Raw genomic sequence first — 55367 nt, forward strand, 5'->3', positions numbered from 1 at the left:
TTGTGGGAAGCTTGTGGAAGGCTACCCGAAACATTTGAGCCAAGTTAAACAATTTAAAGGCAAAGCTACCAAATACTAATTGAGTGTATGTAAACTTCTGACCCACTGGGAATGTGATGAAAGAAATAAAAGCTGAAATAAAATCACTCTACTATTATTCTGACATTTCACATTCTTAAAATAAAAGTGGTGATCCTGACCTAAAACAGGGAATTTTTTACTAGGATTAAATGTCAGGAATTGTGAAAAACTGAGTTTAAATGTATTTGGCTAAGGTGTATGTAAACTTCCGACTTTAACTGTATGTATGCACGCATGCACGCACGCACGCACATATATGAGTTCACTTGCATAAAGAAAAAATTTAATACTTCAATATCTTAGCAAAAACAACAAAAAAAAACATGCTCTGTCAAATTTCCAGTACAGCCAGGTGTCCTGTCTTACATGTTGAACATCCTGTTTTGGAAAACATTCTTGCTTCAGCAGCACAAGAGCCATTCAATGAGTATCAGGGCAACAGTCACTTTTAAAATGTCTTATGCCATTTCCAATGTGGGTTGTTTTTTTGCACAGAGATGCGTGAAATACAACACTGTCTCCATGGTGATAACATCACCCTTGCCAGTTCCTTATTCTGACGAGTGTCCTAGCTAGCCAGTGCATACAGTAGTCTTCGTCTACCTGCTGTTTGTCCACTAGCTGAGTTTCAGCAGTAGTTTCTCCTCTACTAGTTCAAACTGTACACTCACTGACATCTCAGCAATGAATTGCTCGCAGCCCTCTTTGGTCACCTGCTTGCAGTAGCGCAAGTCAATATGACAGATGCTTCCACAGCGCTTGAAGTAGGTCAGGGACTGGTCCGTGACTCTGTTGCACACTGCAGAGATTAGGGAGGAGAAAGATACAGTATGAGGTTGTTGTAATATGAGACCATTCATCATCTTTAGTTAATGCACAGAAAGATACGTGCCTCCTATATACTTGGTCATAACAGTCATTTGTTTTCTAGAATAAAGGCTCCAACCAAAACCTCACCATAGTCATGAGCATATTGAGTGCAGTCAATGGGTGACAGCTTCCCCCATTAACAGTGACTGACAGTGGATAATTAGACATCAGTGGTGCCAAAGAGTCCCCTGTCTGTCTGTCTGTCCCACATTGACCCAACCTTTAACAGCACTACTCAGGGAGAGGAGAACCATGGGGCGTACTTCAGTTATGGTGTTTGGAATGGAGCCTAGTTTTACTCCACCCCATGGCTCCAACTGTGCATCAGAAATAGAGACAATTAAAGATATTTATACTGGTGTCCATGGGGTCGTTATATGACTTTATGAGGCACACATTCATCTCAGTGGCAACATTTGTCATTCAGTAAGACCTATGAAGCAATGAATGAACGTTGCAATGAGCGGTCAATGGCCATGTCCGGATTCTCACCAGTATGTTCTAAATAGTGAATAGTACTGTTAGCAGTGATTACTTTTAGTAGAGACATCCAATGTCTATAGTGATAGTAGGCATTGTGACATGGCCTTGTATGCTCCTACCGGAGAGGTTGATGTCAGTGAGCGAGTCTCTGGTGGTGGTCCCTGCAGCGGTCAGGATGTTGACTGACTGGTCAGTGACGTGGTTGCAGTAGCTCAGGTCCAGTCTGGTCAGCTGGGGCATGTAGCGGATGAGGAGGCGCAGAGAGGTGTCCGTGATGTCCAGCCCGGCCAGACGCAGGTCCACCACGTTTCGCAGCTTACTCCTGTTGTCCAGCTGACCTATGGAGGGAGAGAGACAAAGATTGAATGCATGTCAAGTTCTTTTTTTTAAAAAGCTCCTTACTTCCAGTAGGAGCAGAATCGAATGCAAGTGTTTCCAGCTGTGTGGTCTATAAAGACCGACACAAATGGTCAGCAGAGAGCACAGCAAGACCTGACATGGATGGGCTGCAGCAGCCTGACTGGACTGCAAAGCAGATTGACATACTGTTCAATACTCCACACCATGTGTCCAGATGGTCACTAACACAGTGCAGGATTGGCGAAAACCTACCTGGTCTGTTGTCTGTGGGGGGTGAGAGCAGATCCCTCATCTGGGCGTCTTTGAGACCCTCTACCCACTGGACGTCCAGGGTCCGCAGCAGCGGGCAGCTGGCGGTGCAGAGGGCAGACACAGCCACCCAGGAGCAGCCTGAGAGCAGCAGCATCCGCAGACCTGCAGGGACAACAGTCAGGGGTTAAGAGGGGTCGAACTCAACGACACTCACTCACTCTCTCAATTCCTACTAAACATCTTAATAGTCTCCAACAGTTCATTAACCTGAGGGTGCAAAATCAAGCAAACAAAAACCATCACTATGCAAATGTCATTACAGTCGCCGCATAATTAATTCTAAGAAGAAACAAAGCCAATCGTCAGAAACTCTGAGGAACCCCTGGAGATACCATTATTATGGAGCAAACATACGGCAGCATTCTCTGAAACTTCCAGCTCACCCAACCAAGGAAACAAAGACAGCGTTACATTATCCCCAAACTAGTCACATTAAATACGTTCTTATCAATGCTCTCAGTACAGAGAAGCACAGTAACAGGCTGCAGTGGTGACATCAGGCTTGCAGTGTGTACCCAGAGCCATGGACAGAGACACAGTATAATGGTATATCGTTCTATTATAAAGCCACAGAGGGATATGCACATTGCCTCAGTTGCTGGCTGGTGTTTAATATACCTGGCAGTCTGTTGATGAGCCAGCTGAGCTGCTTCTTGGAGATGTTGGTCCAGCTGAGGTCCAGAGCCACAGGCTGTCTGCGGATGATGCCACTCAGCATGAGGGGAGTGATGGACTTACAGCGGTTCAGATCGATCTGCGTCCACAGTCTCTTATCACAGCACCTGGGGAGGCAGGGACGAAGGTAACTACACGATCACACAGCCACCTTAGCTACAGCTGTCGAAAGACTACACTGAGGTGAGAGCTCTAGGCAAGCTACAAGCCTTAAGTGTTCATACGGTCTTTCCAATAAACAAGGACCACTTTGAAAAACACAACCCACTATTCACAAGACTGGCTTGTCCAACTTCGTACCAGACGCTTTGGTCTATCAGGCCCTGTCTGGACTTAACAGTTCATGCAGCTTTAATATTCTGATAATGGAGTTCTGATAATGGAATTCCGAAAACGTCACGAGTCTACATTTAAATGTGTCCACATTGTGTCCGTTCCTGCACTATAATCAAATGCCAGTGTGCATTCTACAAATGGTGGAATAAGCTAAATATGATAACAACAACAGACGGCAGTAGTTAACTACTGTATAGCTAAGTAGCCAGATAGCATTGCTTGCTAGCTACAGAGGTTGAAGGGATTGCATAACTCTAGCCAAACAAAAGCATTTATGAGGCCAGCAAATACGATCCTCAGACGCTAGGAACGCATTTCCTCCAATGTTAGAATGATGGCCTTTCTAGGGAGTTTTTACACCTGCATTGCTTGCTGTTTGGGGTTTTAGGCTGGGTTTCGGTACAGCACTTTGAGATATCAGCTGATATAAGAAGGGCTTTATAAATAAATTTGATAAGGTGCCTCTCGGTCCCAAAACACACATTTTCTAGACACTGATGACGTCGTCCACTGTATGCGCTTTTGGTAGCCTGATTGCATCCAGACTGAGGAGAAATCCGCACACAACGCATCCCTGACCCCTTCCTGAAGTGGTCAGACAGATCTGAATACAATCAGACCAAAGTGACTTTTGTGCGTCTAGACCCATGCGATCTTCGTATTCTGATAGCAGAAGTTGCATGTAATTGACAAGTGTAGACACGACCTCCGATAGCTCACCATCGGTTCCAGGTCTTGCAGACGCGCATGCAGACACACAGGTCTCTGTGTGCGAGGTGGCCAAACACGACCATCCACACCTCCCTGCGCATCACGTGGGCCTGTCCGTCATCCAGGGGAAGTCTGTCTGGTGGGGGGCTGATGGGAGGCGGCCGGATCACGTGACGCTCCATCTGTACACATTTGGGCGGTGAGTGGCAGGGAGGGGGGCGTGGGCAAATAGGTGTGATCGGAGGGCTGCGGTTCCACCCCAGGGGCGAGAGCTGGCGGGGCGTCCCGTTCACCTCCCTCCCCCTGGGGTGGAGCCAGTCTCCGAGGTCACTGCTACCGTTGTCGAGTGGCCGCTTGGGCTTAGGCTCCTCCCCGTCACTCTCAGGCTCTGTCTTCATTGGCCTGTGGTTCTGATTGGCCAAGCTGTCCTCGGTCTTCAATGGTCGACGGTTGTGATTGGATAGGCCATCCTCAGTCTTAATTGGCCTGCGGTTATGATTGGTGGGGGAGTCCTCTGTTTTTAGTAGTCTGCGGTTCTGATTGATAGAGGAGTCCTCAGTCTTCAGTGGTCGACGGTTGTTATTGGTTGGGCTGTTCTCCCCCTTCAGTGGTCTGCGGTTCTGATTGGCCAAGCAGTCCTCGGTCTTCTGGATCTCCAGGTTGAGCTCTTTGCTCAGCTCCTTGCTCAGCTCTTTATTGGGTAGGCGGCGTCGCTGGAGTGCCTTCAGCTGGCCAAGTGTCTTCTCTGGGGCATCGCCCCCCTCACTGCTGGGCCCTGCCCGGGGAGAGCTGGAGCAGGACTGGTCACTCTCTCTGGCTACAGACGTCAGTAGCAGTGGACTCAGCATAGTCTTTACTTTACCGCCTTTACTGTCCTCTACACCATTTTTCTCCTCTTCTTCCTCCTCATCATCCTCCTTATCTTCATCCTCGTCTCTTTTCCCTTTAGCTGCAACCCTGTCCCCTGTGTATCTGTCATCTTCATGGTCTTCGTCCTCATCAACTTTCTCTTGCTTGATGGGCCGTAACAGCTTGGAGGTGAAGGTGTCATCAGGTTTTGGGGGCTTCTTCTGTAAGGGAACATGGGGAGCATATCAATTACTCTGACATTCATTTGTTATAATCATCTTTACAGTTTTAATTTGCATTTTTATAAAGACCTTATTTATCATATATTTTTCTCCAAACAGTGTTTGACAAGTAAGTGGACTACAAATTCTCAAATCAAAAGGGTTATTGTTTGGTAATAGAATTTTGACAAAATAAACTCTGGGCCTTATCAAATCTGTCTCTTATCAAATCAAGAGGAATGCTCAGTAAAGACAGTCAATATAAAAATAATTATCCATGGTCAGCCTAAAGCCTGTTGGATAAATTACCTTTTTCTTGACAACAGGAGGTTCGTCCTCATCTTTGATGTCGAACAGCTTCCTCTTCTTCCTCAGAGGGTTGTCCTCAGGCCTGGGTCGGGGATGAGGTAGCCCGCCCAGAGACAACATGGGAGAACGTTTCTTCAGAGGAGGATATTCCTCTGCTTTCCTCTTGGGGGTGTCATCACGCTCTGCCTTCCTCTTCACTACAGTGGGTGATGTTGGCACACTGGGCAGGTCGGACTCTTCCTTAACGTCACGGTTCAATCGCGAGTCCTTCAGTAGCGACCCGGGAAGGTTGGACGCGTACTTGAATCCTGGTCCTCTTTTTTGCTTGACAGCCAAAAGGGAAGAAACAAGGGAAGACAACTTTATACCTTTTGCCTATTTGTTTCCAGACAATTCAAGTCTTTTTACAATAAACGTGATATATTGAACAGTGCAGAGCATAGATATTCTGCCTAGAACATTAATTTCCACAACCACATAGATGCTTACTTTCCCGGTCTTCCCTGCATGGTTGCATTTTGGACACTCCCAGCAGTTTGGCAACTCTTCATTTACAACTCCACCAGAATTCTTCACCTGAACAAGAGAGCACAAGTAGTGAGTGGGTCAAGGTGATAGGAAGCACAAGTAAAAGTGATAAAGTATGAAACAACGCTATCATTTGCAGAATAAGTCCTTTATAGCAGGGGAAGGCAAATAGATTAACCTGCGGACCAATTTTTGTCGGAGCGTATGATGGGGGGCCGGAACATAAAATTGACCACAACTTAGACCCTCATATTTTGGCGGAGTGAAAAAATATAGCTACGAGCAGCAATAAACAGGGTTCACAGGGTGACAAAAGGAACACAAGATCAGTTGGATAACAAATCAAGCACTATCATGTAGGAACTACTGCATCTTCCTTTATGTGCACTAAATCCAAAATCATTAGCGCTACATATGCAAAGATATATATATAGATATATATATATATATATATATATATATATATATATATATATATATATATATTTGAACTATCAATACCAAATTCAGTGTGGTACATCTTAACCTGTTGGGGCTAGGGGGCAGTATTTTCACGGCCGGATAAAAAAAACGTACCCGATTTAAACTGGTTACTACTCTTGCCCAGAAACGAGAATATGCATATAATTAGTCGATTTGGATAGAAAACACTCTAAAGTTTGTAAAACTGTTTGAATGGTGTCTGTGAGTATAACATAACTCATATGGCAGGCCAAAACCTGAGAAGATACCATACAAGAAGTGCCCTGTCTGACAATTTGTTGTCCTTCTGTTGCATCTCTATCGAAAATACAGCATCTGTGCTGTAACGTGACACTTAAGGCTTCCATTGGCTCTCTAAAGCCGCCAGAAAGTGGAATGGGGTGTCTGCTGTCTCTGGGCAAAGTACAGCAGCAGAGTTTGTAAGTGGTCAGCCTGGGGACAGTGAGACTGAGATGCGCGTTCACGAGACTTCTCCATTTTTTTTTCTTTCAGCCTTTGAATGAATACAACGTTGCCCGGTTGGAATATTATCGCTATTTTATGAGAAAAATAGCATAAAAATGTATTTTAAACGGCGTTTGACATGCTTCTAAGTACGGTAATGGAATATTTAGACATTTTTTGTCACGAAATGCGCTCACGCGTTACCCATCGGATAGTGACCTGAACGCACGAACAAAACGGAGGTATTTGGATATAACTATGGATTATTTGGAACCAAAACAACATTTGTTGTTGAAGTAGAAGTCCTGGGAGTGCATTCTGATGAAGAACAGCAAAGGTAATCCAATTTTTCTAATAGTAATTCTGAGTTTAGTGAGCCCCAAACTTAGCTAGCCTGTGATGGCTGAGCTATGTACTCAGAATATTGCAAAATGTGCTTTCGCCGAAAAGCTATTTTAAAATCTGACATAGCGTTTGCATAAAGGAGTTCTGTATCTATAATTCTTAAAATAATTGTTATGTATTTTGTCAACGTTTATCATGAGTAATTTAGTAAATTCACCGGAAGGTGGGAATGCTAGTTCTGAACATCACATGCTAATGTAAAAAGCTGATTTTTGATATAAATATGAACTTGATTGAACAAAACATGCATGTACTGTATAACATCATGTCCTAGGAGTGTCATCTGATGAAGATCATCAAAGGTTAGTGCTGCATTTAGCTGTGGTTTTGGTTTTTGTGACATATATGCTTGCTTTGAAAATGGCTGTGTGATTATTTTTGGCAGGGTACTCTCCTGACAATCTAATGTTTTGCTTTCGCTGTAAAGCCTTTTTGAAATCGGACAATGTGGTTAGATTAATGACAGTCTTGTCTTTAAAATGGTGTAAAATAGTCATATGTTTGAGAAATTGAAGTTATAGCATTTTTGAAGTATTTGTATTTTGTGCCACATGATTCCACCTGCTGTTGACTAGGGTGGGACGTAGAAGTTAAGGATGTCCATGATAACAATGACAAGTTTCAAGTCGATAGGCCACTGTTAAATGTGGATTTACAGTGGGTTAAATGAGCACTTAAAATCAGATTTTTGATTTGTCAATAACTCAGCCGTCTTTTACCGATCAAGACCAAATGTGGTGTCATTTGGTCCTATGGTTCATGAGAAGAAGATTTCTTTAAGTATTTTGGCATATTTTAACATATGTGCTAATATGCAGCTACCGGCGAACATTGAGGGATCCTTGTGACGAGTCCAACAACCAAATTTGGAGTGAATCTGGCTTTTGTCAATGAGAAGACTTGTTATGATTATTTTAAGTTGTAGCGTTAGTTAAACAAGCGAATTGTTAGTTTGCTTATTTGTTAAGATATCAATGCCAAACTTAACATGGTTCATCAATGTAATGTCTTTGATGACATTACACAGGATTTACAAAGGATTTAAAATTGACACATGAAATCAGATTTCCTGATTTATCAATAACTCAGCCATCTCTTAACTAAACCCTTAGCGTTTCTCAAACTAAGTTAAGAGATGTACCATGGGCCTACATGCCAACTTATGGTTCATGATAAGAAGTTTTTCAAAAAGGTTTCCAAAATGTCAAGATGGAGGAAAATCTATTCTGATGGAACTTATGGGTCCATGATGAACATTTGTTCAGCATGAGGAAAGACACATACAGTGCATTCGGAAAGTATTCAGAAATGATGTTTTTCCACATTTTGTTACGTTACAGCCTCATTCTAAAATGGATTTAAAAATCTCAATCTACACACAATAACCCATAATGACAAAGCGAAAACAGGTTTTTAAAAATGTTTGCAAATTTATAAAAAATTAAAACTGAACTACCTTATTTACATAAGTATTCAGACCCTTCGCTATGAGATTCAAAATTAAGGTCCATCCTGTTTCCAGTGATCATCCTTGAGATGTTTCTACAACTTGATTGGAATCCACCTGTGGTAAATGTATTGATTGGACATGATTTGGAAAGGCAATTCCCTGTTTATATGAGGTCCCACAGTTGACAGTGCATGTCAGAGCAAAAACCAAGCCATGAGGTCGAAGGAATTGTCCGTAGAGCTCCGAGACAGAATTGCGTCGAGGCACAGATCTGGGGAAGGATACCAAAACATTTCTGCGGCATTGTAGGTCCCCAAGAACACAGTGGTCTCCATTCTTAAATGGAAGAAGATTGGAACCACCAAGACTCTTCCTAGAGCTGGCCACCTGGCCTAATTGAGCAGTCGGGGGAGAAGGCCTTGTTCACGGAGGTGACCAAGAACTTGATGGTCACTTTGACAGAGCTCCAGAGTTCCTTTGTGGAGATGGGATAACCTTCCAGAAGGACAACCATCTCTGCAGCAGTCCACCAATCAGGCCTTTATGGTAGAGTGGCCAGACAGAAGCCACTCCTCAGTAAAAGGCAAAAGGCACCTAAAGGACTCTCAGACCATGAGAAACAAGATTTAGATTTTCTGGTCTGATGAAACCAAGATTGAACTCTTTGGCCTGAACGCCAAGCGTCACGTCTGAAGGAAACCTGGCACCATCCCTACAGTGAAGCATGGTGGTGGCAGCATCATGCTGTGGAGATGTTTTTCAGCAGCAGGGACTAGGAGTCTGACTAGTCAGGATCGAGGGAAAGATGAACAGTGCAAAGGACAGAGATCATTGATGAAAACCTGCTCCAGAGCGCTCAGGACATCAGACTGGGGTGAAGGTTCACCTTCCAACAGGACAATAACTCTAAGCACACAGCCAAGACAATGCAGGAGTGGCTTTAGGACAAGTCTCACAGCCAGAGTCCGGACTTGAACCCGATCGAACATCTCTGGAGAGACCTAAAAATAACTGTGCAGCAACGCTCCCTGTCCAACCTGACAGAGCTTGAGAGGGTCTGCAGAGAAGAATGGTGTGCCAAGCTTGTAGCATCATACCCAAGAAGACTCGAGGCTGTAATCACTGCCAAAGGTGCTTCAATAAAGTACTGAGTAAAGGGTCTGAATACTTATGTCAGTGTGATGTTTTTTATTTTTCATACATTTGAAAACATTTCTAAAAACCTATTTTTGCTTTGTCATTATGGGGTATTGTGTGTAGATTGAGAAAAAACAACATGTAATCCGTTTTAGAATAAGGCTGTAACGTAACAAATGTCAAACGGAGCAGCGGATATGGGTGTTTAAGTGAGACTGCTTTGCTGTGAACCTCTAATAACAATAATTTCATACCTTGACTACATTGAGACACGTTGACGTATGTCTCTTTATTTGTGGGAATACCTGGGAACAGATTTCCTAAAATAAACTCATTTCTTGCTGAATTCCTGGTGACTTTACATTCTTTTGACCAAAAACATAAATCCTAAAAACTCTAAATACTTTTTTTGGGGGGTGGGGGACAAAACCAAACCACTCTCGGTCACCTGTTGCCGACCCATGCTCTATAGGAGGAAGGGCAACCATAAACAAATACACTGCAGTAATGTAAGTGCTCACACTGAATCAATTAAATCAAACAGATAAGATGCTCATTAACAGCATACTGTCTTGAGCAGTTTACCTTGAGGCAGAGTGGATGGACTATCTCATTGCAGATGGAGCACTCCATGAGCATGAGGTTAAATTTGTCCTCCTCTTCCTCCACTGTGTCCTCCTTCCCTGCCTCCCCACATACCAGACACACCGCAGTGTGGGGCAGGACAGGCTGGAGACAACAAACACCACATTAGTATATTACAAACTCCCCCTCTGCACAGTCACCAGATAAAATGTCCACACACATACAAAGAATGTCCAAACACTCTGCAGGTTAGTATGAGGCCTACCGCGATACACTGCCTCATGATGCAGGACTGTTTCATGCGACCTGGCCCTCCAAACTTCTTCATGTCTTTACAGAAGTGGCATTCTCCACACTCTGTCCTCAGGCACGCCTCACACTTCCGACATCGCGTCCTCCTCCTCCGGGCCCCAGACGTGCTCCGGCTGGCCGACAGCTTGACCGCAGCCGCAGGAGACGAGGCCGTCATTTTGGGTTTGGGCCTGTTGGGAGGTCTCTGCTGCTGAATGGAGAAGAGGAAGAGGTAGGAGAGTCAGGTATCTTTATAGTACAACAACCCAAAAAGTGAAAGCAAGGTCTAGTACAGAGACAGATGGATCTGGGCCTATATTCACATCCAGAGACATGGGCAAACGTACAAAATCAGCAGGGGATCAAATACTTTTTTCCCCTCACTGTAGTTTGCTGGTCTAACCATCTACTACGGAAAACACAGAACCATGGGAACAGGCCTAGAGCCCTGTCATTTGAGTGAAGAGAAGGCAGAGAAAAAGGAGCCAGAGGGCAGGCTGCCTTCTGAGAATTCATTAGCGATCGAATAAACCCCTACTGCCTTCCATTCTGCTAGCAAATGCGCAATTTTGGAAAATGAAATTGATGACCTACGCGGAAGATTAAACTACCAACATTCAAAACTAATATCTTATGCTTCATGGAGTCGTGGCTGAACGATGACATTATCAACATACAGCTGGCTGGTTATACGCTGTATCGGCAGGATAGAACAGCGGCATCTGGTAAGACAAGGGGCGGCGGATTATGCATTTTTGTAAATAACAGCTGGTGAACAATATCTAGGGAAGTCTCGAGGTTTTGCTCACCTGAGGTAGAGCATCTCCTGATAAGCTGTACACCACACTATCTACCTACAGAGTTCATCTGTATTTTTTGTAGCCGTCTACATACCACCACAGACTAAGGCTGGCACTAAGACCGTACTGAATGAGCTGTATTCCGCAAACAGAAAAACACTCACCCAGAGGCGGTGCTCCTAGTAGTCGGGGACTTTAATGCAGGAAAACTTAAATCCGTCTTACCAAATTTCTATCAGCATGTTAAATGTGCAACCAGAGGATAAAAATAAATTTAAAAAAAAACACCTCTGGACCACCTTTACGCCACTCACTGAGACGCCGCATACAATGCTCTCCCTCGCCCTCCATTTGGCAAATCTGACCATAATTCTATCCTCCTGATTCCTGCAGGTAGCACCAGTGACTCAATCAATAAAAAAAGGGGTCAGATGAAGCAGATGCTAAGCTACATGACTGTTTTGCTAGCACAGACTGGAATATGTTCCGGGATTCCTCCGATGGCATTGAGGAGTACACCACATCAGTCATTGGCTTCATCAATAAATGCATCGATGACGTCGTCCCCACAGTGACCATACGTACATACCACAACCAGAAGTCATGAATTACAAGCAACATTCGCACTGAGCTAAAGGCTAGAGCTGCCGCTTTCAAGGAGTGGGAATCTAACCTGGAAGCTTAAGAAATCCCGCTATGCCCCCCGACGAACCATCCAACAGGCAAAGCGTCAATACAGGACTAAGATCGAATCGTACTACACCGGCTCTGACGCTTGTCGGATATGACAGGGCTTGCAAACCATTACAGACTACAAAGGGAAGCACATCCGAGAGCTTCCCAGTGACACGAGTCTACCAGACGAGCTAAACTACTTCTATGCTCGCTTCGAGGCAAATAACACCGAAACATGCATGAGAGCACCAGCTGTTCCGGAAGACTGTGTGATCATGCTCTCCGCAGCCGATGTGAGTAAGACCTTTAAAACAGGTCAACACGTCTGAAGCCATGAAGTGCTTTGAAAGGCTGCTCATGGCTCACAGCAACAGCATTATCTCAGAAATCCTAGACCCACTCCAATTTGCATACCACCCTAACAGACAATGCAATCTCTACTGCACTCCACACTGCCCTTTCCCCCCTGGACAAAAGAAACACCTATGTGAGAATGCTATTCATTGACTACAGCTCAGCGTTCAACAACATAGTGCCCTCAAAGCTCATCAATAAGCTAAGGACCCTGGGTCTAAACACCTCCCTCTGCAACTGGATCCTGGACTTCCTGACGGGCCGCCCCCAGGTGGTAAGGGTAGATAGCAACACATCCGCCACACTGATTCTCAACACAGGGGCCCTGCAGGGGTGCATGCTCAGTCCCCTCCTGTACTCCTTGTTCACTCATGACTCCACGGCCAGGCACGAGTCCAACACCATCATAAAGTTTGTCGATGACAACAGTGGTAGGCCTGATCACCGACAACGACGAGACACCCTATAGGGAGGAGGTCAGAGACCTGGTCGTGTGGTGCCAACAACCTCTCCCTCAACGTGATCAAGACAAAGGAGATGATTGTGGACTACAGGAAAAAGAGGACCGAGCACGCCCCCATTCTCATCGACGGGGCTGTAGTGGAGCAGGTTGAGAGCTTCAAGTTCATTGGTGTCCACATCACCAACAAACTAACTAACTAACTAACTAACATGGTCCAAGGAAGCACCCCAAGACAGTCGTGAAGAGGGCACGACAAAAACTATTCCCCCTCAGGAGACTGAAAAGATTTGGCATGGGACCTCAGATCCTCAAAAGGTTCTACAGCTGCACCATCGAGAGCATCCTGACTGGTTGCATCACTGCCTGGTATGGCAACCGCTCGGCCACCAATACAGAGGGTAGTGCGTACGGCCCAGTACATCACGGAGGCAAAGCTCCTGCCATCCAGGACCTCTACACCAGGCGGTGTCAGAGGAAGGCCCTAAAAATTGCCAAAGACTCCAGCCACCCTAGTCCTAGACTGTTCTCTCTGCTTCTGCACGGCAAGCGGTACCGAAGCGCCAAGTCTAGGTCCAAGATGCATCTAAACAGCTTCTACCCCAAGCCATAATACTCCTGAACATCTAATCAAATGGCTACCCAGACTGTTTGCATTGCACCCCCCCCCCCTTTTTACACCCCTGCTACTCTCTGTTGTTATCATCTATGCATAGTCACTTTAATAACTCTAACTACATGTACATATTACCTCAATTACCTCGACTAACCGGTGCTCCCACACATTGACTCTGTACCGGTACGTCCCTGTATATAGTCTCGCTATTGTTATTTTACTGCTGCTCTTTAATTACTTATTACTTTTATTTCTTATTCGTATTTAAAAAAAATCTAACTGCATTGTTGGTTAGGGGCCCGTAAGTAAGCATTTCACTATAAGGTCTATACCTGTTGTATTCGGCGCATGTGACTAATACAATTTGAAGTCATCAACATCTGACCACACTCAAGTGAGAACATGCAATTTTTCTAACTCAAATCATCTGCACTCCAACATCTTAAAAGCTTGGTTTGAAAGTGTTTCCATGTTTCCCTAGCAACATTGTATGCCAAAACACTAACACTTTTACGTAACAACGAGAGGGCACAAGTTTAAATATGCTGTAAAATTCAATTGAAGGCAGTGAGAGATGGAGGGGAGGAGAGAGGGGCTGCTTTGATGTGAAGCATTTTCCATTATTGAGTCTATTTCTTCCTGAGTGTTTATTTTCCCCTCTTATTTCTGAGACAATGTTGTATGTGCCGCTCATAAAAAAAACACACACACACACACACACACACACACACACACACACACACGGTAAAATATTTTTCTGGATCAAAAAGGTGGGTGTGGCAGGGGGATGTGGCAATAGCCATGGTCGACCCATCGGCGCAGCCGAATTCGGTCCAGTTCATGTGCAAGAACATTTGAGGCCCCCAATCTTGGCGGTGTAGAGTAATGTCTGCATTTTAAGCTAATTACCTGCAATTCTACACATGGAGCGGAGAGAAAATGTTGCAATATAGCGAATTCCCTGCGATTTAACATCCTGCCGTGGAGGTGAGAAAAATGTGCAATTCTAAATTTCATGCAATTCTATGCATTTTGCCATGGCTAATGCTGTGTTATGCTCAAACATAAAATCAATAATCCCGAATTCATTCATTTTTTCCCCCTAGCTTTTATTTTGTTGAGTTTGTTCTCAAAGATATATTATGCAAAAGTATTCACCCCCTTGGCATTTTTTCTATTTTGAAGCCTTACAACCTGGAATTAAAATTGATTTTTTTGGGGGGGGGGGGGGGGGGGGGTTGTATTATTTGATTTACACAACATGCCTACGACTTTGAAGATGCTAAATATGTTTATTGTGAAACAAACAACAAATAAGACAAAAAAAACGGAAAACTTGAGCGTGAATAACTATTCAATACTTTGTAGAGCCACCTTTTGCAGCAATTACAGCTGCAAGTCTCTTCGGGTATGCCTCTATAAGCTTGGCACGTCTCGCCACTGGGATTTTTGCCCATTCTTCAAGGCAAAACTGCCCCAGCTCCATCAAGTTGGATGGGTTCCGCTGGTGTACAGCAATCTTTAAGTCATACCACAGAGATTCTCAATTGGATTGAGGTCTGGGATTTGACGAGGCCATTCCAGACATTTAAATGTTTCCCCTTAAACCACTCAAGTGTTACTCATTGTCCTGCTGGAAGGTGAAACTCCATCCCAGTCTCCAATCTCTGAAAGACTGAAACAGGTTTCCTTCAAGAATTTCGCTGTATTTAGCACCATCCATAATTCCTTCAATTCTGACCAGTTTCCCAATCCCTGCCAATGAAAAACATAACATGATGCTGCCACCACCATGCTTCACTGTGGGGATGGTGTTCTCGGGGTGATGAGAGGTGTTGGGTTTGCGCCAGACATAGCGTTTTCCTTGATGGCCAAAAAGCTACATTTTAGTCTCATCTGACCAGAGTACCTTCTTCCATATGTTTGGGGAGTCTCCCAAATGCCTTTTGGCGAACACCAAACGTGTTTACTTATTTTTTTCTTTTAGCAATGGCTTTTCTCTGGCCACTCTTCCGTAAAGCCCAGCTCAGTGGAGTGTATGGCTTAAAGTGGTCCTATGGACAGATACTCCAATCTCAGCTGTGGAGCTTTGCAGCTCCTTCAGGGTCATCTTTGGTCTCCTTGTTGCCTCTCTGATTAATGCCCTCCTTGCCTGGTCTGTGAGTTTTGGTGGGCGGCCCTCTCTTGGCAGGTTTGTTGTGGTGCCATACTCTTTCCATTATTTAATAATGGATTTAATGGTGCTCCGTGGGATGTTCAAAGTTTCTGATATTTTTTATAACCCAACCCTGATCTGTACTTCTCCACAACATTGTCCCTCACCTGTTTGGAGAGCTCCTTGGTCTTCATGGTGCCGCTTGCTTGGTGGTGCCTCTTGCTTAGTGGTGTTGCAGACTCTGGGGCCTTTCAGAACAGGTGTATATATATATACTGAGATCATGTGACAGATCATGTGACACTTAAATAAAGTCCACCTGTGTGCAATCTAAGTAATTGTGTGACTTCTGAAGGTAATTGGTTGCACTATATCTTATTTAGGGGCTTCAGAGCAAAGGGGGTGAATACATTTGCACACACCACTTTTCAATTTTTTAAACAAGTTATTTTTTTCATTTCACTTCACCAATTTGGACTATTTGGTCTATGTCCATTACATGAAATCCAAATAAAAATCAATTTAAAATTACAGGTTGTAATGCAACAAAATAGGAAAAACGCCAAGGGTGATGAATACCTTTGCAAGACACTGTATACAGTACCAGTCAAAAGATTGGACACACCTACTCATTCAAGGGTTTCTCTTTATTTTTCAATATTTTCTACATTGTAGAATAATAGTGAAGACATGAAAACTATGAAATAACACATATGGAATCATGTAGCAACCAAAAAAGTATTACATAAAAATATATTTTATATTTGAGATTCTTCAAAGTAGCCACCCTTTGCCTTGATGACAGCTTTGCACACTCTTGGGCTCCCGAGTGGCGCAGCGGTCTAATGCACAGCATATCAGTGCAAGAGGCATTATTACAGTCCCTGGTTCGAATCCAGGCTGTATCACATCCAGCCATTACTGGGAGTCCCATAGGGCAGCGCACAATTGGCCCAAGTTTGACTGGGTTTGGCCGGGGTAGGCCGTCATTGTAAATAAGAACTTGTTCTTAACTGACTTGCCTAGTTAAATAAAAAGGCTACATTTACCTAGAATGCATTTCAATCAACAGGTGTGCCTTGTTAAAAGTACATTTGTGGAATTTCTTGCCTTCTTAATGCATTTGAGTCAATCAGTTGTGTTGTGACAAGGTAGGGTGGTATACAGAAGAAGCCCTATTTGGTAAAAGACCAAGTCCATATTATGGCAAGAACAGCTCAAATAGGCAAAGAGAAACAGCAGTCCATCATTACTTTAAAACCTCTTTGGGAAAGGCGTGCCGCTAGCGGGACACCTCGACAACATCCGGTGAAATTGCAGAGCCTGAAATTCAAACTACAGTATTATAAATATTTAACTTTCATAAAATCACAAGTGTAACACATCAAAATAAAGCGTAACTTCTTGTTAATCCAGCCTCTGTGTCAGATTTCAAAAAGGCTTTATGGCAAAAGCACACCATGCGATTATCTGAGGACAGCGCCTCGCATACAAACACATGAAAAACATATTTCAACCAGGCAGGTGTGACACGAAAGTCAGAAATAGCGATATAATAAATGCCTTTGATGATTTTCTTCTGTTGGCACTCCAAAAGGTCCCAGTTACATCACAAATGGTCCTTTTGTTCAATAATGTCCTTCTTTATATCCATAAAAACTCAGTTTAGCTGGCGCGCTTCAGTCAATAATCCACCCAGTTTCTCTCCATCAAAATGCATACAAAATGAATCCCAAATGTTACTAATAAACTTTTCCCAACAAGTCAAACAACATTTATAATCAAACCTTAGGTACCCTAATACGTAAATAAACAATACAATTTAAGACAGAGAATCGTTAGTCTTTACCGGAGAAAAATACCAAAGAACGCGCTCTCATTCACACGCTTGGTAACACTACAGCCAAAATGGGAGCCACCTAGAAAAACAATTTTTTTCCAAAAACCAGCCTGAAACTCTTTCTAAAGACTGTTGACATCTAGTGGAAGCCCTAGGAACTGCAATCTGGGAGGACTTCGCCTTATAATAAAAGTGATAGCCATTGAAAATAGTGGTAGGCTGAATTTGTTTTTTGGGAGGGATGGTTTGTCCTCGGGGTTTCGCCTGCCATATCAGTTCTGTTATACTCACATGCATACTTTCCACAGTTTTAGAAACTTTAGAGTGTTTTCTATCCAAATCTACCAATTATATGCATATTCTAGCTTCTGGGCCTGAGTAACAGGCAGTTTACTGTGGGGACACTTGTCATCCTGACATCAAAATACTGCCCTCTATCCCAAACAACTTAAGACATGGAGGTCAGTCAATCCGGAAAATTTCAAGAACTTTTCAAGTTTCTTCAAGTGCAGTCTCAAAAACCACAAGCGCTATGATGAAACTGTCTCTCATGAAGACCGCCACAGGAAAGGAAGACGCAGAGTTAACTCTAATGAACTTATCCTCTGCAGCAGAGGTAACTGCACCTCAGATTGCAGACCAAATAAATGCTTCAGAGTTCAAGTAACAGACACATCTCAACATCAACTGTTCAGAGGGGACCGTGTGAAATCAGGCATTCATGGTCGAATTGCTGCAAATAAATCACTATAAAATGTCACCAATAATAATAAGAAGAGACTTGCTTGGGTCAAGAAACACAAGTAATGGACATTAGACTGGTGGAAATCTGTCCTTTGGTCTGTTGAGTCCAAATTTGAGATTTTTCGTTCCAACCGCTGAGTCTCTGTGAGACGCAGAGTAGGTGAACGGATGATCTCCACATGTGTGGTTCCCACCGTGAAGCATGGAGGAGGAGGTGTGATAGTGTGGGGGTGCTTTGTTGGTGACACTGATTTATTTAGAATTAAAAAGGCACACTACCACAGCATTCTGCAGCGATACGCCATCCCATCTGGTTTGCGCTTAGCGGTACTATCATTTGTTTTTCAACAGGACAATGACACAACACACCTCCAGGCTGAGTAAGGGCAAAATACCAAGAAGGAGAGTAATGGAACGCTGCATCAGATGACCCGGCCTCCACAATCACCCGACCTCAACCCAATAGAGATGGTTTGGGATGAGTTGGACCGCAGAGTGAAGGAAAAGCAGCCAACAAGTGCTCAGCATAAAAAGGTTAAATAAAATAAAAAGCGGGTTGAGAGAATGCCAAGAGTGTGCAAAGCTGTTATCAAGGCACAGGGTGGCTACTTTGAAGAATCTCAAATATATTTTGATTTGTTTAACACTTTTTTGGTTACTACATGATTCCATGTGTGTTATTTCATAGTTTTGATGTCTTCACAATTATTCTACTATGTAGAAAATAGTAAAAAATAAACAAAAAACCCAAAATGAGTAGGTGAGTCCTAACTTTTGACTGGTAGTGTATATAGGTACATTATCTTTTCTACATATTTCAAAATTACAACTTAGGTGGGCCGAAAAACCCTTAGGTGGAACACCCAAGCATTTTCTATACAGAACAATCCCTTATATAGATGTACTGTACGCAAACAACAAGGAAATACAGGCTATGCCTGGTCACTAAAAAGGAGAAGACCTAGGGGATATTAGCTACTGTAAACAAACTCATATTTTAAATCATATTCAAAATCACACTGATATTTGTTATACTATTTGGATTTTGAATACTGCAGAGTAGGGCTTGCAAGTTACGCATTTCACTGTACTTGTGCACGTGACAAATAAAACTTTAAACATCCCGAGGGTACTGTGAATTCATCTATATTAGGCAGACTATTGGAGGTTTGTTTCTATACTGAACAAAAATACAAACGCAACATGTAAAGTCTTGGTTCCATGTTTCATGAGCTGAAGATCCAAAAATGTTCCATACACAAAAAGGTTATTTCTCCCAAATTTTGTGCACGTTTGTTTACATCCCTGTTAGTGAGTATTTCTCCTTTGCCAAGATAACGCATCCACCTGACAGATGTGTCATATCAAGAAGCTGATTAAACAGCATGATCAGTACACAGATGGACCTTGCACTGGGGACAATAAAAAGCCACTCTAAAATGTTCAGTTGTCACACAACACAATGCCACAGATGTCTCAAGTTTTGAGAGAGTGTGCAATTGGCATGTTGACTGCAGGAATGTCCACCAGAACTGTTGGCAGAGAATTTAATGTTAATTTCTCTACCATAAGCCACCTCCAATGTCATTTTAGAGAATTTGGCAGTACATCCATCTGGCCTCACAACCGCAGACCATGTGTAACCAGCCCATCCCAGTACCTCCACATCAAGCTTCTTCAGCTGCGGGATCGTCTGTGACCAGCCACCCAGACAGCTGATGAAACTGAGGAGAATTGGTCTGTAATAAAGCCCTTTTTGTGGGGAAAAACTCATTCTAATTGGATGCGCCCCTGCCCAGTCATGTGAAATCCATAGATTAGGGCCGAAATGAATTAACTTCAATTGACTGATTTCCTTATTTAACTGTAAAATCGTTGAAATTGTTGCATGTATACTTTTGTTCAGTATGCTTCAAAGAGATACTGCACTTATCACAGGGTTAGATCACAGGGTTATAATGTACTCCACCAAGCAGCACACACTTATATATGGTTATATACACTACATAGCCAAAAGTATGTGGGCAGCCTTTCAAATTAGTGGATTCGGCTATTTCAGCCACACTCATTGCAGACAGGTGTATAAAAATGGAGTACACAGCCATGCAATTTCCATAGACAAACATTGGCAGTAGAATGGCCCGTACTGTAGATTTCAGTGACTTTCAACGTGGCACCGTCATAGGATACTAAATTTCCAACAAGTCAGTTTGTCAAATTTCTGCCCTGCTAGAGCTGCCCCGGTCAACTGTAAGTGCTGTTATTGTGAAGTGGAAATGTCTAGAAGCAACAACAGATCAGCCGCGAATTGGTAGGCCACACAAGCTCACAGAACAGGGCCACGAGAAGTTGAGCGCATAGCACGTAAAAATCGCCTGTCCTCGGTTGCAACACTCACTACAGAGTTTGAAACTGCCTCTGGAAGCAACATCAGCCTCAGAACTGTTTGTCGGGAGCTTTATGAAATGGGTTTCCATGGCTGAGCAGCCGCATACAAGCCTAACACCATGCCCAAACCGGACACGCGTGCGTACGCAAGTTGATTTTGTCCCCCCACACCAAACGCAATCACGAAACACAGGTTGAAATATCAAAACAAACTCTGAACCAATTATATTAATTTGGGGACATGTCGAAATGCATTAAACCTTTATGTCAATTTACCTAGCTAGCTTGCAGTTGCTAGCTAATTTGTCCTGGGATATAAAATGTTGAGTTGTTATTTTACCTGATATGCAAAGTCCTCTACTCCGACAATTAACCACACATAAAACGGTTACCGAATAGTTTCTAGTCATCTCGCCTCCTTCCAGGCTTTTTCTTTTTGGACTTTATATGGCGATTGGCATCAAACTTTCATAATAAGGTGTATTACCACTACCGACCTCAGTTCATCTTTCAATCACCCACGTGTGTATAACCAATGAGGAGATGACACGTGGGTATTTGCTTCTAAAAGACAATGAGGAGATAGGAGAGGCAGGACTTGCATCGCGTTCGGAATAATAAATAGAATCAACTTCTATTTTAGTGCTTGGCAACAAAGACGCTCGTTGGCATGTGCGAGCAGTGTGGGTGCAATGATTGAATAACATGCATGTGTAAATGTATTTTGCAACGCTTGCACACTTGACATGTCCGGCTTGGGTAGCATGTAAGATCACCATGCGCAATGCCAAATGTGGGCTGGAGTGGTGTAAAGCTTGCTGCCGCCATTGGACTCTGGAGCAGTGGAAACGTGTTCTCTGGAGTAATGAATCACACTTCACCTTCTGGCAGTCCGACGGATGAATCTGGGTTTGGGATGAATTGGAACGCCAACTGCAACTAGGCTGCAACTAGGCCGAATCGCCAAACATCAGTGCCCGACCTCACTAATGCTCGTGGCTGAACGGAAGCAAGTCCCAGCAGCAATGTTCCAACGTCTAGTGGAAAGCCTTCCCAGAAGGGTGGAGGCTGTTATAGCAGCAAAGGAGGGACCAATTCCCTATTAATGCCCATGGTTTTGGAAAGAGATATTCAACGAGCAGGTGTCCATGTACTTTTGTACTGTATATACACTGAACAAAAATATAAAGAAACAAACACAAGGTTTTACTGGAGTTACAGTTCAGATAAGGAAATCAGTCACTTAGGCCCTAATCTATGGGATTTCACATGACTGGGAAAACAGATATGCATCTATTGGTCACAGACACCCTCAAAAAAAAGTAGAGGCGTGGATCAGAAAACCAGTCAGTATCTGGTGTGACCATTTTCCTTATGCAGTGCAACATCTTCACATAGAGTTGATCTGACTGTTGATTGTGGAATGCTGTCCCTCCCACTCTTCAAATGGCTGTGCGAAGTTCCAGGACATTGGCGGGAACTGGAACATGCTGTCGTACACCTCGATCCAGAGCATTCCAAACATACTCATTCGGTGACATGTTTGGTGAGTATGCAGGCCATGGAAGAACTGGGACATTTTCAGCTTCCAGGAATTGTGTACAGATCCTTGCGACATGGGCCCGTGCATTATCATGCTGAAACATGAGGTGATGGCGGCGGATGAACGGCACGACAATGGGTCTCAGGATCTCGTCACGGTATCTCTGTGCATTCAAATTGTCATCTATAAAATGCAATTGTGTTCATTGTCTGTAGCTTATGCCTGCCCATAACCCCACCATGGGGCACTCCGTTCACAACGTTGACATCAGCAAACCGCTCGCCCACACAACACCATACACGTGGTCTGCAGATGTGAGGCTGGTTGGACGTACTGCCAAATTCTAAAACTAAGTTGGAGGCATCTTTTGGTAGAGAAAGGAACATTAAATTCTCTGGAAACATCTCTGGTGGACACTCCTGCAGTCAGCATGCCAATTGCACGCTCTCTCAAAACTTGAGACATCTGTGGCATTGTGTTGTTTGACAAAACTGCACATTTTAGAGTGGCCTTTATTGTCCCCAGCACAAGGTGCACCTGTGTAATGATCATGCTGTTTAATCTGATTCTTTATATGCCACACCTGTCAGGGGGATGGATTGTCTTGGCAAAGGAGAAACGCTCACTAACAGGGATGTAAACAAATGTGTGCACAAAATTTGAGAGAAATACGTTTTTTGTGCGTATGGGATCTCAGCTTTTTAGCCTAATCGAGTATTTCATATCTATTGCTTCTGATATTGCTATGTAACCCAGATTGTCTCTTTCCAATTATACCTGACAAATTGTCAATTTTTGATACTTTATATATTCCTTTTTAATATGCATCGACTCCCCATTTGCCAGTATCTAATTAACTATCTGCTTGCACCTGTTGCGCCTGTTATGCATAGCAGGTGTCTCTCCTTAAGTACGTGTCTTCTTAATTTGTTTGTACAGCACTGATGAAGGCATGAGGCCAAAACGTATGCTCAGTTTATTGAATTTGTTTTATTAGCACCTTGCACTTTCTGTATTATTTTGAGTGTGGATTAAATTAATGATATTATTTTTGCATCTTGGCCTCTTTGGGTTATTCCTCTTCATGGTTGAGTGCAAGTACTTTTTGAACTCTACAGATACTCTCCCACGCACTAGCCACCTTTCATTCTATCCTGAGCTAACCCTCATACTGACTTTCTATCTATTATTTCAGCTCGTGAAACATGGGACCAACACTTTACATGTTGCGTTTAGATTTTTGTTCCGTGTATAACCTAGCTGTGTACAGTATATGGGGATGGGGCACGAGCTATACCAGAGGAAATGTGGTTACTGTGAATTCAAATGGCAGGTATCCAACAGGCACTTGTTTCCATAGCAACCCACGGTACAGAACATGTGTTACTTACCCCCCATCCTGTGATTTTCAGTTGGAAAGGGCATGTACTAAGGAAATGCAGGTGAATGCTGACTGACTGCTCAGAGCTGCACCAGCAACACTGGGTGTGTGTACTGCTTTATAATTCTATCTGAAGAGCATTATGCAAAACACAATATGTGAGTCAGAATAATAACAACATTGAAATTGCTAATTCACTAATCCCTTTGATCCTCATACTAAATCACTAAGCTGTGCACACTCCACCTCCTCCCTATCCTCACTCAATGACCAACCAGCGGGACTAACAGGTTTTGCAAGAATAAAACCACAAACCGCTTTGGAAGAATTTGCATGATGTAATGAGGTGTTTGAATTCATTGGTTATGTCATCATAACATTCTCCACCTAGCCTAGTGAGAGCAGTAGGAAGAGATGAGAGAAATCAGTGATCACAATTACAGCGAGGAATGGAACAAAAAACAGCCACAGCCAAATCAGGTGTATCAGATTTCTATAGCAACATCAGCTGTGCACATTTTCCAAGGATCAGCATAGCAACAACAAACGTCCTACTATTCCTGTGGCATGCAGGGACAGATGGGTAGCCAATCAAGTGCTGCTACCACTGGACAGAGAAAACGCAAATAACCTATCAGCGAAGAACATCAGGGTCAGAGGCTAAACCTTGCCCTGTTCTAGACTTATCCTAAAACAAGCGTACACCAAGCAGAGTGGCTAGGCTGGGGTGATCAGAGATCTAGGCAAAATTATATTTTATTTTAGATATTGGGGGCATCGATAATCTGTGGTGGAATCCAAGGATCTCTGTTTGGATTACAGACTCGGGGCCTGACTGAGCCAGAGAAGAAGTGCAGATAACTAAAGAAGACTTTTCTTATGCTCCCTCTTGTCTCTCTGCAGCAGACATACAGTGCATTCGGGAAGTATTCAGACCCCTTGACTTTTTCCACATTTTGTTACATTACAGCCTTATTCTAAAATTGATTAAATCGTTTTTCCCCTAAAATCAGTCTACACACAATAACCAATAATCACAAAACAAAAACAGGTTGACATTTTTGAAAAAAAAATTTTTTTTTAAAGTAAACTTTGTCACATGCGCCGAATACGACAAGTGTAGACTTTGCCGTAAAATGCTTACTTACAAGCCCTTAACCTCTTATATCTAGACGTTCTGCTAGCGGAACACCTGCTCCAACAGCCAAGGATGGGCGTGGCGCGAATTACAAATTCCTCAAAAATACAAAAACTTAAATTTTTCAAACATATGACTATTTTACACCATTTTAAAGACAAGACTCTCCTTTATCTAACCACACTGTCCGATTTCAAAAAGGCTTTACAACGAAAGCAAAACATTAGATTATGTCAGCAGAGTACCCAGCCAGAAATAAATCAGACACCCATTTTTCAAGCTAGCATATAATGTCACATAAATCCAAACCACAGCTAAATGCAGCACTAACCTTTGATGATCTTCATCAGATGACACCCCTAGGACATTATGTTATACAATACATGCATGTTTTGTTCAATCAAGTTCATATTTATATCAAAAACCAGCTTTTTACATTAGCATGTGACGTTCAGAACTAGCATACCCCCCGCAAACTTCCGGTGAATTTACTAAATTACTCACGATAAACGGTCACAAAAAACATAACAATTATTTTAAGAATTATAGATACAGAACTCCTCTATGCACTCGCTATGTCCGATTTTAAAATAGCTTTTCGGTGAAAGCACATTTTGCAATATTCTCAGTAGATAGCCCAGCCATCACGGCTAGCTATTTAGACACCCACCAAGTTTAGCACTCACCAAAGTCAGATTTACTATAAGAAAAATGTTATTACCTTTGCTGTTCTTCGTCAGAATGCACTCCCAGGACTTCTACTTCAATAACAAATGTTGGTTTGGTCCCAAATAATCCATAGTTATATCCAAACAGCGGCGTTTTGTTCGTGCGTTCAAGACACTATCCGAAAGGGTAAATAAGGGTTACGTGCCCGACGCGTTTCATGAGAAAAAAAATCTAAATATTCCATTACCGTACTTCGAAGCATGTCAACCGCTGTTTAAAATAAATTTTTATGCCATTTTTCTCGTAAAAAAGCGATAATATTCCGACCGGCAAAGCGTGTTTACGTTCAGAGAGAGAGAAAGTAAAAGCAAGGGATCCCCTCGTGCACGAGCCTCAGTCTGATGGCCCTCTGATCGACCACCTTCCAAACGTGCTAAAGTTTTTCAGCCAGCGGCTGGAATTACATCATTCAGCTTTTTCCCAGGTTCTGAGAGCCTATGGGAGCCGTAGGAAGTGTCACGTTACAGCAAAGATCCTACATTTTCTTTAAACAGAGCCAAGAAGCTCAAGGAATGGTCAGAGGGGGTACTTCCTGTTTGGAATCTTCTCAGGTTTTTGCCTGCCATATGAGTTCTGTTATACTCACAGACACCATTCAAACAGTTTTAGAAACTTTAGGGTGTTTTCTATCCAAAGCCAATAATTATATGCATATTCTAGTTTCTGGGCAGGAGTAATAATCAGATTAAATCGGGTACGTTTTTTATCCGGCCGTGAAAATACTGCCCCCTAGCCATAACAGGTTAACCAACAGCGTAGTTCAAGAAGAAGAAAATATTTACCAAGTAGACTAAAATAATAAATAATAATAAAAAAGTAACTCAATAAGAATAACGAGGCTATACTGTATACAGGGGGTACCGGTACCGAGTCAGTGTGCGGGGGTACAGGCTAGTTAAGGTAATCTGTACATGTAGGTGGGGGCAAAGTGACTATGCATAGGTAACAAACAAACAGCGTGTAGCAGCAGTGTACAAAAAGGGAGGGGGGGGGGTCCCATGTAAATTGTCCATTGGCGATTTAATGAATTGTTCAGTCGTCTTATGGCTTGGGTGTAGAAGCTGTTGAGGAGCCTTTTGGTCTGAGACTTGGCGCTCCGGTACCTCTTGCCGTGCGGTAGCAGAGAAAAGAGTCTATAACTTGGTTGACTGGAGTCTCTGACAATTTTATGGGCTTTCCTCTGACACTGCCTATTATATAGGTCCTGGATGGCAGGAAGCTTGGCTGATGTACTGGGCCGTTCGCACTACCCTCTGTAGCGCCTTGCGGTCAGATGCCAAGCAGTTGCCATACCAGGCGGTGATGCAACCGGTCAGGATGCTCTCAATGGTGCAGCTGTAGAACCTTTTGAGGATCTGGGGCTGACATGTGCCTTTTACTAAGGAGTGGCTTCCGTCTGGCCACTTTACCATAAAGGCCTGATTGGTGGAATGCTGCAGAGATGGTTGTCCTTCTGGAAGTTTCCCTCATCTCCACAGAGGAACTCTGGAGATCTGTCAGAGTGACCATTGGATTCTTGGTCACCTCCCTGACCAAGGCCCTTCTCCCTCGATTGCTCAGTTTGGCCGGGCGGCCAGCTATAGGAAGAGTCTTGTTGGTTCCAAACTTCTTCCATTTAAGAATGATGGAGGCCACCGTGTTCTTGGGGACCTTCAATGCTGCAGAAATGTTTTGGTACCCTTCCCCTGATCTGTGCCTCGACAACCCTGTCTCGGAACTCTATGGACAATTCCTTCGACCTCATGGCTTGGTTTATTCTCTGACATGCACTGTCAACTGTGGGATCTTATATAGACAGGTGTGTGCCTTTCCAAATCATGTCCAATCAATTGAATTTACCACAGGTGGACTCCAATCTATTTGGAGAAACATCTCAAGGATGATCAATGGAAACAGGATGCACCTGAGCTCAATTTCAAGTCTCATAGCAAAGGGTCTGAATATTTATGTAAATAAGGTATGGTTTTTGTATTTTATAAATTTGATAACATTTCTAAAAACCTGTTTTCGCTTTGTCGTTGTGGGGTATTGTGTGTAGATTGATGGAAAAATGTTTTTCATCCATTTTAGAATAAGGCTGTAACGTAACAAAATGTGCTAAAAGTCAAAATGGTCTGAATACTTTCCGAATGCACTGTACAGTCAGCAATATGTTTGAAACATCAAATCGCAGTATCGGATCGCAATACATATAGAATCATAATACATATCGTATTGGCACCTAAGTATCGTGATAATATTGTACCGTGAGGTCCCTGGCAATTCCTAGCCCTAACATAGTGTTCTATGATCTGTCCTGTCACCGATCACCTCCTTGACATATCTATCACAAGCAACCATAGACAATGACAGAGGATCCATTTGCCCACATCAAAAGTCATAACCCAACAGGTTACCTGACAGCATTTAGTGATTTTCAAGTTAACCTGCCTCAAAGGAGTACGGATCTATCGCTGTCTGATCGGACCTGACCCCAAAGGACCACGGACCTTACATGAGAAAATATGTTCCAGACAGCCCTCCACATTGTCCTGAAAATCCCCTCGTCTCCCAGCAACACAATAGGATTGGGAATCCTGCAGAGCAGTGACAGAAGGGTGTAAAACTCTGTCTAAAAAGAGGAAGTGAAACTAACTTTACAGAACCTGAACTGACCCATCAGTCAGTCTCAGGAAGCTGTGGTCACTGAGTGACATAAGATGTTCCTCATCATATCCCAAATGGAGACTACAGGAAGCATAATATCTCCAGGCAAGGTCATGCAATGACAGAAATGTAGCTTATCCATCTCATCAGCGTCAAAGCCTTCCATGCCTAGAAAGTTTGTCATCTGTAAACTATGTAATGTATTACCAGAGCACACAAGTAGGTATGTTATGTAGCTAGCTAGTAGGGCCCTGTGATTTGGTTAATCATGTCACATGACATGAATTTTAACCTTTATTTAAAGCTTTTTTATCAAAGCTGTCCCATTTTCTTTTTATGTCAGATGGTCCAGAACCATCCTCAGACAATTGCTTTCATTTTTGGTCTAATTCTCATTTCTGGAAAAGGCTTAAAATAATGGTGAAAATCCAGGTCATGTGACATGATTAACCAAGACATGACCCTAGATCTAAGGTATGATGATGAACATTCCTCTACAAACCAGCGTGCTATTCCTTAGCTCAGCAAAGCTGAGGTTCAACAGAGGAGTTGGAGTATGTGCCACAGTGTAATAACCTACTGCGTCACAGGAAGACCTGCTCAATTTGAATAGCCCATATCCACACAGGCACACGCCCAATCAGTCATACAGCACAAACAAACCCGATGTGTGATCTTAGATAAAACACCACTGCTGGTAAACCTCAAGAGGAAACGCAAGCGAGGAATAATAGATTCAAGGCTCTCTTAGACTGAAGCACTGTGAGCGCCCAGAGGTACTGTCAAAAAAGATAGATCGTGATTTATTTTAGGCTACTTCGTGAAAATGTATGTATGGCGATCAAAAAGGTTTGTTGCCAATGCCCCCCCCCCCCAAAAAAAAACAGTTGTCCAAACATTGCCACTGATATTGTGGGCTTCTGGGGGATTTACAAGCCTAATGAATTTGCTCTTGATATAACTCAAAGGCATTTATCTCAATCAATCTATCATCTCATAGGCACTGTAAAAAAATATATATATATAATCTGCAACCAGACCGTTGAGATAGAGGTGATATGTTTTGTTTTTTTGAACCCCAAAAACATGCACATCCCTATCGAACAGGAACACCACGTACAAATGCTGTGTTGATATCAACAGCAACAGGGAGGACAAAATATCTTCCGCCATCTCATCTGTGGCAGGATCGAAAAGAATCAAACTGTATCCAATGATAAACACACTCACAGTCAGTGTATAATTGGAAGGGGCTGTGGAATGCAGTGCTATGACTATGTGGCAGAGGAGTCTATACACAAACACAATCTTCCTCAGCGTTTACATGCACAATCTCCTGGCTCATTTACGTGCCATAGCCAATTCATACGGTACACATCAACTATATTCCCTCATTATCATACACAATTGCAGGCACAATAAATATATTATATGCATCAGATGTATTCTTCCCTGTTCCTACATACGAACCTATTAAATATCCATCTCTAATCTGCATCTTTCTGCCTGATCTCTCACACACATTCTTGTTGTTTATCTCGTTTCTCTTCCCTGTTCTGGAACAACCAGTAGTTTCCCTGAGGACTGACGCTGCTGTCTGAATGGTCTGTGCCATCTAACCTCCTTACTGCATTTCTCAGGCGCACACACACACACACACACACACACACACACACACACACACACACACACACACACACACACACACACACACACACACACACACACACACACACACAACCTGTAAATCAACCTACAACCACAGGGAAGAAAATAAAGAACACAAGAAAGGAGGCTAACACAGAAACAGAAGCAGCATTTCTCTTCAGGTGGCTCCCTTTCCATACAACAATCAATCACTGCTCAGCTCAATTAACTGTGCCTCCACACAGACACATTCCTCTCCTCTGCTATGTCCCGAGGAGTTCAGCGCGCTAACCAACCTGCTCAGCCTCTGAGTCGTAATCCTCATCGTCAGTGCTCAGCGACATGGCCATGGCTGCTTTTCATACCCTGACCAACTCACAGCAAACTGACATGGCTGCAGCCCACCCCAGCCTGAGCCTCCTCCTCATCCAGCTGCTGCTGCCGTCTACCGCACAGCCCTCCCTCCTGCTCCACAATCTTCCAGCAAAGGCAATATACACAGCAGAGCAGAGCAGGCTAGCTCATGAATAGGGAATGGCTAGGTCTCTGGGAGGGAGGAGTATAGGGAGACAGTGCAGCCAATGGGGAGACCAAATGCAGATAAGGTATTTGAATATGTGCAGTGGAGCCCCACCTTCTTCCAGTCAGGAAGGAGAATGCAGAACCAGTTTGGGGATATTCCTACATGAGCAGGATCACTGGGAAGGAAGACCAGACAAATTCAGCCAATAGAGAGAGACAGATGGTGTTTTATTCCAAAAGGAACACACAAAGAGCCCACAGAATCAGCAGCTGGCCTTTAAATTGATCAACGACGTGTAGGGGGAGCAGCAGACCACAGATTTCTATGATCAAAATTCATCCCATATGCAGCTATGTGCTACTGTGTCCACATCACACTTCTTTGTGAGGGATTGATCTAGTCTGTTGCTTTCCTGCCTGCCCGCTGCATCAGTGAATCTGGCTTTGATTGCTCTGCTCTGGCTTCTACTTTATGTCCAGCTGTACTGTGGTTGGTTGGAGCTTTTAATGCAGTTCAGGAAGTTAAAGATCAAAAGGGGCTTCACACAGACCATTTTCTATCATGAGGCCACTCCTCCCCATTCTGTCTTAGTCAATACAACAGTAGAAGTGATGTCTAATGAGATGCAGTGACACAATTAAGCATTTTTGGACTTCGATACAAAAGAATAAATCAGACTTATTTGCAAATGATTTGTCAAGCTAATCAATAGGCCTAGATAGATCACCCATAAGGAGCATAGTTTTAGTTAACCTTTTATCAGTAAACTCAAAGCCCTGACTTGGTAAACAAGATCACGCAGAACAGTGTTAATTATCCAACAATGACAGACACTGTGGATGAGACCCAGCTGTGACACGGAAGAGATGAGGAGCAAAAAATACAGAAAATCTCATTATCTCCCTCGTTAGGCAATTCTGCAGCCCGCTAAATCAAAATTATGCAAATAAGTACAACCACTGCTCTAGGGAAGAAGATAATCTAGTTTGAGAGAGAGGAGAGAGAGACACACGAGTACCAAAATCACGACATACACCCTGCTCTACTAGGCCAAGACAGAGTATGAATGTGGGCAGGCTTTCAGATGACAGATACAATACTGAGGCTACAAACACCGCATTCTCACCGTGGCAGATTTCTTGGGCCAGCACACCACAGGTACACCAGTGGCAGCCATTTTTGGATCATCGTCTTCATGTTCCTTCAAGACAACCTGGGGAACGGGTAAAAGAGTAATGTAAGTTCCTGTGTTTTGTAATGGTACGTCCAGATATTTACACAGAGACAGAAAATACATTAGAGCTGAGCTGGACGAGGCACATACCTTCATGTCATCCAGCAGGGCCTGGGGGTCCTCCATGCCATCTGGGACACATTTCTTATTTTCAGGGAGTGCTTCCAGCTTCTCCACCAGGGCCTTAAGGCCCTTCAGTTCAAACTCAGTCAAATGAGTCCATTTACTCTGAGACTCTGAGCCTGGCGAACCAGAGGGGGTTTTGGGGAACTCTGGAGGCTGGATGGAGGTGGGGATGCAGCTATCATCCAAGGCAGCTTTGAGAGGCTGAGGAGCGCCTGGTTTACCCTTCCTGTTATCAGGAGAGCAGGGGTCATCAAATGCTGACCTGTCACTCCGTTCATCTCGTTCCTGCCGCGTCTCGCAGGAGTCCTCCTCATCCATGTCCTGACTCCGCGAGTCAGAGGAGGGGCTCTCAGTGCTCAGCTTCGTCTCCAAATCTGAAGAAGTGCAGGGGGAGGATGAGAGAAGACTAAAGGACCAGTCTGATGTGCTCCATGTGTAACCATTCCGGTCAGATTATAATTTCTGTCACTTTCATCATGCTAGCTATCATTTCTGTGATAACGCAGTCTCACTGATTAAACAGAGGTCAAAGGTGTTATAACATTGGCTCTTAGCAAAGGATTAGAGTGTTACCCACTTGTGAGTGGTAATTACAACAAGAGTGCAAGGCAAGAGCTCTCAGAATAGAAGAAAGATTGAAGCAGCATTCATGGACACACCCGGGGCATTGGTTAAACAGCTCCATTAGTTGGGCTCACTCACCGATTAGCAGAGGCTCTCTGTGAAACTCCGGAGCGAGATGGGAGCGCTTGGTCAGGCAGTGCACGTACCTCTCCAGGACATACCAGCACATCTCATTGTAGAACGGGTAGCGGAACTTGGAATGAACCTAAAACGAGTTTGGAGAGAAAATGTGATTAAGAGAACAAAAGTCTCTAAAAAGACAATGAGGGTAGTCATTCCCATGTTTAGTCTGCTACCATTTTGTAATGATTAACAAGAGTTAACGCCTAATCTTCACTGCAAGTCTGGTGGTTTATTTACTTCCTTCTGTATTAATGCTCAAGCAGTAGGCCTAATGTCTGGGACTAGACAATTATTTCTGCTGCAAAGGTAAGTTAATCAGAGTTACAAGCCTCAGAAATTGCAGCCCAAATAAATGCTTTACAGAGTTCAAGTAACAGACACACCTCAACATCAACTATTCAGAGGAGACTGTGTAAATCAAGCCTTCATGGTCGAATTGCTGCAAAGAAACCACTACTAAAGGACACCAATAAGAAGAAGAGACTTGCTTGGGCCAAGAAACACGAGCAATGGACATTAGACCAGTGGAAATCTGGTCTAATGTCCATTGTGTCCGTCGTGTCTTCGTAAGACGCAGAGTAGGTGAACGGATGATCTCCGCATGTGTGGTTCCCATCGTGAGGAGGAGGTGGTTGTGTGATGGTGTTTTGCTGGTGACACAGTCAGTGATTTATTTAGAATTCAAGGCACACTTAACCAGCATGGCTACCACAGCATGTGGTACTATATAATACAAAAGTATGTGGAAACACTTTCAAATTTGTAGAGTCGGCTATTTCAGCCACACCCATTGGTGCCAGGAGTATAAAAATATATTTTTTAAAGCACACAGCCATGCAATCTCCATAGACAAACATTGGCAGTAGAATGGCCTTACTGAAGAGCTCAGTGACTTTCAACGTGGCACCATCATAGGATGACACCTTTTCAAAAAAGTCAGTTTGTCCAATTTCTGCCCTGATCAACTGTAAGTACTGTTATTGTGAAGTGGAAATGTCTAGGAGCAACAACGGCTCAGCTGCAAAGTGGTAGGCCATACAAGCTCACAACAGGACTGCAGAGTGCTGAAGCGCGTTAAAATCGTCTGTCCTCGGTTGAAACACTCCGTATTCCAAACTGCCTCTGGAAGTACCGTCAGCACAATAACTGTTCGTCGGGAGCTTCATGAAATGGGTTACCATGGCAGAGCAGCCGCACACAAGCCTAAGATCACCATGCGCAATGTCAAGCGCCAGCTGGAGTGGTGTCAAGCTCGCCGCCATTGAACTTTGGAGCAGGTCAAACACGTTCTCTGGAGTGATAAAGCTTACCAGACAAGCTAAATTACTTCTATGCTCGCTTTGAGGCAAGCAACAGTGAAGCACGCATGAGAGCACCAGCTGTTCCGGACGACTGTGTGATCACGCTCGCCATAGCCGACGTGAGAAAGACCTTAAAACAGGTCAATATTCACAAGGCCAGACGGATTATCAGGACGTGTACTCCGAGCATGCCCTGACCAACTGGCAAGTGTCTTCACTGACATTTTCAACCCGTCCCTGGCCGAGTCCATAATACTTACATGTTTCAAGCAGACCACCATAGCCCCTGTGCCCTAGAACACTAAGGTAACCTGCCTAAATGACTACCGACCCATAGCACTCACATCTGTAGTCATGAAGTGCTTTGAAAGGCTGGTCATGGCTAACATTAACACCATCATCCCAGAAACCAACTTGCATACCACCTCCAACTTGCATACCACCCCAACAGATCCACAGATGACACAATCTCTATTGCACTCCACACTGCCCTTTCCCACCTGGACAAAAGGAACACCTACGTGAGAATGCTGTTAATTGACTACAGCTCAGCGTTCAACACCATAGTGCCCTCAAAGCTCATCACTAAGTTAAGGTCCCTGGGACTAAACACCTCCCTCTGCAACTGGATCTTGGACTTCTTGACAAGACTGCACGGCCAAGTACGACTCCAATACCATCATTAAGTTTGCCGACGACACAACGGTGCTAGGCCTGATCACCGGCAACAATAAGACAGCCTATAGGGAGGTCAGAGAACTGACAGTGTGGTGCCAGAACAACAACCTTTCCCTCAACGTGATCGAGACAAAGGAGATGATCGTGGGCTACAGGAAAAGGAGGGCCAAGGGCGCCCCCATTCTCGTCGATGGGGCTGTAGTGGAGCAGGTTGAGAGCTTCAAGTTCATTGGTGACCACATTACCAACAAACTATCATGGTCTAAACACACCAAGACAGTCGTGAAGAGGGCACAACAAAACCTATTCCCCCCCCAGGAGACTGAAAAGACTTGACATGGGTCCTCAGATCCTCAAAAGGTCCTACAGCTGCACCATCAAGAGCATCCTGACTGGTTGCATCACTGCCTGGTACGGCAACTGCTCGGCCACCGACCTCAAGGCACTACAGAGGGTAGTGCGTACAGCCCATTACATCACTCGGGCCAAGCTTCCTGCCATCCAGGACCTCTATACCAGGTGGTGTCAGAGGAAGGCCCTAAAAATTGCCAGAGACTCCAGCCTCTCTAGTCATAGATTGTTCTCTCTGCTACTGCACGGCAAGTAGTACCGGAGTGCCAAGTCTAGGTCCAAAAGGCTTCTTAACAGCTTCTACCCCCAGGCCATAAGACTGCTGAACAGCTAATCAAATGGCTACCCGGACTATTTGCACTGGTCTGTGGCGGTTTTTCATGGTTCGGGCTAGGCCCCTTAGTTCCAGTGATGAGAAATCTTAACACTACAGCAAACAATGACATTCTAGACGATTCTGTGCTTCCAACTTGGTGGAAGGCCCTTTCCTGTTTCAGCATGACAATTCCCCAGTGCACAAAGCGAGGTCCATAAAGAAATGGTTTGTCGAGATCGGTGTGTAAGAACTTAACTGGCCTACACAGAGCCCTGATCTCAACCCCATAAAACACCTTTGTGATAAATTGGAAAGCCTACTGCGAGCCAGGCCTAATCGCCCAACATCAGTTTCCGACCTCACTAATGCTTGTGGCTGAATGGAAGCAGTTCCCCACAGTTCCCCACCCCCACAGACTACCTCCATATTGATGACATGATTTTGGAATGAGATGTTCGACTAGCAGGTGTCCACATACTTCTGGTCATGTTGTGTAAGAAACTAGTTGAACAATTCAACTGCATTTGATAGAGACAATGGTTAAGTTAAACACACACTGGCAAACCAGAGGCCCTGTTCAAGGCCAAGCTCTTCCATTCATTCCCATCTCTCCAGGGAGAGCTTGCCCTCTCAGACACAGCAGCATGATCTGATTCCCACTCTCCTCTTAGAAACACAGCTATATTTATCTCGCTGAGATGATTTCACACAGATCAACACTTTTCAGTGATTATCCTTTCTTTCTCCAGCTCCATTTCTGTGTTGAGGTGTAAAAATAGAGTGAACGCAACGTGCCAAGCCCTTGGGAGCATATGAAACTGTCTCTGTTTCTCTCATGCCTCTTTTCCAGCAGAAACAAAAATAGTACTGTACTTTCAGCAAAGCTGACTCTTCCAACCAGCTATCCATCATAACTGAGAAAGCTACATTTAGCCAAGTATCCATATAAATCTCAAAGCCTGCAGGACTTGCATCCATATCATTACAGCAACTACTCCGATCTTATTATTGGAAAGAATACCGGAATAAAAAGAGTGAAATATTTCTAGACATTCCTCTAATTAGGTCATATACAGTACAAACACATGCATACACACAAAAGCAATAGGCTCATATACACTATATTTCATCAACATAAGAAGCCCCTGGGAGTTTATGTGAAAAGAAGAGAAACACTCTTTCCTTTAAGTATTTCAGTCTCAGGCTGCCAGTATGTAATCTCAGTTAACCCAGAATTTAAATCTTGCGTAATTTGATCAGCTGCGTGGGTCCATACGGTTTGGTTTGCGAAGTCTCCACCCTAGCAAAAACAAACTCTCAGCCAAAACCCCCTACCCTCACTTACTGAACCTGTGTTTATCACCCCTGGAGTTTAAAATTGCTTAAGCACCGCCTTGGCCCAATGATACGTCCAAATAATCAGTGTCAGATTCTTCGGTATACGTGGAGGATCTCTCCACGAGAGATTAAGACAATATGATACAACAAGCTCCATGAATCATTTCTGCCCTTTTAGTGCTGTATTCTGATTTTACATGAACCGCTGTCACAGACTATTTCCACATGAATATGGATGGATTTTTTGCGGGCACAGACCTCATCCACGCCATCATTAGCACATCAGTCTGTTTCTCAATTGGATGGTAATGCAAATGACAGAATTTTCAGCACTTGGGCCTTTGTGTCACATTCCTGCCTTGTTTCAATCCCTAGCTTCCCAACTTCTTTCATATACATTTCAGATTTCACCTATCCAGTTCAGATCTGTAAAAAAACAGAGGTAGGGGCTGAGGAAGGGACTATTCAGTTCTCATACTCATTGACATAGCAAACTAAGTGACCTAGACTTGTTTGTATGAGGTTAGGCTTTTTCCCCATCCATCTTCATTGTAGAGACACAGTTTAGTTTCACTAATGGTTTCACTAATGGAGAAGGTCAGAGGCGGAGTGAAGCATCAGTACTGGAACACCTGTATGAGACAGCCTACCTTAGTCCTGTTCTCTATCTCATAGATTGAGAGTTGCATGGGAATGTTAAAGCTGTGCAGAATGTTGCCTCCGAACACCAGTGTGTCCTCGGGGGTGTAGACTGCATGAATCCAGCCTGAAACGGGACAGCCAGCCAAACATCATGAGAACGAGCTGACCCACTCAAAACATGCTCAGGCAGACAGACATGGTATGCCCAAACATGTTCTCAAACACATGCCTGAATAAAGCAGTGCATGTACTGTATGGTTTGTTACAATGATAGTAATGATATTATGATAGGAATAGATCAAAACAAAATGCTAGGCAGCTCACCGGAGGGGATGAAGAAGGTGTAGCCCTGTTTTAGCTCAACTCTCTGGCAGCCATCTACACGATCTCCCAGGAAGACGTCACTCTGCTTGCCTGACAGAACCCAGTCCTCATACAGGGCAAGGTTATGAGGTGTCGGAGGCACCAGCCAGAACACCTGAGCACAGGACAGGGAGTTAAAAGTTGGGGATGTGGCTTTGGTTGTCATCTAAAAACAAGGGCGATATATTTCTCAAGGTTACAGCTTATATAGAGAAGTCAGCACATTTCAGAGATTTGCTCATCCATTCACATAATGTTCTTCCCCCTCGCTTCCTCTTTATGCTCTAGCTTGACCTTTGCAAGTTTATATAATGTGATCCGTCAAAGGTGTGCATATAGACAACCTAGCAACAATCCTCTGATGTCTGCTGACTCTGCAGCAATTGCTGAGACAAACATGGAAGAGGTTCATTTGTAGCGCCTCTACAGAAATAGGATACATGTACAGTACCAGGATTGGGGGAGGGTATACCAGAGAGCCTCAGGATGCACTATTTTGCCACATACAGTCTGGAAAACAAACATGACAACTTACCTTTCCTCCCTTGAAAACGTGATACCACACAGACGTGCCCCCGAAATCAATGTGGAAGTCAGTATAGCAGCCCTTCACACTCATCAAACAGTACCTACAGAGGGACATGAGAGGGGTGAATGATGACCCACTGCATCTGAATAGTTATGACGAACCTAGGGGAGCATATTTATTTTGTTTGACAGCCTAGACATTAAGAGCGTTGGGCCAGTAACAAAAAGGTCCCTGGTTTGAATCCCTGAGCCGATAAGAGCATCTGCTAAATGACTAAAATATAACTAATAAGACTGTGGGTTAGGGGCTGAGCTGAATGAACATCAGAAACTGAAAGGGGGAAATAAAAGATGTGCAGTACAGCCACCATGTATGGTCACCAATTATATCAAAACAGTGTGTTAGAAATGTTAAGTGAGCTCGTTTTTTGTTCATTGTTCTTACCCCAGAAACTATACAGTAATTGTACCATTTCAACATCCCAGCTGTGCATTGTACAACTGAATATGAAAGCTATTTGGATAAAAATGTCTTTGTGATTAATTTCTAAGAAACAAGCAACTCAACCACAATATCTGTTTGAAATCCGCTACTCTCTACTGTACTACAACTGCCAGTACCCTATTCCAACAAACACCAACAACAAAAAAATCAGTAACCACAAATAATCTAAGAGAATCGCTCACAACAGCCTCTCCTCTGGAAGTTAATTGTGGAATGATTAGGGCTCCGTGGGACATAAATCATTCAGTAATTCAGTGAGATAAGAATGAGAACAGGTCTATTAATAGAATGGGACCCGACCACTGACTCCAGTAGCCTCATATAAACCAGAATGTTTTACTATAACGCAGCAGTAATCAATGTAAGCTCGCGAAATCAGGCGGCTTGCGAGGTTATAACTCCAGGGCTTCAGTGGAGAAAATGGAACACTATCATTTACGACCGGGACGATACCAATATCGCAATATTTTTTCCATGACAAAACTGAAAACACGAAGCAGACAAAACTCTTTGGTCCTTTAAAAACCATCTGTATGTAACATAATGTGCTACAGCTTGGGAAATAAATGAATGTGACTGAATGACAACATAATGATGTTTGTTTCCAACATTAGTGCTGTTTTCCTAAAGAAGTTAAATCCACTTCGTGTTTTGTGTCCTTGACACGATACTAATGAGTATCGCGATACTGGTATCATCCCGGCCAGACTATCATTACATTTTACATTTAAGTCATTAGAGCAGACGCTCTTATCCAAAACGACTTACAACATGGCACATTATTGTTAGAGCCACAGTCATGATTTTTGTTAGGTGGTTTGATTTGTATGTAGGCTACTGTAAAATGGTGCATCTGTTCTCCTGGTATCATTTTACAGCCAGCACAGTTAGTCTACGCTCAAGGTTTATCAGAATGAAATCAGCTAATAACAAGTGCATACCACACAGAGTGTGATAGATAAAAAAGGCCAAATAAAAAGTAGGGACGAGACGATACCAGTATCACAGCCCTAATGTTGGAAACAAACATCATTACGTTGTCATCCAGAGTAAAAAAATAATAATTCCAAGCTATAGCACACAATATTTTAGAGTTTTGGTCGCTTCATGTTTTCATTTTTGTTATGGAAAAAATGGTGATACTGGTATCATCACAGCCCTAGTAAAAAGGCTGTGATACTTCTACTGTGGATATGGCAGGGTAGAAATTCCACTCTTCAAGCCACGGGACATCCAAAATGAGTGATGAATAAACCATATACTAATTCTATACCTGGCACTGATCAACATAAACCCTGGTCCTGATGCAGGGGGAACAAACTCTCTTGGCAACATGAGTCCGCCAGGAGCCTCAATAACACCAGGCAGCTGATCAATACAAGCTTGTTTGCCTCTTCTGATCCAGTCAGTAGCAGTAGCTCATAAAATACAGACCACTTCCCATCCTGTCAACACGGCTCATTTTGTCCATACATATCATTTGATTTGGTCTTGTTACATAAGTCTATGGCTAAGATAAAGTTCTCCAGCCCCGGCTGACTCTTACTGTATGAGGCCAGTCAGACAGATACAGGCTTGTCATCCATCCCACAGCAGTGTATCTGCACCTTCCCACAGAGACACCGGAGGAGAGGGTTCACATGGGCTGGAGACCGGAGTATGACCTTGACTGAGGTAATGGTGGAAACTGCCAGTGTAAGCACATTATAAATGCTCCCACTCAGAGGGAGAAGGTCACCTCATCCACATAGACGCATATCACCGACACTCAACAGAACAAGTCGAGACGCATAATACTGTATGGCTTACAGACTTCACTGAGGGCCCATCTGCTGAACCTGTGAGACACTCACATAATCACACCCACAGATCCCCAGCCAATTGCACAGCAGTTTGCAACTCTCCTCTGGACAGAGAGTAAGCAGACCAGACCCTGGGCTATAGAAGCCCAACATCCCACTACAAAACACCACTCACGATCAATCACACCAGCCCTTGAGAGTCTCCATTAAAGACAGGGTAAATAAATCAAACGACATGGTAGAGTACTCCCGACATCTCTCAATCTGAACAGCTTTTCCCAATAAAAGACAGAAACGTACCCGATAGCTATTCCTGTCTCTGACCCGGTTCGCTCAGGACCACCCCCCACCCCACCCCCCACGCGCTGGTCACCGACCAGACAGGAGAGAACTGCTCCAGATTTTATTTCTGCCCTGCACCATTAAGTAAAAAATAGAGAGGAGTGAGAGTAGAAGGAGAGAGAGAATATTAGAGTGAAAGAGAGAGCTAGAAAGAGAGAGGGGGGAAGAGTGAGGGTGAAAGGGAGGGCACAATTGGCTCTTGAATGCCCTCTATGTAATAATGCTGGTAGCTGATTGGCTGAGGAGCCATGAAGTCACTTCGGCATCCTGTGAAGAACCGCCCTCTACCATGAAAGAGCCCTGCTGCCTAGCAACCATCTAGAACCATCAGAGGAAGTGAACGACAGCAGGGGCTAAAGGAGAGAGGGCAAAGGGACTTTGGGAAAAAGAGGAGTAAGCTAATATTTCCTCCCAGCAAAGCAGCAATTTTCTCACAGCTTTTTAAAAGAAACTTTGGCCTGTGCTTCAGCGTTTTCCTGTTATGTACAATCAACTGCATTTTTGTGACAGGTCCACACATCAAAAGAAACTTTGACATTGCACACAATAACTAACTGAATTTCTAAATGACAAATTACTTACTTCTGTACTTTGGGGTACTTCATCTCTGAGATGACATTAGTGGCTTCAGTTTGTCTTTGTTTAAGTTTAAGGGGCCACATGTTGTCCACCCAGTCCACTAGATCCACCTATAAGAGAGAGTTGACAGTTGGCATTCACTATCAAATTTGCCCTTGTTCATAATGGATAAATGAATCAAAAACTGGCGGTGCCATCTTACCACAGTGGGCCTCTTGACGAGGTTCTCCAGTTTGGTGTGGCTGAACTCCAGGCTGATAACGTTAAATAGTTTGTCCCGCTCCTCCTCAGGCGTCTCATAGTAGCGGACAAACTGGGCCATGCTCATCTCAGAGCCTTTCTGAGTGCTCACGTCCATCACATCAACGGCACGGCGGCTACCTGCAAACACAAACACAGCAGTCTTACCGTAAACCTGAACACTACCATGTCACATGAGAGATCCTATTAGAGGTAATTTAGCATTTAACTATATCTGATTTCAGTCTGACTTTCTGTAATATAGATGGATAGGCCTATGTGTATTGTGTCTGCACTGGACATTTCTGAAATGCATCTTGGTAAAGTGAGACATCTAATGTTTGTTCCATAAGTGAAAGAACCCTGCATTACAGGCTTAAAAACAAAGTTTCCATCAACACCCACACACTTTTTGACTTGACACCTTTTCCGGCAGCATGCTTTTCATTCATCAACAAATGCAGGGTATTGTTGAGTACAGTGTGGGCACTGCTGTCCAAACTGAGTCTAAGAGAAGTGTTTATGCAGTGAAAGGAATATGTACCATGCCTAATATTTAAAAGATAGACTTACCAACCAAACCCTTAATCTCACTGACGGTGAACTCCGGGTCTGGCATTCTGTATTTTTTCAAGAATAAAGTCAAGATAAGCATATTACCTTCAAACCGTTCCACAAAACCTAATATTTAACCAAGGCAAACAAGAACATTTAATAGGCTAAATAGGACTTTATTGTTCACACGTCTTCATATTGTACTCATCTCTCACCTGAGCCCCAGTCCATCTTTGGCTTTGAAAATAAGAGGGGTCTGAAGTGCTTCTCTTTGAACATACTCATAAGTGAAATCTGAGAAGAAAAAAAGTGTAGGTGTTCATTATAACTTCACTCTGCACATGGTACAGCAGAGTACAATTTGTGTGTGTGTCTCAATGGCTGCGTATAGAAAGGCAGCCCAATTCTGGTCTTTTTTTTCACTAATTGGTCTTTTGACCAATCAGATCAGCTCTGAAAAAGATCTGATCTGAAAAGATCTGTTGTGACTGGTCAAAAGACAAATTAGTGGAAAAAAATATCAGAATTCAGCTGCCTGTCTAAACACAGCCATAGATGTGTGAGGACATCCTGCACAAATACGGATTAACCAAATTGAACTTCTCCCCTAATGTGTGTGAATGCAATGAATGAAAAGGAAGAACATTTTAAAGGCCCAATGCAGACATTTTTATCTCAATATCAAATCATTTCTCGGTAACAATTAAGTACCTTGCTGTGATTGTTTTCAATTAAAATGCAAAAAATAAATAAATACAGTAGCTTCTTAGCAAAGACCAATTTCTCAAGCAATCATTTTCCTAAGACTGTCTGGGAGTGGTCTGAGTGGGGAGGGGAAAATGGGAAAACTAGCTGTTATTGGCAGAGGTTTGGAATGCTCTTTCTTATTGGTGTATTAACTAATTTACCACCTGGTGATGTCACAAGGCACACCACAACTCCATCCTACCAAAACAGGCTGAAATTTCAGGCGGTCTTTTCAAACAGCTCTTACACTAAATGGGCATTATCCCAGTATTATTCCAACCTCAGTGTGGAAATATATGAAATACAAGAAAATGACGTTTTTGACTGCACTGGCCTTTAAGCATGTCCACCAGTGAGGGGACAGTGAGTGTGGTCGGCTGAAATTACGAATTAAACATTTTATTTTAAAATTACCTTTGCCGTCCATCAACTGAACGAAATGTCTGTTGTACGAATTGCTAACAAGTTTCTCCTCCAGATTAAAACCCCTGACATTTGCAATTTCTTCAACGTCAGAGAAGTCCTCATTTTCGTCGTACATTGTCCGGCAGATGGAGCGCTAGTAGAGGAATGAAAATACAGGTTATAAAAGTATGAGTCAATATTTATCACGTCTTACCAATAATGTTCTCAAAATAGTAGAGTATATAATGAACATGTAGGTATAACTTTGAATAAAGGCGGTCGTTTCAAATTGGAAAAAGCATAGGCCAGGCAGTACATTATCGTCTGTAGGTTCGAGAGAGATCACTATAAAACAGTGGTGCACGTGGCTATGCTGTATTTGTGGTTGTAGGTGGGCCTTTAGCTGCAAACATCTTTACAGATGATTAAACAATGCTAGTTAATAACCTCAATCGTTATGTCAAGACAAACATTAACATAACGTGGTAAATTGCACAATAACAACGTTACGCAGAGTCTAAGTGGGCTTGTGAATGACGTCTATCATTTACCAAGTAAAATATAGCCTAAGTAACTACATAAAGCTGACGTTTGTCAAATTTTAACAAAACATGACATCTTCTGTTGAGGGTCAATGAAATGATGATAAGCTAGGCTACCACTGATATCTTAGCTAAGCTAGCTAGTCCAGTTAAAAGCGAGGCTAGCTATGCTAGAATAGGGTAATAATGCTACACACCAGCTTGCGTCCAGAATCTGCACCAGCTTCCATGATCTGAGCCCTTGCCTAGTGTATCTTTCAGCCCTTCATTTAAAAATGATAATAATCACATTTAAACTAATTATCACTGCGTTTCGACTCAACTAAGTGGTAACCATATTTGTTTTGTGCTGGATAACGTCACCGACAGAATCAAAACATTGTTGGACAACGTCATGCGTCACCTCCCACACTACTTATTCTTCACGTCAACTATGAAAATAGTTCTGAATGTATAACAAACACATGCTATTACATTTATTTCTCCGACTATTTTGCGGTCTGTCATAGACCTGCAATTGCATGCACAACGAAAGCTGCTTGGAGTCCGCATGCATGCTAGCTCTAGTTTAGATCCCTCAATATGGATATATTGCATGCATGTACGCTACTGGGCACATTTGGCAGTGGGAACATTGTCTAAAATGATTCAATTGATTATTGCAAATTGTTAGTTAGTAGCTAGACATTTGTATCAACGTGTCATGTGAATGGCTAAATTATTATCGTCCACTGTCGTTCAAATTATTATAAATAATTTGCAAGTATAACTGACACTGTTTGGTTCGCATCCTTCACCGGCATATGTTTCAGATAGGCAGGTTATATTTTCCACGAGTGGCCCTGCATGACTGACTAATGACAGTAACCAAGTTATTTTAACCACTATAAATATCGTTTCAGGGTAACTAGTTACCATGTGAAAGTTAAAAGTATTTTTTTGTATGATCCAACTAACTTATTATACTTAATATGTATAGGCAGAATTGTGCGTAGTTTATTGAGCTTTGTCGCAATGGCTTATGGGTGCAGCCAGCTCGAGCGAAACAGCAGTCTAGGTGTTCGGTTCGAGGCGCTGCAGAAGAAGTAGACGGTATGAAGTTTAAACAGCGTTATGCTTACAATACTTTGCCATTATTTAATGTCAACATAGCGCTAACGAAAATCGATTGAAAGTATCTGAACTGCTGCCAATTTCTACATCAATTTATTTGGACAACGAGGATGTTATCTCTGGCTAGCTAACGCCTATCGTTATTATTAAACAGCCACATACGAATCAAACAACGCCTGTTCAGTCTATTCAATTTCAGCGGCACAATGAGTCTGAACGAGCATTCATTGCAAGCGCTGTCTTGGAGGAAGCTTTACTTGAGTCGAGCAAAACTGAAGGCTTCCAGTCGAACGTCTGCTCTACTATCTGGGTTCGCTATGGTAAGGAATATACTCGCCCAAAGATGCATTGCAGCAAAGGCAAGTCTTTGATGTCCATAGCAGGATGACGGCTAGGCATCATCCAAAAGCAGAATCCATGTGTATTCATCTCATGTTGTATAGATTCTTTGCACCCCATAGTTTTGCCATTGCAGTTTTTCTTCATTTGGGAAGATCATGTCTGGATGGAATTTTGACAGCACGTTTTTCCCCCTTTTATAGAGCTCTAGTTCCAGACGGTCTGTCTTGAATGCTAATTTCTCTGATACATTTCATACTGTTACTATCCCTTTCTCCTCTCTAGGTAGCAATGGTGGAGGTTCAGTTGGACACAACCTATCCTTACCCACCTGGTCTCCTCATTGCCTTCAGTGCCTGCACCACTGTGTTGGTGGCCGTTCACCTTTTTGCCCTGATGGTTAGTACCTGCATCCTGCCTAACATTGAGGCAGTCAGCAACGTTCACAACCTCAACTCAGTGAAGGAGTCTCCACATGAGAGAATGCACCACCACATCGAGCTGGCCTGGGCCTTCTCTACAGTCATTGGCACCTTGCTCTTCCTGGCTGAGGTTGTACTCCTCTGCTGGGTCAAATTTCTACCCATTAGGCCTAAGAACCACAACCCCAACAATGGGACCATATCTGCAGGTGTGGCTGCTGCCATCACCTCCACCTCCATCATGGTGCCTTTTGGCCTGATATTTATAGTATTTGCTGTACATTTCTACCGTTCCCTTGTCAGCCACAAGACAGACAGGCAGTTCCAGGAGCTGGAGGAGCTATCCAACCTGACCAGGCTGCAGAATGAGCTGGACGGCAGAGGGGAGTCCCTCATGCAATCCCCCAGCTCTCAATTCCCTTAGACTGACCACTCTGACAAGATAGATATCTCTACCACGCCAATACTTTTGCCATTAGTTTGACATTTCTATTAAAAACACTACATCATTTATATGAAAGTGTTGTGCTACTCACTGTTTGAAATGTTCACATTTCTAGATTTTTTTACTTACATATAACTGTAAAACTATGCCACTTAACGCATGTACACATTTTCAACAGAAAAAAACACCACTGTCTTAATTGGCACTTGGAGCATTGTATTGTGGACAGTTTTTTTTTAATTCTATTTACCTTGCCGGTAATAATGCATGGGGCTGAAGAGGGCTCTCATTAACAATCTATTGTGACAAGATGGCTTTCTTTATTGTTATGAGCACCACTGAAGGTCTTATGGTGTTTTCAAGACAACTCTGAACCTCGCAAGTTAAAATTTGCGTAGAGCTTCCTATTGGATGATTCCGTATTCAACCTAATGTTCAGATTTTTAGTTTTTAGAGTTTGTTTGATATTAATATGTAATCAGCCTGCTTAAGTTATTTGTAGTCCAAATGTTACTGCATAAACTCAACAAATAGTTTACATGGTAGTAAACTGTTGTATTGAAATAAACATTTTGTACCATGGTTGTCTGAACAATGTTTTTGTGACAGAAAAGCTATTTTCACTGCTGCTTAAACAGTGAATACAGAAATGAACTGCACATATTCTTTCTCAACACAATTTGCTTTGTAAAAGGTGTTATGTTGCTTTCATTTCCTGTTAAAATTGCACCCTTTGACTTGTTTGTACACTGAGTTGGTAAATATAGAAAAGTTTGGTTATACGCACATCCTTAAACCATGTAACCATTTGCTTTTTGTTTTGCTTCTAGGATACATGTTTTAATACCTCATTGGGAAATGATAGACAGATGGCGCTGTGACCTTATTACAAGTCTGATCATGTTCAGTGGTCCTGTTTCAGAGAAGTAAAGTTACTAAGATGTTACTTATGATGTTGTGCTCTCTTTATTTGTTAAATTATGGCATTTTACTACGTGTCCAAAGATCAACAGAGATGAAGCACTTTAGGGTGGTCCTCCTGTTGTATGTCCTATTCACTGTGGTATGTTGACTGTGTTTCCATTAAAACTGATCTTACATCCAACAGATGTACCTTAAGCAGAGAAAAGTGGGACACCTCACCATACAGTGAATTGATCATCACCAGACCTGGGTTCAAATGCATGTATTTTATTATTTGTTCTTTATTTTCAAATAATGTGGCCTGAAGCAATTACTTATTTTGGAAGTAATTTAAAAGTATTTTCAAATACCTGGGTTAAATGCATGGAAGTGTATTTGAGGACTTTCAAATAGCTGCCAATACTTTCCAAATACATTCCAATATTCAACTACTTCTCTTTTCAAATAAATATCAGAATACTTTGAAATGTATGTGAAAGTAATTGAGATATTTGAAGTAGTATTTCAACCCTGGTCTGCTAGGGGGCTCAGCACCACATCTGCAACACCCAGTAAAAGACAAACTTTTAAATGCTTCAAAATACAACGTATTTACCTTAGGAGTTGTGTATATTGTTGTTGTTGCCTCTTCTCTTCCAAAGTCCGAGACTGTTCCACATTTGGCCACTCTGTCCACCCAGAAGCCCTCATAAAGCTGACCTTTGTCCAGGTAAAATAACTTCCCATGCCCATACTTCCAGTTGCCTTCATACCGTTTTTTTCCTTGATTGCCTAATTTGTGTTGAAGCCAATCTCAAAACCTGACATACTGTTATAGTTTACACCCAAATCCATGCAAATCCAAACCGAATTCATTCACTTTGTTTCACCAAATACATTTATGAACTAATCGCTGTAGCCACAGTAGTAACAGACTTGTCTGCAATATTTCGTTCTTTCAGTGTTTCATTGAATTACAAATTGTCAAAGTTGGACAGCTCATCTACACTAATAAAGATGCATGCAAATGTAGGCTACAATTACTTAATCTACCTCACCTCTCCATTTACACACTGGAAATAAACTTTGTCTTGAACGCACCCGTCAGCACTTCCTAGACGAAACATGCCCTGTCCGTGATGTTTGTCTTCGGCCATTCTCCCTCATATACAGTATAGTGGGAAAGGAAATCAAGTGTAAGTCCTATAGCTACATCCTTATTACCTGTTGAAAGATTTTTAAGAAAAAGATGGAGAGAACCAGTCACGGCCCATGGGTCTAAATGGTGACGCAGTAAAAGAGAATTTATGCTTGATCCGAAGGTGGACGGAGGCGCGGTATGGATGGTGTGACGCAATTGCCGAACCTCTTGAGACATACAGTGGCCAAATTGAGCTCTGTACCGCATCGCCGTGCATAACGAAAATGTTTTAACAATGCAGAGGGATCCGTATAGCTCCACATTGACATGATTGGTTGATGGTAAGTGGGGGCGGGAGGTCTAGTATAAATACAAACTCACTTCCTTGACAACTTCCTTCACAACAGCTCTGCACTGTTCCGTGAAGCGCAAGAAGTGTGAATGCCCTACAGAGGCCTTATCACCCTAAATGCTGCACGGCCAATGCAGATGGAAGGTTGACCATGGAACGCCTTTAAACCTAGGCCTAATACCTCAAAATAAATGTGTGCAAAATCTAGGCTGTGTCATGCAACAGTACCATGCTTCTTGCTCTCCAACTAATCCCCTGTTTATTCATCTCCATACACTGAATAAACAGCATCTTACATTATCAGCAAACATATTGTAATCAGATTAGATACTTTTGAAAAATTAGATGATTACTTCGAGGATTACTTTTACATTCAGAAAATATGTTTGCAAGAAAAAAATCGGACACTACTGTTTTCTCAATGACATTCAAATCAGCATTGAAAACATGCGAAAGTTTAAGTTTGTTCCACCTGAGCGAGTCTGACCACAAATCAGAGACCACTATGATGACACACCAAATGAGTTTGATCAATCGCGGGAAAAGAGCCGGAATAAGCTTTTGTAGGTTACAGTCCAAGCTATGTCGTCCAATAGTGAGACTGCTGTCGTCATCCAAAGATTAACCAATTTGAATAAACGCTTGGAGGTAAGGATGACAGCAGTGGTGTAGTCTACGGTGATACGGATATCATTTATTATAGATATCTACATAGCGCATTGATGTGAATCATACTGCTGCTTTCTCATTTAGCTATTTGCGCCTTACGGATTGTGGTTGTTGTTCATGGCTGTATACAAATCTAAAATGTGTATCTGAACCCATGGTTCAGTTCAAGAAGTTTAAGCTGCCTATCAGAAACCTGTGGACAGTCAGTGAAAAATGCGCTCTTGTAACAGCTGCATAGTGCGGATCCAAGCCTACGGAATAAAAGTGGGGCTTTAATTGCTCAATCCAATTCATGCTGATAAAATAAATCCATAGACCTAATGGACATATGCTCAAACTCGCACACTTTTGACAGACTTAAAAGGGTCAATCTGTAGTTGCCACATCCATTTTTGGACTAAATGATATATCAATTGATTCTTGAAGAATATAACTTATAAATGCTAACTTATAAAATAATATAACTTATAAACTGTCACACTCCATGAGAACCCAAAATATAAGCTTGTTTTTCTCCAATGTTTGTAAACATTGTAAATGTAAACAAACACTGTATAGTATGGAACGCCATTTGGGTCTTTGAGTGTCAAAAAAGATACATGTCAAATAACACTATGTTGACCAATCTGGACCCGAATATGACTGCACGTCACATAATAATTTAACATTTAATTTTTGACGTTATTACACATTGATTACACTATCACTAGTATTTCATATGTCACAACGATTCACCGATATGTATGCTATGATGCTGGTAAAGTTGTGCCTGGCGCCCATGCCGCTGCTGCACGAGCGCAGACACACTTACCCAAGCTCTAGAGACAGTGCTGGTCGTAAAAAAAGCTAGCTAGCTGATGGATGCAAACAATGTTCTTCCCCAAAAACATAGCAAAACGACAATCTGTTTCAGTAGCTGTAGTTAGCTAGCTAACTAGCTAAGTGGCATCATCTAAAATACCCCTAATTTATAAAACGGTTCTTATTTGATTAATGGTGGTCGGACCCACCTATGTGAAGCTAGCCACAATAAAGATTAGCCACAACAGTGGAATTTGCTGTTTGCTTTCAACATAAAGGTCTCTCAATGAATGTCAAATGTAAATAATACAAATAGTGGAATCATGCCATACTGGAATAGATCATGCTAAACGTGGTTGAAATGTTCTTATATAAATTCAACAAAAGTTTAATTTGACAAAAATCTGTTGAAATCACACTGGATGTATTAGAGTTTAGAATTGCATTGGGGGCATAGTTATTTCACTGTACAGCCTCTATGGATTGTGGATCAATGATTTGGGTTATCAGTCTACTCAGTGACAGCCAGAGAACATTAGCATCATAGCTCTTATTGCAGGACTTTGAAACAACTGTGAATTGAGCCACATTTATTGTCAATCTATGTGTATTGAACACTATTCCAGAAGAAAAACAATGCTGTGTGGATGTTTTGGAGTCTGATAACTCTGAGGAGGATGTTAGGAAAAAAATATCTTGGGTATTGAGTAGACTGATAGCCCATTTCATTGATCCCCAATCCTTGATCCCCAATCCTTAGGTAAAGCCGTACAGTGCAATATGAATGTCAATACACACAATTTTGATTACTGTCCGGTATTATGGTCAAGTGCAGCAAAGAAAGAACTAGTAAAGCTGCTGCTGGCTCAAAACAGAACAGCAGGCATTGCCCTTAACTGCGCATACAGAGCTAACATCAACATGCATGCCAGTCTATCCTGGTTGACGATAGATTAACTGCTTCTCTTCTAGTTATGAGAAGTATTACTGTAATGAAAATTCCAGATTGTCTGCATAATCAAATAACATTGTCACGGCTGTCTGAAGAATGGGACCAAGGCGCAGAGTGTGTATCGTGCCACATTTTATTAAAACTGTGAAACTATGCAAGACATACAAATAAACTACTAAACAAAATAACAAACCATGACGAAGAGGTGAAACATACACTACCTCAAAATAATCAACCACAAAACCTAGTGGGAAAAACAACTACTTAAATATGATCCCCAATTAGAGACAATGATGACCAGCTCCTCTAATTGGAGATCATCCCCCCCAAAAACATAGAAATACAGAAACTAGAACCCCACAGAAATACAGAAACTAGACAAAACTCCCAACATAGAAAAAAGAAACCAACATAGACATAAATAAACTAGACAAAACCCCCTGTCACGCCCTGACCTACTCTACCATAGAAAATAAAAGCTTTCTATGGTCAGGACGTGACAGTACCCCCCCCAAAGGTGCGGACTCCGAACGCACAACCTTCAACAACAAAAAAAAAAACAGGGAGAGTTAGGGTGGGTGTCTAATGTCGGTGGCGGCTCTTGTGCAGGACGAAGAACCTTCACATCCCGCGGATCCTCCTGCATAGGAGGCGGCTCGGGTTTGGGGCGTTACCCCCGCTCCGCCAGCTGATCCCTCCGCTTTCATGTCACCGGACCGTGGATCATCACCGGAGGCTCCGGACCGGGGGCTGTCGCCGGAGGCTCCGGACCGGGGGCTGTCTCAGGAGGTTCCGGACTAGGGGCCATCTCAGGAGGTTCCGGACTGGGGGCCGTCTCAGGAGGTTCCGGACTGGGAACTGTCGTCGGAAGCTCCGGACTGGGAACTGTCGCCGGAAGCTCCGGACTGGGAACTGTCGCCGGAAGCTCTGGACTGGGAATGCGCACTGGAGGCCTGATGCGTGGGGCTGGCACAGGTGGCGCCAGATTGGTAACACGCACCTCAGGGCGAGTGCGGGGAGCAGGAACAGGACATCCCGGACTGGGCAGGCGCACTGGAGGCCTAGTGCGTGGAGTCGGGACCGGTGGCCCCAGACTGGTGACACGCACTTCAGGGCGAGTGCGAGGAGCAGGCACAGGGCGTACTGGGCTGTGGAGGCGCACTGGAGGTCTGGAGCGTAGGGCTGGCACAATCTGTCCTGGCTGGATGCTCACTTTAGCCCGGCAAGTGCGGGGCGCTGGCACAGGACGAACTGGGCTGTGAATGCGCACTGGAGACACCGTGCGTATCACCGCAAAACATGGTGCCTGACAGGTCATACGCTCCCTAAAGCGAGTGCATGGAGGAGACACAGGACGTACCAGACTGGGGAGGCGCACTGAAGGCCAGATGCATGAAACTGGTGCATATGACACCGGACTGGTGTCACGCTCCTCAGCACGCCTACTCTGCAGCGCTCTCAATGCCAACACCTCTCTCCGAAATCTTGAGTCGAGTTCCTCACTCATCTCCCTGACTGGCTCTGGTTCACCCCTCAGCTCTCCACGGTAAACACGAGGAGTTGGCTCAGGTCCCAAACCTGACTCCACAAAACTCCCCGTGTGCCCCCCCCCCCCCCCCAAATAAATGTTTGAGGCTGCCTCTCGTGCTTGCCTTGATGGTATAACGCCTCGTAATATTGGCGTTCTGCTCTCGCTGCTTCAATCTCCTTCTTTGGACGGCGATACTCCCCTTCCTGCCTCCAGGGTCCTTTCCCGTCCAATATTTCCTCCCATGTCCATTCCTGTTTACCACGCTGCTTGGTCCTTTGGTGGTGGGAGATTCTGTAACGGCTGTCTGAAGAATGGGACCAAGGCGCAGCGTGTGTATCGTTCCACATTTTATTAAAACTGTGAAACTATGCAAGACATACAAATAAACTACTAAACAAAATAACAAACCGTGACGAAGAGGTGAAACATACACTACCTTAAAATAATCTCCCACAAAACCTAGTGGGAAAAACAACAACAACTTAAATATGATCCCCAATTAGAGACAACGATGACCAGCTGCCTCTAATTGGAGATCATCCCAAAAAACAACATAGAAACTAGAACCCCACATAGAAATACATAAACTAGACAAAACCCCCAACATAAAAAAAATAAACTAGAACCAACATAGACATAAATAAACTAGACAAAACCCCCTGTCACGCCCTGACCTACTCTACCATAGAAAATAAAAGCTTTCTATGGTCAGGACGTGACACATTCAGCTCAGACACCCATACATACCCCACAAGACATGCCATCAGGGGTCTCTTCACAGTCCTCAAGTCCAAAACAAATTCAAGGCCACACAGACACACTAACATACCATTTTGTTTTTGTTGTTGTATTGTTTGTATTTTAAATTTGTGTGACTATCCTTGTCTATCAGTGTTATGTTACTTGTCATGTTTTGTGTTTTTTTGTCGAACCCAGAAAGAATAGCTGCTGCTTTGGCAAACGGTAATTGGGATCCGAATAAAAATATTGTAACGGCGGTCGTCAGGAATGGACCAAGGCGCAGCGGGTTGAGTGCTCATAATTAACTTTAATATGAAAACACTTATACCAACAAAACGATGGACGACGAAGACAGACTTGAAGGCACAAGACAGCAATTCAAGTGACAACCTCCCACAAATTACAAACACAAACACACCCTAATATATAGGACTCTCAATCAAAGGCAACTAGACAACACCTGCCTTCAATTGAGAGTCCACACCCCAATAAACTAAACATAGAAACAGACTAACTAGAAAGAACATAGACTAACAGAGCAGTGACCAAAAAATCCCAGAATACATAAATCAACTACCCTCTACATAATACACACACCCCGAACCACATAAACCAAATACCCTCTGCCACGTCCTGACCAGCCTACACTAACAAAATAACCCTCATACTGGTCAGAATGTGACAATTATACAAATAAACAATGAATAACAAGTAAAAAAATAACATGACTATATACAGGGAGTACCAATACCGAGTCGATGTTCAGGGGTATGAGGTAATTGGAGGTAGTCATGTATTCCAATGGCACAGAAGGAGATGGCTGCCGTTTTACGGTCTCCTAACCAATTGTGCTATTGTGTATGTTTTTCTTTCGCGTTATTTGTAACTTATTTTGTACATAATGTTTCTGCCACCCTCTCTTATGACCGAAAATATCTTCTAGATTTCAGGACAGCGATTACTCACCTCGTACTGGAAGAAGATTTTTTCTTTAACAAGTCGGACGCATAGGATTTACTTCAGACACCCGACAAGGCCCTCATCCCCGTCAATCGCAGGACAAAGAGACAGAGATATCGGGACGTAGGTCGGGGTGCCTTGTTAGGATCCGACGGCGAATGGGTAATCAGCCTTTACCATCAGTCCTATTAGCCAACCTACAATCATCGGATAACAAAATAGATGAACTACGATCATGTATATCCTACCAACGGGACATTAAAAACTGTAATATCTTATGTTTCACCGAGACTTGCCTGAACGACGACATGAATAACATACAGTTGGCTGGGTTTTCGGTGCATTGGCAAGATAGAACAGCTGCCTCCGGTAAGACAAGGGGTGGCAGTCTGTGTTTATTTGTAAACAGCTGGTGCAGGAATAATAATAGTAAGGAAGTCTCAAGGTTTTGCTCGCCTGAGGTAGAGTATCTCATGATAAGCTGTCGACCACAATATTTACCAACATAATTTTTATCTGTATTCTTGTAGCTGTCTATTTACCACTACAAACCGATGTTGGCACTAAGACCTCACTCAATGAGCTGTAGACGGCCATAAGCAAACAGGAAAACGCTCATCCAGAGGCGGCGCTTCTAGTGGCCGGGGACTTTAATGCAGGGAAACTTAAATCAGTTTTGGCTAATTTCTACCAGCATGTTAAATGTGCAAGCAGAGGGGGAAAAACACTCTAAACCACCTTTACTCCAAACACAGAGACACATACAAAGCTCTCCCTCGCCCTCCATTTGGCAAATCTGACCATAATTCTATCCTCCTGGTTTCTGCTTACATGCAAAAACTAAAGCAGGAAACACCAGTGACTCGGTCAATAAAGAAGTGGTTAGATGAAGCAGATGCTAAGCTACATGACTGTTTTACTAGCACAGACTGGAATATGTTCCGGGATTCTTCCGATGGCATTGAGGAGTACACCACATCAGTCACTGGCTTCATCAATAAGTGCATCGATGATGTCGTCCCCACAGTAACTGTCCGTACATACCCCAACCAGAAGCCATGGATTACAGGCAACATCCGCACTGAGCTAAAGGGTAGAGCTGCCGCTTTCAAGGAGCGGGATTCGAACACGGAAGCTTATAAGAAATCCCACTATGCCCTCCGACGAACCATCAAACAGGCAAAGCATCAATACATGACTAAGATTGAATCGCACTACACCGGCTCCGATGCTCGTCGGATGTGGCAGGACTTGCAAACTATTACAAACTACAAAGGGAAGCACAGCCGCAAGCTGCCCAGTGACACGAGCCTACCAGACGAGCTACATTTTCTTCTATGCTCGCTTCGAGGCAAGCAACACTGAAGCATGCATGAGTGCATCAGCTGTTCCGGGTGACTGTGTGATTACGCTCTCCGTAGCCGATGTGAGTAAGACCTTTAAACAGGTCAACATTCACAAGGCCGCAGGGCCAGACGGATTACCAGG

The 55367-nt window shown here is 43.2% G+C and overlaps 2 protein-coding genes across 6 annotated transcripts; one reads left to right on the forward strand and one right to left on the reverse strand.

Moving 5' to 3' along the window:
- Positions 1-300: 300 nt before the first annotated feature.
- Positions 301-48413, reverse strand: LOC115149172 (lysine-specific demethylase 2B). 5 transcript variants are annotated; one of them, XM_029691772.1, is made up of 21 exons: positions 47791-48413; positions 42978-43122; positions 42032-42110; positions 41835-41881; positions 41224-41402; positions 41025-41131; positions 37801-37894; positions 37227-37380; positions 36911-37026; positions 32232-32358; positions 31494-31903; positions 31296-31382; positions 10505-10738; positions 10240-10383; positions 5697-5783; positions 5208-5531; positions 3838-4898; positions 2725-2888; positions 2047-2208; positions 1554-1772; positions 301-880 (listed from the first exon to the last, which is right to left on the reverse strand). In XM_029691772.1, exons 1-21 carry the CDS (start codon positions 47887-47889, stop codon positions 699-701), a joined length of 4221 nt encoding a protein of 1406 aa, XP_029547632.1. In that variant the 5' UTR covers positions 47890-48413; the 3' UTR covers positions 301-698. The 5 variants fall into 5 exon arrangements, with proteins under 5 accessions (XP_029547632.1, XP_029547631.1, XP_029547634.1 ...); XM_029691771.1 differs by having other exon boundaries at positions 5208-5540; positions 10505-10741; positions 47791-48411; XM_029691774.1 differs by having other exon boundaries at positions 5208-5540; positions 10505-10741; positions 37227-37431; positions 47349-47882.
- LOC115149173 (calcium release-activated calcium channel protein 1) lies at positions 44552-46775 on the forward strand. Its single transcript, XM_029691777.1, has 2 exons — positions 44552-44943; positions 45248-46775. The coding sequence occupies exons 1-2, from the start codon at positions 44830-44832 to the stop codon at positions 45806-45808; spliced, it is 675 nt and encodes a 224-aa protein (XP_029547637.1). The 5' UTR covers positions 44552-44829; the 3' UTR covers positions 45809-46775.
- Positions 48414-55367: the final 6954 nt, after the last annotated feature.

Source organism: Salmo trutta, chromosome 15, assembly GCF_901001165.1.
Source record: "Salmo trutta chromosome 15, fSalTru1.1, whole genome shotgun sequence".
Lineage (NCBI taxonomy): Eukaryota > Metazoa > Chordata > Actinopteri > Salmoniformes > Salmonidae > Salmo > Salmo trutta.

Coding starts and splice junctions, on each gene's coding strand:
- LOC115149173 (XM_029691777.1), top strand. CDS start 44,830: ATGAGTCTGAACGAGCATTCATTGCAAGCGCTGTCTTGGAGGAAGCTT. Junction 44,944..45,247: donor TACTATCTGGGTTCGCTATG/GTAAGGAATATA, acceptor TCTCCTCTCTAG/GTAGCAATGGTGGAGGTTCA.
- LOC115149172 (XM_029691771.1), bottom strand. CDS start 47,889: ATGGCCGAAGACAAACATCACGGACAGGGCATGTTTCGTCTAGGAAGT. Junction 5,784..10,239: donor TCCATCCACTCTGCCTCAAG/GTAAACTGCTCA, acceptor TCTCTTGTTCAG/GTGAAGAATTCTGGTGGAGT. Junction 4,899..5,207: donor CTCCTGTTGTCAAGAAAAAG/GTAATTTATCCA, acceptor GTTCCCTTACAG/AAGAAGCCCCCAAAACCTGA.